General features: G+C 41.6%; 2 protein-coding genes and 1 long non-coding RNA gene across 6 annotated transcripts; 2 read left to right on the top strand and 1 right to left on the bottom strand.

Annotated features, from left to right (window-relative positions):
- Positions 1–13,445: 13,445 nt before the first annotated feature.
- On the bottom strand, positions 13,446–14,590 carry LOC147896932 (thaumatin-like protein 1). The gene is made up of 2 exons (XM_087381179.1): positions 14,487–14,590; positions 13,446–13,831 (listed from the first exon to the last, which is right to left on the bottom strand). The coding sequence occupies exons 1-2, from the start codon at positions 14,551–14,553 to the stop codon at positions 13,446–13,448; spliced, it is 453 nt and encodes a 150-aa protein (XP_087237305.1). The 5' UTR covers positions 14,554–14,590.
- An 18,306-nt stretch (positions 14,591–32,896) lies between these two features.
- Positions 32,897–48,383, top strand: LOC147896931 (PR5-like receptor kinase). 3 transcript variants are annotated; one of them, XM_087381710.1, is made up of 3 exons: positions 32,897–33,019; positions 33,874–35,600; positions 48,275–48,383. In XM_087381710.1, exons 1-3 carry the CDS (start codon positions 32,953–32,955, stop codon positions 48,293–48,295), a joined length of 1,815 nt encoding a protein of 604 aa, XP_087237836.1. In that variant the 5' UTR covers positions 32,897–32,952; the 3' UTR covers positions 48,296–48,383. The 3 variants fall into 3 exon arrangements, with proteins under 3 accessions (XP_087237836.1, XP_087237834.1, XP_087237837.1); XM_087381708.1 differs by lacking the exon at positions 48,275–48,383 and adding an exon at positions 44,148–44,307; XM_087381711.1 differs by lacking the exons at positions 32,897–33,019; positions 48,275–48,383 and adding exons at positions 33,062–33,206; positions 44,148–44,307.
- A 13,193-nt stretch (positions 48,384–61,576) lies between these two features.
- Positions 61,577–62,862, top strand: LOC147896930 (uncharacterized). 2 transcript variants are annotated; one of them, XR_015541821.1, is made up of 4 exons: positions 61,577–62,100; positions 62,200–62,279; positions 62,383–62,442; positions 62,556–62,862. It is a non-coding gene; the product is annotated as an uncharacterized LOC147896930 (long non-coding RNA). The 2 variants fall into 2 exon arrangements; XR_015541820.1 differs by having other exon boundaries at positions 61,581–62,100; positions 62,383–62,448.
- Positions 62,863–72,089: the final 9,227 nt, after the last annotated feature.

Here is a 72,089-nt window from a genome sequence, read left to right as displayed (position 1 = left end):
TCCCAGTGTTGATTGCACTTGCAGCAATTGTCGTGTTCCTAGGAGTGGTGCAAATCATGTAGGGGAATTATGATAGCTCCATCAGTGCTGCTACTCCACAGGAAAGTTTTGATGATGGCAGCATAGCTATCACGCTCAAAAGCAGGTACTTGGTATTTCATTTGTAGATTTCTAGGCCATTGCTTAGTGGGACAAAAGTTAGCGGTGCAACAAGTAACTGCAAGTGTTCAAGTATTGTCTCTGATAGCCACCCAAGCACAGCTCCAAACACAGCTCTGGATCCTGCTTGCTTTCTAGTCCGTGTGTCATTACCCTCTCCCGCATCTTCCCCATTGCCCATGACCCTCTTGATTTCAGGGGAACATAATTTTTTCTCTTCTTAAAAGCCTCTTCGATGGATACTCATAGACTGAGAGACTTGAGGGGAGAAGAGCAACCGTGTTCTTCTGGTGCCAATTGTTACACTCAACTTTCAAGGACTGAGAGTGATTGGTCATCCTTTTCACATAGCTTTGCGTTGCAGGGGAAGGACCTGATCATCGGGAATGTTGGAGTCTGGAGATTCAAGGTTCAAGGGCCATTTTGGGTATGAAAGGCGAATCAAGACTCAAGATGACTAGAAGGCTAAAGGCGACTAGCAGAGGAGGAAGACTATCGGCCCCAGGCCCGCCCTCCACTGCACACATCGCCTCTCCTTCAGCCTGGCATCCCCCCACCCCTTTTTCATTTTGCAGCTAAGAGTAGATCATACACAAATAATGTGGCAAGTTTCTCAAGGCGTGAGTGCTACTGTAAGCAAAATGCTAATTCATGAGGACGAGGAAGACACCAAAGTCATTCTACAATTGGATATGGATATTGCGGGTGAGCAAGCTCAAGTGTAGGTCATTTTTTTGCAATGAAGCATGAAATTGGTAGCATGACACTGATGACAACGATAGGTTCATTGATTCAGGTGCAACAAGCCATATGACACATCATGAGGAGCAGTTTGAGTGTAAAGATGTATAATAGAGCCTATGCAGAGTGAAGAATATGTGGCGATAGGAGATGATACTATTCACACAAAACACTCATGTTGGGAATGTGCCACATGCAACTAGAGATGGTGGACAAAACATGCTTGGTGATGTTTTGTACATGCCAACAATCACCACAAACTTAGCTTCAATTGGTCAAATGACATAGCAAGATATGCAAGTGCAATTCAACAAATATGTTTGCTTTATTAGGGAATTTTAAAGTGGAAAATGGGCAGGCTAATTGCTCGAGGACAAAAGAAAGGATGCCTGTTTGCATTGGATGCAAGAAATCCTATTGTGCAAAGAATCATGTGTGTTGAAAAAGGCAATGAGAAAAATAGGGAAGTCAAAATCTGGCATATGAGGATTGGTTATGTGAACCTACATGATTGAAGCCTATGCAAGCCATGATATCAATTTCCAAAGAGGGGGAGAGTAAGAAAATATCATTTGGAAATTTTGCACATGGATATATGGGGACCATGCCAAAACATGTCACTTGGTGCAGCTAGATTTTACATCTCTTTCATTTATGACCATACTTGCATGACCTCGGTTTATTTTCTCATTTATGACCATACTTGCATGACCTCAGTTTATTTTCTCAAGCACAAGGGTGAAGCTTTGGATAGACTCGCTGAGTTTGGCAACATTGCAGAGCAAGAATTTGGTACTTATATGAAGTTTTTGCAATCTGATAATTGTGGGGAGTACATGTCGAGAGAGCTCGATGACTATTTGGAAGAAAATGGCATACATAGACAACTTACATTATAGTAGGATCTAGATGCTGAAATGGATGCATTGAACAAAAACCAAACTTGGGACTTAGTCAAGTTACCCATTGGGAAGAGTGCTATTGGATGCAATTGGGTGTAAAAAGTAAAGTGTAATGTAGATTGTAGAGTGGAAAGATACAATGCAAGACTTATATAAAAAGAACATGCTTAGGCATACGGGTTGAATTATGAAGAAACATTTAGCCCCATGGTCAAGATGATAATTGTGAGGACCGTGATTGGATTAGTTGCAAGTAAAGGTTAGAAATTGTGATAGGTGGATATGAAAAATTCAATTTTGAATGGGATGTTAAAAGAGGAGGTCTATATGCATCAATAAGAAGGTTACATTCATCCGAAGTACCTTACATATGTACGTAGGATAAAGAAAGCAATCTATGGGCTGAAACAAGCACCAAGAGCATGGTGTGAATGGATAAGAAAGTTCTTGATAAGCATTGGACTTGTTGTAGCATATGTGGAAATATCATTGTATACAATACATATGGAGAAACGCATGGTGATAACGGTCATTTATGTGGAGGATTTAATGGTCACCGAAAGTGACAGGGAGAACATTGCATCCATCAAAGTACTGATAAGCAAGGAGTTTGACATGAAGATCTTAGAGAGTTGAGATACTTTATTGTCATTGAGGTGGTGACAACACCAAATGGAATTTGGTTGATGTGCTTAACATGTTAGAGAAGTATGGCATGATAGGGTGTAGTTGAAAGACATACTTATGGATCAGAATGGAAAGCTTGATGCTCATAGTGCATAGGATGTATTACAATATGGTAGGAAGTCTCATCTATCTTACCATGACTAGACCATATTTGAGCTATGCCATTGGAATCATAATGTTTTAGAAGCCATGTAAAAGCCACTCGGATATATTGAGACAAATTATGAGATATATGAAAGCCACATGCAGAAATGGCAAAGGCAAGCACTTGCCTAACAAGTTGTGGTTGGATGCCGTTATGTGTGTAAATCACATTTTGAACAAATGTCCCACAAAGGCATTGTATACCCCCATACCTTATGAGGCTTGGACATGTCATAAGCCCAAGATTTCTCACCTGAGGACTTTTGGATGCTTGGCATATGCCCATGTGCCTTCTTAGACACGCACCAAGTTGGATGATAAATCTGTCAAATGCATTTTTATTGGGTATAGCTTAGAGAGCAAGGGCTACAAGCTCTACTAGCCCTGCACAGGCAAGTTTTTTGTCAGTAGGGATGTTATATTTGATGAATCCTCCACTATGGCTTTGCTGGATCGTCAAAAACAGGTCGTTGTTAATGCCCCAGATCTCTTTGATAGCTTGATGCTTTTGTTTTCGTCAGATGCTCCTGATGATGTCACATCTGAGGTTGCTCCTCCTCCATCTGGTGGTCATTTGCAGCCACATGTGCAGCATGATATTCAGCCTCATTTACAGCTTGATATTCCTCAGCTTGTTCAGGACATTATGCACAGGGCTCTTGACTAGGAAAGAGTTGAAATGTAGGGGACCAGAAAGGTCCCCCGTTGTCTCCTTGACATATTAAAAGACAGCAAATAGGATACTCCTCTGTCAGCCCGCACGAGCACTACGTCCCTCTAGTGAAGCGTACCCTCTAGTCAAGCGTGTCGTGTTTGCACCATTGGTGTCATGGTGAACATGGGAGCTGTGCAGGGGTATATTGTATACACATGACCTAACTATCTCAACCAACTCCCCTCGGATTGCAAATGTCGTGGGCTGAAGCTAAGCATCATTTGTATTGAAGATCATGACCTTAGTTCTACCCAAGTTGACATGTCTTGACTCTTAAATAGGCCTACAACCCTATCAATTGCATCTGTAGTCACTCTGTTGTGTCAGATTTCATATTGACATCCTTGGCATATAGTAGTATAGATATGGTAGTCTATGCTAAAGTGAAAGTAGCCTTTGGAACTATGGCCCTTGTAGTATTAATATTTTCTATTTTGTGTCTTTCTTTTCCTTTAATAGGTTGCATCAAAGTGGCTGTGGCTCGTCCTTTCTCTTCCTCTATCTTTTGTATTTCTTTAGGCCGCAATGGTTGTGTCGCTTCTTCATTTTTCAGTTTGAACGCAGCATCTGCTTCTGCTGTCTCAAAGAGTTTGCGTGCAGACCCTTGATGTGGGTTCCTTGTCTAGGCTGCTTCTGAGCCAAACTAGGAGCTCTCTCATCCTGCTTGTCTCCTCTTTATTTCTGAACCAAACAAGCATCCATCTAATCCTACTTGTGCCCTCCCTACTCTTGACTGAATTCATGGTCTATCTTGAGTGATGATGTCTTAAAGTACTCAACCATAATCTTTTAACGCAACCTACTTGCCTCTACATTCGGAAATGTACTCCATTCATCCACGAGAGCCTGTAATGGAGTTTGTAATTCTGTAAAGTTTGATGGTGGAGGAGGTGGCATTGTGAACCTGTTTAGACCTCTTGATAAGATAAAATGATAACCCCCAATATAAGGCTGTGAACACTTCACAAAAATATTCAAGTATGGGCTCTTTGGTTCTATAGTAATTCCCATAAGCATGCTAGAAGTTATATCTTTCTTAGAGAAGCTTGCATTCCATGGCTCCTCATTTTGCTCCATATCTTTCCTCGACATCATCAGATGTAGCTCAATTTTTCTTTGAATGAGAAACCAAACTTTTCTTCCCATGTGCATGTGAGTCCACTTCCCTTCAAAGTTACCAGGGGCATACTCTTTCCCATTGAAATGTGAGGTGGTGCTAGAGACAAAAGCTCTAATCTATTGAGAATGCTCCATAATAGTTGAAAACCCTACATGAAAAATAATTCACAAGACTTTAGATACAATGCTTCAATAAAATAGCCAATAAGGCATTAAAGTACAAACTGAAAGATAATATATTTTGCCCATCATACTGTAATGTGCCCAAGCTGAAAGACGATGCATTTTGCCCATCATATTGTAATTTAAGCTGAAAGACAATGCATTTTGCCCATCATATTGTAATGTGCCCAAGCTGAAAGACAATGCATTTTGCCCATCATACTGTAATGTGCCCAAGCTGTAATGTGTCCACTGATACAATTAAGTGTGTGTCCATTTAACAAAATCTTTGAATGGATGATTAAAAATAGCCTCAAAGGCTTTACAAGGCTCAATATATATACATAAATTAAAAAATAATAGCCAATAAGGCTTTACAATGAGATGAGTAAAAATAAAACTATGATCCATCATTAACAATTACATTGTGTCCACTGAAACTTTGCCCACTAAAACTTCGACTCTGATGTGTCATTTGTCATCTGAAACTTTGCTCATAGGGTTGTGTTCTGAGTGTGAAACCACATGTGAACGTAGGACTGACGCCGATTAGGAACTACTCGGGAATTTTTTAGCATGGCTTTGATTGGTTGTTTTGGATTTCTCTCCTCTATGGATAAAGTAATCTATGCTAATCTAAGCTATACCAACCGTCGAATCGAAGAAAATGCAAGAAATAATTTCTTTTTCATATTCATTTTAATAGGTTACATGCAAGACGAGTTATAAACAAATTTTGATTCTTTTCACATATAATTAAAGTATATTTAATTTAGCAAAATATTTTAAACTAAATTAAATATACTTAAATATACATTTAATGTAAAATGAATTTAAAATTAAAGATTAAATAAAAAGTACAAACTCATGAAATAAAGAGTATGTAAACACATAAATTATAAACTAAGGTAAAATAATTAAAAAAATAATAATGAAATGATAGACATAAAAAAAATCCTTCATTTTTTTCCTCTTATACATACATACATACATACATACATACATACATACATACATACATACATATATATATATATATATATAATGTTTGATTCTTTTCACATATAATTAAATTATATTTAATTTGGCAAAACATTTTAAACTAAATTAAATATACTTTAAATATACATTTAATGTAAAATGAATTAAAAATTAAAGATTAAATAAAAATTGCAAACTCATGAAATAGAAAGTATGTAAACACATAAATTATAAACTAAGGTAAATTAATTAAAAATAATATGATAAAATGATAGACATAAAAAAAATCCTTCATTTTTTTCTCTTATATATATATATATGTATGTATATACATACATACATACATACACACACACACACACACACACAAACACACATAGCAACATTTAAATATACATCTAATGTAAAATTAATTAAAAATTAAAATTATAAACACATTATCTAAGATAAACTTAAATTCAAAAATACAAAAAAAGTATATATTAAATTCATTAATTTTGATTTAAATAAAAAATGATATACAAACTAATGAAATAAAAATTATGTAAACACATAAATTATAAACTAAGATATATAATTAAAAATAAAATGATGAAATAGTAGACCTCCCTCTCCACTTTACGCTAGATTAACTAATAACTAATTAACTAAGTAACTAATCAACTAAATAATTAGCTAATTAATTAATTAATTTACTAACCCCCTCCCCTTATTAATTAACTAATTAATTTACTAACCCCCGTCCCCTTATCCCTTATTAATTAAGTAATTAATTTACTAACCCCCTCCCCTTAACTAATTAATTTACTAACCCCCCCTTCCCTATAACCCCCTTTCCCTTATTCCCTGGCAGTCACCCGGGAATAAGGGGAAGCCGCCAGGGAATAAGGGGAAGGGACTTATAACCCCTCCCCTTAACTAACCCCCTCCCTTATAACCCCCCTTAATTTACTAACCCCCCTCCCTTATAACCCCCTAACTTACAAATTAAGAATTTCCTTTTCTACCCTTCTCTTTTCTTTTTCCTTTTCTTTCTTTTCACTGGCCTTTTTCCTTTTCCTTTCCTTTCACCCTTCTCTCTCTTTCATACTAAGCACCATTATTCTTGATTAATTATACTCAATCATTTATTTTCATAATAAACACACCTTTTTTAAAACTACTAACCTCACAAATGGTTTCTATAGGCATCCTTCTCTTGATTAATAAATATCCTACTAAGCATAAATGATTTCATAATAGTTAGACTCAATTATTTTCTTAATAAATACGAGTTTTTTTAAAACTACTAACCTCACAAATACTTTTCATGTCAATTGTTACTCAAAATTGGCTATCCATTGAATCACGCCTTTTTTAAAACTACCAACTTTACAAACTCTTAGGTATGTTATCTAAACAAGGACTTATCGGATGGGGGCTCCACTTTGCACCTAAGTCAATACCACCTAGGTTGAGGCGCATGCAAAGTATTGTGTCCATCGGATAAGCTTTGCATTGTCGATCAAGCATTAAACACAGTTTTTTCCTTAGTGTGATGCACATTTCTTAAAAAACACGCTCCTAAGTATGTTATCTGAACAAGTACTTATTGGATGGATGGGCCACATTACACGCAACTCAATACGACCTAGGTTGAGGTGTGTGCAAAATATTGTGTCCATCAGATATGCTTTGTATGGTCGATCAAGAATTAAACATTGTTTTTGCCTTAGTGTCATGCACAATCATATAAAAACATGGTCCTAGGTGTGTTATTCCAACAAGACTTATCAAATGGGCACGCCACTTTGCAAGCATGTAAATACCACCTAGGTTGAGATGCGTGCAAAGTATTGTGTCCATCGGATATGATTTGCATGGTCGATCATGCATTATACACCGTTTTTCCCTTAGTGTTATGCACCACCATAAAAAAACATAGTCCTAGGTGTGTTATTCGAACAAGAACTTATTGAATGGGTGCAAAAATTTGCACGCAAGTCCATAACATCTAGGTTGAGGTGTGTGCAAAGTATTGTGCCCATCGCATATGCTTTGAATGGTCGATCAAGAATTAAATATCGTTTTTGCCTTAGTGTCATGCACAACCATATAAAAACATGGTCCTAGGTGTGTTATTCCAACATGTACTTATCGGATGGGCACTTCACTTTGTAAGCATGATCGAATAGTATTTGCATTGTCAATCAATCATTAAACACTGTTTTTGTCTCAATGTCATGCACAACCATACAAAAACATGGTCCTAGGTGTGTTATTCCAACAAGTACTTATCGGATGGGCACACCACTTTGCAAGCATGTAAATACCACCTAGGTTGAGACACGTGCAAAGTATTGTGTCCATCAGATATGATTTGCATGGTCGATCACGCATTATACACCGTTTCCCCTTAGTGTTATGCACCACCATTAAAAAACATAGTCCTAGGTGTGTTATTCCAACAAGCACTTATCGTATGGGAGCGCAACTTTGCACACAAGTCCATGCCTTTGGAGAAACATAGAGGCAAAGAGGGCATGCTCCGACATCTTTTCACAATTTGTATACTCTTTGAAAGAAGAGCTTTGTACATGTTAAAATCCTAAAAAGGCAAAAAATGTCAAAGTGCAGTGATTGTGATGATCTAAAGCGATCACTTGAGAGTGCAACGTTTCTAAAACAAAGAGAATCATAGAAAAAAAAAGAGAATTTCATCATGGACTGGTTCGGCATTCTAGACTAAAATATGCATTTTGAAAGGAGCAAGCTATTTCTCATCCAAATGAGTATATGTGCGTTATTGTAGATAGTATGGATTAGAACACAACATTACCTTGATTCATAAATACTCCACCTAAGTTACAAGGAAAATACTTTTTGAAGACACATCTATGTGGAGTATTAGTACATGGATTTAAGTTTTTTTTAGACATATGGATTAATTCCTTGCATCTACATGATAGCAATCAAGTTGTAATGTCAGTTATGAAGATAATTCATAGTGTATATGCAAAAAAAGGTCACCTATCAGCAAATTTGAGAATACATGCAAACAATTGTGGATGAGAGAATAAGAATGTATTCTTTTTTACATTTTTCTCAATGCTAATCGCTCATCGAATCTTCAATGAGATTGAAGTTGAATTTTTGTTGGTTGGACACACACATGAGGATATCGATCAGGTTTTTAGCACAGTCTCAAGAGAGCTAAAACGCAAGGACATGGACATGATGGATGACTTGATAAGAAAATGTGGGAGGCAAGTTGGTGGCCGCAAGGAAGGTACAGTGTGCTCCATGGTTGAAAGGATGTATGATTGGAAGAGCTTTATTCTATCCTTCATACAAAAAGGTGGTAATGTCCTGATTGGTCATAGCACTCCATACTACTTTCGCTTTTTCTTAAAGAATGAAAAACCAATAATGCAATGGCAACACTATTCTCATGATACAACATGGGAACCTGAAGAACCTTACTGTCTCTTAACTTCAATACCGAGCAAAGAAATGCATCCAGTATGGGCTCCTATAAAAGAATTTAGCGAGAAATCTAAAGGTGAAATAGAAGGCTTAAAATCTTTTATTGCATACAAAGAGAAAATGCTTCGTAGACTTCTTGATTGGAAGCCCTCTTGGAAGAAATACACTGCCATTGTAATTAAGAAGACCTATCAATTGATAAAGGACCTTGAGAAAATGTGAGTAGATGATACCAAGACAAAACGACCTTTATTTTGATCAAATGTTGGTAATGACTTGCGTCCATTATTTGATGTCTTTGAAAATGAGTTTGATTCGCTACTCCCACGTCCATATTATGGTCCGAGGAAGAGAGAGTTTATGCCAAAAGTAAACATAGACATCCACTGCTGTTTTGTTGCAGCTTGACCATCAGACGATGAGCATGAGAATGTTAAGTTCTGGGTTGCAAAAGTGATGGACGTGAGCATGGATGACAAGGAACATTTATAGCACTATGGTATGAGCCAAGGGGTAGGAAGGAGAACCACGATAACAATACATTGTATATTGGCTGTTTGAAAAAGAAATGGGTTCCAAACCATGAAGCAGTTTCAGAGCTTTCCACAGAGACAGTCATAGTATCGTGAAAATCAAGGACAAAGAAAACAAGGAAGCACATGGGATATGATGTAAAAGAAAAAATAAGAATACCGCTACCCATTATTTCGCACATTACAGGGTTTTTGAAGATGCTCGCTAAGAAGGAAGTAGAAGGAGATAACACAAATGAAGAATGCCCATGATAATACCATTCAAGCATCCAAGCAATAAGTGACGATGAATCAGACATTCAAACAAACTAGTTACCTATTTATACTTAACACATTTGTAAAGGCAGAATTGAGTTATTGAAAAGGCTGCGTGTCAAAGTCCTTTGTACAAAGACTCATGAAGAACAATATTTCTTGTAAACATATGATATTGTAAAATTGCAAGCATAGCTATTACTATTTTTGGAGCACATTTAAAGAGTCTTCCATTCCTCTTGTCTATTTTAACCTTTAAATTTTTTGGGACTTCAAGAGTGTTATAGTTTTCTATATCAAATTTTAAGTGCATTCTTTTGGATTAAATTATATTAATAAGTATTTATTTTGAAAGTGATTTTTCATGGAGATTTTTTTTTAACATGAAAAGGATTGTTAAAAACAAGGAGTACAAAAGTAAGATTTAATTGAAGTTTTTGCATTAGTAGTACACCATTATAGAGACACATTGTGAAATTTATCATATGGAAATCATAGTGCCAAAAAGTGAACTTTTAATACTCAAATGATATTTTCATAATGTAAACTTTTCAATTGAAAAGGATTTTTGAGATTAGTCCAAGAGTAGACATATGAGTCCAAAATTAATGAAATAAGTGTTGATAATAGATAATGATTACGCTTCCCTCTTTTTCTTTTTCTTTTTTGAAAGCTACCGGCTTGTATTGCAAGGGGGATCAACCCTGATAAAGAAGACCCTAAAAGTACAAAATCTGGCCTTCTATTGGGCGGTGCTCACAATAGGATCTAACATCCCTAGCACTTTGGCTGTGTCAGTTACAAGCAATTTAACTGACCCCACCAAGGATCCATCCCTAAATCCTATCATCCCTTTACCCCCAAAGACAATCTGGTTGGAGAGGTTCCATACCCCCAACAAAATAGCAGCCCTGAGATAAGGCCAACATACAACAACAGTGGACGTGGCTCTGGTTGGAGAGGTTCCATAACCCCCAACAAAATAGCAGCCCTGAGATAAGGCCAACATGAAACAACAGTGGACGTGGCTCTAGATGCGTCTCCCAAAAGCCCCATTCTCCAATTTTGACCCACATGAAACCTCCCCATCAGGCCACCTTCCTCACATCGGCATCGACTCACAACCACACACAGCGGACCATAGTACATCTCCACATCAAGTGGACTAAGGATTCAATTGCCTTATTACAAAGCGGGCATATGGGTTTAACCTCATTTTTGCCAGTTTTCTGCGTACAGGCAAGCATTGATGCAAAACTTTCCATGCCATAAAGCTGAGTTTTCCAAGTCTGCATCCATTCCATATCTCTTTAAGTCTTTTTTTCCACCATCCAACTACACGACGGAGATACCATTTTCTTTTCAGTATTAAATATAGTGGATGTTGGGTAAATAGATTTATGTATATGACTCTGGTAGAAAGTTTTTAAAGCAAGTTTTACCCATATACCACTGCAAATTTCTCTGGCTTTCTGCTCTATGCAAACCGATGGCCAATTCTCTGGTACCTTCTTAAGAATCATGTGCATCAAAGCAGTCTCTTGGACTGACAGAGAAAAGGAGCAGCTGATCTCACCTAAAGGCATATAATCCCCCTTCGACGGCATCCAAATCTGTGACCAGTATCTCATCCCTTTCTTGCTTATGCTATGAGCCTTTGGAATATCTTGTTTGGCAATCAAGTGACCATCTATTTTCACAGCATTGCTCCACCAAATCGATTCACTAAGGCTGGCATTGCCCCTCACGCCGCCCAATCCCTTCCACACCAGTTTACTCACACAACCCTTCTAGGACACAACTAACCCGTGCAACATATCTAACCCAACAATTCTGAGGGGAAAGTCAGAAAACAATTTTTCATACGAAAGTAAACCTCTCCACATACCCAGCTTCACCCCCCTTCCCTGCTCTATAAACCACCGATCCGTCAGAGAATATTCATGGGAGCCATTTCCCAACCAAGGATGTGTACTTGCAAGAAATATCTGGTAGCCCAAATCCCCCCACCTGTTTTGGGTTCTTTAAGCCATCCCAGGCAATATATTGCATCCATTTGTTCCCCTCAACTTCAGCCCTTAAACTGTAGCTACATACGTGACTAGGCTTAGCCCATGCCAGTGTTTTAATTTTGTCCCCGAACCATTGAAAGTTTTGTTTCAGCGTGATGCCCATCCCAATAGGCACTTCTTGTTTTCCCAATTCTTAGTGGCTCTAATAACTGCTCTCACTGCATTGTCCCAACCAGTACATGGATCATCCATCTCCGCTTGGGCATGCTTCCAGGTCCGCCTAATCAATTTGCTGAATTTCTTAGACCATACGAGCCTCTTGTGAAATTTGAAGGGCACATCATAAGACCTTGCAATTGCAATAGCAATCCCAAATCTCCAGATAATCGGTAGGTGATCCGAGAGGCATGTTTCCACTACATACTCCCCCCCAATGGTGCCCTCATCCACCATCCATCCCCCAAGGCATACACTCTATCCAGTCTTCCCGCTCTGAAAGCATCCCCCTTCCTTTTATTGCACCACGAAAAGCCACTGATGCCTTCTGCATCTACGTCTACACAGTCCACTAGCCCGAAATTCATTCTAAGCTCATCCCACGCTTCAGCTTCCACAGTCGTAGTCCCTCCATTGGGTGTTTTATGTTCATTGGCATTCAGTTTTATGATAGTTAGCTCCTATTTTATGACAGTTAGCACACTATTTTATGATAATTAGCCTAATGTCAGTATGCTAATTAGCACCTGTTCTATCATTGTTAGCATTCACTTTTAATGATAGCTAGCACCTATTTTATGATAGTCAGCATTCAGCTTTAAAGATAGTTTGCACCTATTTTATGATTGTTATTTGTTAGCCTTTAGTTTTGTGATAGTTACAACCTGTTTTATGGTAGGTAGCATGGTAGTTAGCCTTCACTGTATTCATGATTTTTAGCACTTGTTTTATGATAGTGAACCTATTAGTTTTATGATAGTTAGCATTCAAGTAAGCACCTATTTTAGGATTGTTAGCATTCAGCTTTATGATAATTACCTAATGTCAGTATGCTAATACATGTTATATCATTGTTAGCGTTCACTTTTAATTATAGTTAGCACCTATTTTATGATAGTCAACATTTAGCTTTAAAGATAGTTTGCACCTATTTTATGATAGTAAGCCTTTAGTTTTGTGATAGTTACTACCTATTTCATGGTAGCTATCACGTATTTTATGACAGTTAGCCTTCACAGTGTTCATGATTTTTAGCACTTGTTTTATGATAGTGAACCTATCAGTTTTATGATAGTTAGCATTCAATTTTATGATAGTAAGCACCTATTTTATGATCGTTATCATTCAGTTTTATGATAGTTAGCTCCAATTTTATGATAGTTAGCACGTTGTTTTATGATAATTAGCGCCTCTTTTATAATAGTTAGCACCTATTTTATGATAGTTAGTACTCTATTTTATGATAATTAGCACCTCTTTGATATAGTTAGCACATAGTTTATGATAGCTAGCATCTATTTTATGATAATTAGCACCTGTTTTATGATAGCGAACATATCAATTTCATCAATCGTTAGCATTTAGTCTTTTCATAGTTAGCATGATAGCTAGCATGCAGTTTTATGATAATTAACACATATTTTATGATACTTAACACTTGTTTCATGATAGAGAGATCGTAGTAGGAGAGATTTTGGGCTCCTCCGAGAGTGAGTTCTGCGAGGGTGAAGGGCAAACGGGTGCCGTTGACACTATCACAATAAGTGGTGCTGTTGAAGCTGCAGCCTGTGAGTCCCGAGAAGCTCCCACTCCAATCGGAAGAAATCTGGACGGAGCTGAAGTTGTTGGGGCTGATTCCAGACAGAACTGAGGCTCCTCCCGCCGGCGCAGAACCGGAGGCTGTTTGGATGGCTGGCCAAACGACGTAGGGGCATCGATTCAGTAGAGTGATTGTCGCTCCTGCATCATCCACATATCAAACCATCAGACGTGATCAGTGCGTCCATGGAATCGTTCTCCTCGGTTATGCAACAATGTGTTCAATTCGCTCGTCACAGTTTACAGTTGGTCACTCGACCGACGTAACGAAAGTCCCTGAGTACGTTCGTCTCGTCATCCCTATCTAAGTTGTGGGCGCGTTCTCAATTCGGTCGTCACAATTAGATAGGGAACGCTCTCAATTCGCTCGTCACAGTCTACGTGAGTCAACTTGGTTATGAATTGAGAACAACTACCGAATTGAGAACAACTACCAAATTGAGAACAACAATCTGTTCAATTCGTTCATCACAGTCTACAGTACACTCGACTAACGAACGAATTGAACAGATTGTTGCATAACGAACGAATTGAACAGATTGTTGCAGGCTATATGGATCGAGTACGAATTACTAATTCCAGCGTACTACGCGCTCTCTCACGTAATTTCCCCCGGCCGGAACGTAGCTGGCCGTGAGTACATTCGTCGATCGTCGACCGTATCTAGTTGTGCGCGTCCTGTTCCATGAGTTTCCGGTGATATATATTCCGCAACGTCGCGATTTATCTGTTTGGTTCCCGTCATTTCCCAAATTGCTCCTAAACACACAAAAGATTACAGAATGTGGATGTGTACCTGATACGGCGACAGAGAAGCTAGAGAGAGAGATGAAGATGCAGGTGAGGTGTGGTAGAGATGCCATGGACGGTGCCTACAAGGAGCTCAAGATTGGCTAGACTATGGTCTCTCCTAAGACTAAAGAGTAAGTTCCTTCAATGCAATCCAAGTCTTCCTAAGACTAAACACTACCGTCCTTCAACGCAATACAAGTCTTGGCTTCATAAGATGCCCACCACATTGAAAACAACGTGAATGATTATACATCATTCATTCGAGTAAAGTGACCCGGTCTCTACCACTGGCTACAGACCCGCTTCGCTCGGTCTCAACGTCGGATCTTAAAAAGTCTTTGATTTCAAGAAACAAAATTTCAACTTTCAAGACTCCTCCACTCCAGGCATCACATCACTTGGCTTTTTATGCTCAATCTACTCAATTATTCAGCTAGATGAGCGGCCTTCTATTGTTGATCGAGGGACAAAGCATTCACACATAAAATCTCTCCCCCCCCCCACATACACACACACACATACACAAACACATCATGCACTCTCTCTCTCTCTCTCTCTCTCTAAAGCCTCCAAAAAGAAAGAAAATTAAATAAAAAATATTTAAAAAAGGAATATAAGAAAAGGGATAGATCTTTCTAAACACATGTCTTTTCAACCAATTTCAAACATTCAATCCAATGGTACTGAGGTGAAGGCAATGACCATTTTCTCTGCAATTCTCTCTCTCTCTCTCTCTCTCTCTCTCTCTCTCTCTCTCTCTCTCTCTCTTCTCTCCCTCCCTCTCTCCCTCCCGCTCTCTCTCTCTCTCTCCCCCCTGTCTCTGTGTGTGTGTCTCTCTCTCTCTCTCTCTCTCTCTCTCTCCATTTGTGTGTGTGTGTGTGAGGGGAAGGCAATGGACCTTTTTTGTAAAATTCTCTCTCTCTCTCTCTCTCTCTCTCTCTCTCTCTCTCTCTCTGGAAGGCAATGACCTTTTTCTGTAAAATTCCATCTCTCTCTCTCTCTCTCTCTCTCTCTCTCTCTCTCTCTCTTTGTATCTCTCTCTCTCTGTGTCGCTCACTCTACTTCTCACCATCTCTCTCTCTCTCTCTCTCTCTCTCTCTCTCTGAGGGGAAGGCAATGACCCTTTTTTGTAAAATTCTCTTTCCCTCCCTCTCTCTCTCTCTCTCTCTCTCTCTCTCTCTCTCTCTCTGAGGGGAAGGCAATGACCTTTTTCTATAAATCTCTCTCTCTCTCTCTTAGGGGAAGGCAATGACCCTTTTCTGTAAAATTCTCTCTCTCTCTCTCTCTCTCTCTCTCTCTGAGGGGAAGGCAATGACCCTTTTCTATAAAATTCTCTCTCTCTCTCTCTCTCTCTCTCTCTCTCTCTCTCTCTGAGGGGAAGGCAATGACCCTTTTCTGTGAAATTCTCTCTCTCTCTCTCTCTCTTTCTCTCTGTGAGGGGAAGGCAATGACCTTTTTCTGTAAATCTCTCTCTCTCTCTCTCTCTCTCTCTCTCTCTCTCTCTCCCCCTTGTGTGTGTGTGTGTGTGTGTGTCCCCCTCTGTCCCTCCCCCTCGTTCTCTCTCTCTCTCTCTACTTCTCTGCTACCTCCTCTGTCTGCGTGGGTTGTCAGATTGTTTTTGCTGCTGCTTTGTTTGACAATGCCACGTGTCATCAGTGGTGCCTATTGCTCGCCATTCGTCTAGTGCCACGTGTGTAGATCGGCCCGCACACAGTCCTGCAATATGCCATGTGTCCCCACTCACTGGTCGCCACATTTGCAGACTGTTGTTGCCAAGGTCGCAACTATGGCGAGCATTTACTTCACCGGCTCGATAATGCCGGCGTGCCATGTGACTGCGCATCAGTCTACACTTGCGCATGTGGTCCCTCTGCACTCCTGCCACACTGCCAGCCGCCATAAAACTCCCCGCGTGGACTTGCCACGCTACCAGCCACCATAAAATCCCCGCGTGGATCTGCCAGCATAAGATAATGATGGGGCCACAATGCATCCACGCCACCTCTGAACGCGCAGTGCAGAGCAGTTTAGGGGCTGTGGCTCTGCCCATTTCAGGTGTTCTGGGGCTACATGGTGGTGACACACCCACGGTCCAATCTGCGGCCCTCCTTCAGAGTCCAAGGCAGATAGCCACATGTCATCGCCTCCAAGCTCTTCCCCTTTTCTTCATCTTGATTGTGTTGATCTAACGGCGAGCAAGCGTCCTCCTCCCCTGAACCTCCCGCGAACCTCCATTCTTGCCTGTCCGAGATTAGCCACCGTAAGAAATATAAGAGAAGGCCTGCCCTAGATTCAAAATAGCAAGGAAGATGTGCAGTGCGGAAAAGAGGGCAGAGATGATGAATTGAAAGCTCATGAGAGAGAGAGAGAGAGAGAGAGAGAGAGAGAGAGAGAGAGAGGAATAGGGAGGGGGGGCCTAAAAATATGGAGGATTTTTTGAAAATTGAAAATTGCTATTTTCGCTTTGTTGTGAATCGCCTTCACTTAGTCCTTCCTTTCAGGAGGCCAAAAACCCAAATGCAATCCAAGACTTGGCAAGTGGAGTAGTAAGATGCCCACCACATTGAAAGGTGGCATGTGATTTCCAGCTTTCCTTCCATCTTTCTCTCTCTTTCTATTTCAACTCTCTCTCCCCCCCCTCTCTTCTCCTTGGTGCGAATCCAAGTCATCTCTCTCTCTTTCTTGCACGGTAGGCCACTTGAACGTCATTCACCTTGTTTTTTCTTGTGAAAAAGATGAAAGTATATTAACATGACAAAAGAAAAAGATAATTACACGGGGAAAACTCTCTGCCAACACACTAAGTCTACCAAAAGAGAAAAATGGGCATTTGTATTAATTTGTAAGGATGGAGTTGTCCAAAGGAGACGAAAAAATCTAATTGAGCACGATGCACGATTAATGTAAGGTTTTCTAAAGAATTGAGGAGGAAGGTCTCCATGCCTCTAGAATCTTAGTCACCATCCCTTAGCCTTTCCCTCTCTCCCTCTATATATGTGTCACCCCCCCTTGACGCTCAGGCTCACCCTCTCATGCAAATCTCAGGTTCACCCACTCTTAGTCCCTCTCTCTCATTCATCTTCTTCCTCTCTCACTCATCTTGTTCTGCTAGCCTTCCAACAAGACGATCCTCCTTGGCTTCCTAGAATATGTTCCCCTAATGAGCTGTTAATTAAAAAATATCATATGTATTTAAAGGTCATGATCAATCTCATTTGGAAATTCAGAAACAATGTTGTTTTTAGAGGTCTTCACAGTGGAAGGATGCCAATTGAAGAAGGGATTGAGGAGATTAGAAGAGCTATCAAAGTATTTTGGCCACAAGCATGAGGCTTTTAAAGCAATAAGCTGTGTATGGAACTAAAGTATAGTGACTTCCTTGTAAGGAAGTTGGATTTCTTTTCCTCTTGTACACATTTCTTTAATACAAATTTGAAGTTTTTACCTCAAAAAATAAAAATAAAATAATATCATATAGATTGAACTTTTAATCAAAAATCAAATGAAATCATTACAGGACACCAAATGGAAGAAATGTCCCCCTACTCAACTTTATATTGAAGGCAGTCGGATTTTCTTTTTACGTTTGTACTTTTCTTATTTTCCATTTTAATACAATTTCGAAGTCCTTTTATTGCAAAAAAAAAAACTTTACATTGAATATGTGGAAGGAATGGAAACCAAGGAAGGTGCCAACAAGGAGTTGCTAAGAGTGAAGACAAGGTCTTTAATTTATATTGTTTAATATGAATACAAAGGAAACAAGCAAGGTGTGTGCTAGCAAGGAGCTACTAAGACTAAAGACAGGCGGCTAGACTAAGGTCTTAATTTCTTCCAAGACCTATAGAACTTTTCAATTTACATGTACAAAAATCTATAACTTTTTGGCCTTAAGTCTAGAGATTTTCTTCATTGGAGAACTTTCTTGTGCAAAATTCCTTTTTATAAGAAAGAGGTCTTTTTTTAGCAAGGTTTCACCAACCCCTAATATGGGCTGGCACATTTATTTTTTGTTTTATTTTTCATTTAAAAAATCACCTATTTGGAGGTTTTCCTTGAGGACTAAAATGTAAATAAAACATTTTTTTAAAGTAAGTTTCCAATTTTGCAAAAATGAAAATCCCAAGTAAATTTGAAAATTTGATGTTGTATCATATATAGTTTGCAAGTGTTAAAAGCCTAGCACCCCCAAAAACATCAACAAGATGTGCAAAATGTAATGACCTTGACATTCAATTCAACCAAAAAGTAAATGCCAACTTGACCAAGGAGAAATGCACACCCAATGCATACGTGACATAGCAAGGTAGACAAGATGGCATAGCTACAAAAGGCCCTTCAAATGGCAATGCTAAGTATTGGGTCAAAAAGAGCACCACATACAAAAACTATGGTCATAAATTGGATTTTAATATTATAGGTGCCCAATTGTCAACGTATGGGTCCTTGTTATTGATGAAGCCCCCTCAAAAGCATTAATAAGACACACAAACTTGAGGACTCAGACATTTAGATCAACCACAGATGAAGCACTATGCTTTTGGAAGCATAGGTGATGTTGCAATGCTTATATGTCAAAAGAATCTCTTAGGATTTTCTAGACTCATGTAAGTCTCACTTGTTTTCTTGGCCACTTTGTTTTTTATATTTTTGTGGTGTTCTCTGGAGTGCCGATAGAAACTCAGTACAAAGACTTTGTATAAATGGATGCTCAAGTATGTGTGGGTGTGTGGATTTGTATGTGTGAGAGCATATTTTTATACTATGGTCTACACCTACTGTTGGGCACTGATGACGTCAGTGGGGATGTCATAGTAGCTAGTCCCTGCTATGCATGATGGAGTTTATGGTTTTCAACCTTGTGAGTGACTATCATGAGATTGAAACTGCACGATGTTGTGTTTTTAGAGGATGAGTTTAGGAATGTTCCTGGATTCATCTAGGTATATATATATATTTGCCCAAAATTTGTACTCTTTGTTAAATATTTCAAGGGTGAATGCATGATTGGGTGTAGCCATTTTTGTGAAGTTTAGGGAATATATTGCACATGGCTAACTTGCTCGATTTGTAACCTCAATGGATTTTGACAAACTTGGTGTCTAAATTACTTTACACATTGTGAACTCTCTTTTTTTTTTTTGGGTAAACATGCTGAATTTTATTAAAAAAGGGGGGGTCAGTCCCAAAGAGACCCATTACAAACTGAGGCCAAACAATAGGGCAGGGCCCTAGGCCTATGCTTGGACAACAGTATCACTTATACCAAACTTAAGACTAGTGCTCTCCCTATGTCAGTGGGGCACTGACTGATTAACAGCTCTAAAATCCTCGTTGTATCCAACAAGGCACACCTAGCCGTCTTCATAACCATAAGCTCTTTGAATCCCGGCCCCGAGTTGGCACGAAAGGCCAGTTGATTTCTGATAGACCATATGGAGTAGCAAATAGAACTTCTCACGAAGGGTCAGCATGCATGTAGAGTAGACGGAAGTTTGTAAGCATCCCCTAGTAGCACCAATTTCCAATTTGTGGCTAGTCAGAAGGTAGCCATCAAACTAGACCGCCTAATAGCAGCCTCAAATCGCAGCCAAATACACCTCGAAATAAGGAAACACCAAAATAGATGATTAATATGTTCCATTGCTCTCCCGCAGAGCACACACAATGGATTAATTTGGAACATCTTAGCCAGGTTAGCTCTTATAGGACCCACTGATTGGCAATTTTCTAGAGAATGAACTACCCACATGCCCCTTGCACTAGATTTCCTTAAATCTTCCCTGCCACCAACTTGGGGCTTGTCGAAGTCCCCACTTCTTGTTTAAGCTTTTTCCCTCGAACCTGCCTTGTATTAACATCCTATAGACTATCCTAGTAGAAATCTTCTTGAATTGGGTTTTACCCACAAACTAGTGCTGCGATCTCCTCCCGACTACCTCAATATAGTTGGTCGGCTAGTAATCACCTAATCTAATCATCAACGATCGGACAAAATAAATTTCTTGTGTACTCAAAGAAAAATTATAGCCGATATCACCCAAGGGCCACCAATTACCCCTTTTAGGATCCTAGATTTACTTCCAGTAGATCAAGCCTTTCCTGCAGATGCTCCGAGTAGCAATAATATCAAGGAAAGCTAGAGATTGACCATTAGCATGCGTGGTTTTACTCCACCAAATACACTCATTAAGACTGATATCCCCTTTAAGACTACCTATTCCTTTCCAAGAGTAGCTGCCAATGACCCTTTTCTAAGCATTCACCATACCTGAGATGAGATCTAACCCTCGAACAATTGGAGGAAAATCAAAAAATAGGAGTTCATACCACGTGAGGTTTTTCCAAGAATCGACTTTGGGGCTACGTGCCCTTTCGATAAACCAATGAGTGAGTTCTGTCCATGGGGCTAAGCCCTACAAAAGTTGAGGCAACCACTTACTAATTAAAGATATGCAATGTTAGGGACACCCAAGCCACCATTTTTCCTGGGCGTTTTCAGAGCTTCCCAAGGAATGTAATGCATACACTTCTTGCCATTCTCCTCTTCCCAGAAGAAAGCATGAAACTACTTTTTAATTTCCTGCTAGTGTGGCTAGCATCACAAATCTCCTCACAACCTGTTTCGAATCTTCCGCCGCCTTGTAAGCATTCAACAACTCTTAATCACCTCTAATCCCTCATTACCATGCACTCTAGTACTCTCCTAAGCATGCAATCTCGGTGACTAGTAATTTACTGCACTCGTAGTAATCATGCATGCAAGCCCGGTGGTGGTAACTGAAAGCTGAATAATTGCGGGCCACTGCGGTGGTTGGTAATTAACTGCCAGTCCAATGGGTCTTAGCCGCCACCACAGGCATGGCTGGGAATCTTAGATGCCACCACCTCTAATCATTCATTACCATGCAAGTCAGTATTGCCACCTTGAATTAATCAAAATTCAGGCCAACCACCGTGGTGGCTCTCACCTTGACAGTGTAGTCAGGCTACAAACCGCTATTCCATTCCCTAAACCATTTCATCTTCTATCACTCTCGACCATTTCGTTATCCCTTACAATCTCAAGCCTCCACTATTCCATTTCCTTCAGTGCTTCATCTTCTATCCCTCTCCACCATTTCTTTCTCCCTTGCAATCGGACTGCAAACTCAAGCCTCTGCTATTCCATTTCCTTCATTGTTTCATCTTCTATCCCTCTCGACCATTTCTATCTCCCTTGCACTCTTCCTGCAACTTCTATCCCCTCTCGTAATGGACCCTGCATAGTCTGGGAGCTCCTCACAAGATCTTTCCTCCCCCTCTACAGCATAGTGCGAGAGCCCCTCCTCCCCTGATCTTGAAATCATGACATATGGGATCTCTCTCGCTCTTCAAAATCCCAATTTGGATTCTCTTCAAAACTTCACCAGGTTGGTACAAGAGGTGAACATGAGGGAGGGGCAACTAGTCTGTCAAGGTCAGAAGATTACCATTGATGAAAGCATGATTGAAAATGCTTTAGGAATTTCTGGAGGCAGCTTGCAAGCACATTTTTTCGAGGAAATTGGAAGAGACAGAATATTCTATATGTATACCCCAATGCTCATATCAGTAAAGATGGTGGAGTCAAGATTTTGAGCTTGCCAATAGACCTCCAAGATATGTTGAAGAAGATCATTCACTTCTTTCTTAATACGAGAGGAACCTGTAAGTTCTGGCAGGTCAAGCACAGCAGTAGAGCAACTGAAAGGGCATGATGTATCTTACTCAAGGGCGATATCCAAGAGCATGTTAACGAACCTAAAGAATTGTGTGGATGGAAAATCCCAATTTTCATCTCAATCTGCTGGAGTTGCAATGCACCTGATGGCATCTACCCTCAAAGGGATTTTTGAGCAATACGATAAGCAGATGTCTCAAAAGGTAACTTTTCTACAAGAGAGCCACCGATGTAGCAAAGGCAACGCAACTTGAGAAGAGTCTCAGAGAAGGTGCAAAAGCCAAGGTAGAGGAGGCACAAGTGAGGGCCTTGCAAGCATAAGAGTAAGCTAATGCCGCTACAAAATTGGTCGACATGGACTCGACATGGAAAGGCATAAAAGAGAAGAAGCAGAGAAGCTCATGAAGGAGCTCCGAGATAGGCTCGAAGAAGTGAGAAATGGCAGGGACATGGCAGACAAGGAGCTAGGAAAGATGCGAAAGGATGTTGAGGATTAGAGAGCCAAAAAGGAGGGTCTTTACAAACGGCTCTGCAACATGCAGAACGCATTGATCATTAAAAAAGACCAGATGATGGAGGAGCTAAAAAGGGAGAATGCAAAAACCAGAAAGGTGATGTAGGAACTACGAGAGAGCTTCAAGGCTAGGAAGGATGGGGCAGAGAGCAGCCGGGGTAGAGAAGACAACCAGGCAGCTCCCCAGGCTAGGAAGGATTCAAAGAGCAACCACGGTGGAGCAAGTTCCAGCCACCATAGTGGAGTAAGTTCCAGCCACCACGGTGGAGCAATTTGCAGTAGCCTACAATGAGGGTTGTTTTTTCGAGACACTATTGGAAGTCTAAAGAGTAAGCTACAAGACCCTGCAAGAAGATCACAATAGATGTATGCACGAGCTTGCTGTGGCTTTTGACAATTATGAAAAGCAGTCCGTCGTCTTGAGAGATTTCCAAACTAGAGTGGAAGTCTTGGAAAGTGCCCATGAAGATGTTTTTCAACAATTTACACAGCTTCAACAGCAGATGCTGAGGGATTTAGATGAAGTTGTTGCACAAAGTGAGCAAAAAGTGGAGGGGATGAAGGAGAACATCCGCATCCTTACGATGAAGGAGGAAGGAATCAAGAAGCAACATCATCATGTACAGAGCAAGACTGTGGTATTGACATTCACAATAGTTAAATCGGATGCCTATCCTGCTATGCAGCAGGGTCCGAAATGCATGGTCTGCCATACCCCCATCATGATGACTGTTGTATCCGATGGCTTGCGTGCTACCACCTTGTGCACATTTTTTTCTTTGGAGTGTTTATGCATACAAAATCTAGCTATAGAGAATGCCATTTGCCATTGCCCAGGCCATGGACAAATCAAATGTGCCGGCCTGCTACTACAGCTATCTACTACAATGAGAAAGCAGATGCTGCAGCTCAATTTGCCATTTGGGAAAAAGATCTTAAAGACAAGGAGCTCAAATTGAAGAAGGCCAAGACGAAGCCTAACTGCGAGGAAAAGGAGCCCGAAGGGAGGAACCAACCTCCTTCAGGAAAGAAGCAAGAAGGGCTGAGCCTGCAACTAGGAAGCTCAAATCAAGGAAAGAGGAAGTGGCATGAAGGGAGGGGTTGGGCCTCTATAAGAAGGAACCAGCCCCATTCTAGAAAGGAGTTAGAAGGGCCGAGCCTGCAATCAAGGAGCTCAACAAGGAGTCCTTGAGATGTAATCAAAAGTAAAGGAGTCTTTGAGATTGTAGTCTATGAAATCTGTGTGTAATATATTGAATAGTTAATCTTCTCTAGAGTTTACTTGGGCAATGTTTTCTCAGCTATGTGACTAGACAGTGTCCTTTGATCCACGCCAGTGCGATGATAATAATGAGACAAAAGATTGCGATTTGACAAGTAATGTGAGACAAAAGATTTCGATTAGATCATTAATGTGAGACTAAAATATTTTGATTAGTGAACTAATGTGAGACGAAAGATTTTGATTAAACAACTAATGTGAGTCAAAAGATTTCGATTAGACAACTAACATGAGACTGAAGAATGAGAAGGTCGGGCTTATTGAACTCAAAGATTTCGATTACAAAACTAACATGAGCTGAAGATTGAGAAGATCGGGCTCAATGAACTCTCTCTCTATTTAAGTGCAATGCAGACACAACTAAGAGCCCATTACAAAATGCCCCAAAACTCTATACACTGATCCACCTACTACCGATCCACCTACATCGAATATATAGCATACCTAAATAACTTTGGAATGCTTTTGTTCTATCTAAAAATGATGTTGGATGGCATCCTCGCAGAAACAGACTCGGAGAAGGAGGAGGAAAATAGTTGCAATGAGGACATGCTTCGGTGGTGGGTGTATTACTTGGAGTCAGCAGAGACAGTGAATATTAATTTCCCTGGCTATTGTTTTTCTTGCTCCTTTAAAATACTTGTCAAGCTCATGATGTAGGTTTCTTTTGGCAGGACATGATAGAGGTGTGAAGATGTATAGAGTGCAAAGACCAGGATGAAGAGGACCCCCAGCAAAAGGCGGAGTTACTATGGGCATATAAGTCGGCAAAGTCAAGCAAGCAGTGTGTGATCCGAGTGTGTGAAGAGGTCTGCCATTGTGCATCTGACTAGCCTAAAGAGTTGGGAGATGCGTGCTATAGAGAGGCTAATAAGATAGTTAGGAGTCTAGAATTTCCTTGAAAAAGCAAAATGTCATGTTTTGAAACAATAAAAATCTTGCAGACATTTCTTCGACTTGTGGACTTTCTCATGGTGCTTGTAATACCTGATTTTGTATCAACCTGCTTCCATGTTAGTACTTAAATGTGTAGGATGTGTGGATTTGTTATGGAAAACCAGAGCGGTGGTTGTTGGGATATACTAAAAACAAGCATGGGATTTACCGTTTGGGATTTACAAAAACAATTTAATAAACCAGCAAGGTGGCTGTTTGGGATATACTAAAAAGAAGCAGTCTCAAATACAAATTCCATTTTGTAGGACAAGTGGACATATTGTTTCCTTGCAATGAGACTACATACATTTTCTTAGTACTATCTCAGTCATCCTCATCCACTGCTCCAAGACACCCCAAGATGTACTCATGCTTGTCAATCCAATTTGAAGGCACTCTTGCCCTTCTTTTGTTGTGGCACATGTTGCATCTGGAGCTTAATAGCTCTTACTAGATGATAGTACACACATGTTTGTGGACTCTTATGTAGTAGCTAGTAATTGTGGCCTCCCTTGGATGCTTTTTTGTACCAAAAAGCTCCGACTACTACACCCCACTTCTCATAGGTTGTTCCCCAATTATCCTTAAATGTTTCCTCAACCTTGTACTTAGGTTTTGTGCACTACAACAGAAAGTATGGGTCATCTTTCTCGTTCTCCCCAGAATTTGCGACAATTGCAAAGTTATCCCCCTCTTCCAGACAGCCAGAGGTCATCGAAACTCTCCCCAAACTGTGGCGAGTCGTTTGTCTCTCCATTGTTTATCACTCCATGTGAACATAGAGGGAAAACCTGAACTCGCTCCCATGTCTTCACAGTTGTAATGTTCTCACAATCATCATGATCCCCTATGATGCACTCATTGTAGAAACAAGAAAGTTTTCTTATTTTAATCAGTTGGTTGTTTGAAAAGCCCCATATGTTATGCAGACCATGAACTCCTTTAATTTTCTCGCAATCGTGCCGGCTTCTCCTTTGCACTTCATCCACTTTCACTTCATGGAACACTCTACGTACTACAGTATTCTTAAGGCTTTGTTTACTATATGTTGAATGCATGCCTGTGGAGAGGTTGGTTGTAAGCCATGTTACACCATCATGGGCATCATTGAGTTCTTTTTTAGGGCATGCTAATTGGTGTTGTTTAAACAGAGCTTGCTTAATAACAGCACTGCATCCATCATGTTCACCCTTGCCATGGCTAGACCCAAAGAAATTCCACATCATGTCTAGATGAAGTAGAATCCATGGGCTGATTTAAATTGAGAGGAAATACCATCTAACCACACCCAATGTTGTTTTATATTTTCTACATGGGGATTTTCCTTTTTCAGCCATTCCTAATGCAGTAGAAAAGCATGCTGCACAAATAGGGTGTCATGTTTCCTATCATCTAAAATGGTACGTGCATTGCACTGACCTGGACTCTTGTGAGTCAGCAAGCAGATTGACATTAGGCATGGAAGAATCAAGCAAATGACTATACGTGATATGCACAAGAATTGTTATCTGCTTGTTGTACCAGTGAGCACTTTGTATCTCATCTTGTTCTTGAAAAGAATAATTTTTTGCAAAATCTATGACAGATACAATAGTGTCACGGGGAAAATTGGCAAGGCACATCTTAAACTACTTATCCTGCCAGCAGCTGGCCGTGAAATTGTGAAGCACATATTTTGGGATGGATTGAACCATGTGACCTACAAGCTCCCTTGGCTGGGTGCTCTTATATGACAGTAGCCAACTCTTTTTATCGGATCCTTCAGCATTGACATTTTCAAATCTCCTCCATTTTAGAGCAACATGGTTGTCTTTCCTCATTTCATTTGGATAGACATTGAATGTCTTCTTCTTCAGCTTCAAACTGCAATGCTTGCATGTGCCGCAAATGCATTCAATCCTATGCCACTCATGGTCTCCCTTTGGACAAACCATTGGCTCCCACAAAGACCTTAGGCTACAAAACTTGCACTCTGTTGCAACACATGATGAGGATCCAGGTGGCCTATAGACTACGCATTCATTTAGGAGGCATGGGCATCGATCCCCATGGAGCAATGCTCCAACATGACCAGATCTCAAGTCATTCATAGTAGCTTGACGGGCAAGGTCAAAGTCTATGTGTGTTTTGCAACAAAAAACATTCCTATCTTTGAGTTTCCTAACGTAGCAGGGCTTACAATGCTCAAAGCTCCTCTGCCCAATTGAAATGTCCAGATTCTGATACATAAACTTGAGATACAACTTCGTCTGCTGACCCAACATGCAGGAACAACAGAACACTGTGAGCCCCCTTTTTGCTACTACTACTAAAAGAATACAAAACACAATCTAATTAAAGTATATAATGAAGCAAAACAAATTTCAACCACCGCGCTGGTTTAGGAAAGTCACAATTTCAAGCACCGGGCTGGTTTAGGACACGTTTAGGACAGTCAACCATCAGGCTGGTTCAAGACATGTTTAGGATAGTCACAATTCCAACCACCAGGATGGTGTAGGACACTGTCATAGTTTCAACCACTAAAATGATTTAGGATACTGTCACAGTTTCAACCACCGGGATGGTTTAGCTTAATGGTCTCAACTTCACATATTAGACAATAACAAGTATATTGCCTTTTATTCTGAATTTCACCATTAGAAAATAACAATATATTGCTTTTCATCTATGAATTTTACAATTTAACAGTGTATATGACCTGAATAGCAGTAAATTAACTTTAACGAATTTAAGTACTAAGAAACACAATAATTTCAACCACCAGGCTGGTCAATAAGTAATGTTTGTTCAATCACGCTGGTTCAGCACAATCACATAGCTGGTGATTGAGCTGAAGCAGCCACAATTGCATGATGTTCCAACCACCGAGCTGATTTAGTAAAATAATAATATATTGCAAACTATATTGCTGTTAATTTTTGCTCAATCATGCCACCGGGCTGGACAACAACTCATGTCTGTTCAACCATGTTGGTTCAAGACAATCACATAATTAGCGATTGAGGTGAACCAGCCTATGGTTGCATGATGTTCCAACCACCTGGCTAGTTTAGGACAATCACATTTAGTCCAAGCCTGGTTTAAGAAATGAAACAAGTAAACTATCCCAAAGCTCAATCACAAACAACCATCGGGCTGGTTTAGGCACCACTGACCTGTGTTGTATCTAGCATGTGTATGGTGTGCTCGTTCAACTGCTGGAGCCACATTGGTACTTCTGATTGACAACATCTTTAACATTGTGCACCCAAGCCATTTCTCCTCTGTTTCATGGGACACCAACATCACTAATGTCACCCTCTTTGCAGCTAGTTGATCTAAGTTGTGCACCCCTTTCACTTTCTGTAGGCCGTTTCTCAAGTTAGAGAGCATCGCCTCTTGGGCATGCATCTCTCGAGGTGTTGATAGGGTTGTTAGTCTACAAACTTTAGGGTGCAAGCTAAAGCTTGTGAAGACTCAAGACTGGTAATCACCTGAATGGCCTGATGTTGCTGCCTCGAATGCTCCCACCAATCGTGACACCACAGCTCATGTTCTTTGCTCCGATGGCAATGATCGAATGTGTGCATCTGCAACCGCTTCTTGCTACTGCTTTGCAAGGAGTCTTCTTTCTTCTCATTGTTTCTCCCTTCGCAAATGTTGCAAAAGTGTTTTTCATTGCTGATTCAATACCGTGCCAGTGCTTTCCTCGACCCACACTTTGTTCCTTATGCCTTGACCTGGCTTTTCGACTTTCCTGCCTCGCAACCTCTGTCTGCTTCTCTTGCAAGCCATGGTGAGCTGCATGTTGCCATTGATGCCATGGTCATGATCAGTCTAGAATAGACTCAGAGAAGCTAGCTAGTGAGGCAAGCAAAGAATAGAAGACAACTTACCCGAAAGAATACAATGGCAAACCAAAGTCTATGCAAGGTCACGTCAAGGTTCATGCAGGTTGCGGGACGGGGGCAGGGTACAAGTACTTAATCTTCCAAGATTTAATAGGTGGGAGGTGTGAAAATTCAAAATTCGTGGGAGTAGTGAAATTTCAGCAGTCGGTTTTTCCCCCTCTGGCAAAACACGTCAGCAGAATTGGATATCCCAAACAAGTACAATATGGCCTAAAATGCTTCAAAACACAAATAGGCCAAAGGGCACACTATCGGGCTTGATGCTGTGTATTATTAAATGCAATGACCTTTGGCATGCTTATGAGCCATATAGCAAGCAAGTGCATGGAAGGTTTTTAATTTGTGCATATTTTTCAAGTATCATTGTTCTTTACATTGACGTTTAAATTCAAAGAGGCTACTCTCCTTAAGAGAAAAAGGAGGAGAAACAAAAGAACAAAATAGAAAAAAATGATTAATGAAAGGAGGAGAGAGAAAAAAGGAAAACAATAGCGGATTATGCATGCATTTGTCCCTTGTTTGTTGTTTTTTTGTGGATTTTAATTTTTTTTAATTTTTTGATTTATTATTAAGTTAAAAAACCCATGTATGATTTATATTTCCTATTTTTTCCAATATTTGTGCTAATTATAGTGTGACTAAATAAACTTTTTATGTGGAAAGCACCATGCCACAAAGAAAACTTTTAATTTGGGAAGGATATTTTTAGAAAATAAGTTTTTCATTTAGGAAGGATATTTTCTGAAAGTATACTTTTCATTTGGGAAGGATTTTTAGCATAGTTCAAATAGGAAAATTAGTCCAAAATTAATGAAATGCATGTTAATCCCTTATCCTAGCCACATAGTGTATCTATGCACCAACAATATTATTTTCAATCAAATGGTCTATCTATGCACTAAAAAATATGTTGATTTCAACAAACTCTTTCCATGTGTTGTAATATCTTCACTATTAAACGTTGAAGAGGGAGGTAGAGATGACCCGCAGTGTTACAATTGAACTAAAGTTACGAGCTTGCTACTTAATTATTATTGATTGGAGGTCACCACTTACAACTTTGGTAAACTTTTAAGCTTTATTGGGCCATATGTGTGTGAGGGTGACCTATTTTGTCGCAAATTTACACATCATGATGTATTGAGTGGAGGTCACTGCTTACAAATTTGGGAAATTTAGGCCATATTTGTGTAGAAGTGACCCATTTAGTATTCCAAAAACCCAATTTTGGATTTTACCAAGTGGCATTGAGTCTCACATGTTTTAAAAAAAAGTCCAAACTAAGAGAGAAAGTCCAAAGATTTTGAATAGTGCACGTTGAAGGCACTAGTATGTCTAAAGAGGAGCTGAAAAGTAGATATCCTATGGAGGAAGCCTCAAAACAGAAAAGACGAAGCTAGGCTCAAAGAAACCAACTAGCTTGTTGCCCTAAAAGGCAACACTCTACTAACACTTTTTCAAACAAGCGTTCTCCCAATCAATTTTCAACACATGTCAATGTCCTCTGTAGGTGTAGGATCGACCTTCACCATCCGATTAATTAGCATTCTAGATCAAAATGTGGGTTAAAGTTTGCCGGCAAATGGTAAAAAGGTCAAAAAACTCGACAACAAAGCGCCACACTATCCACTCCAAAGGAGGAAAGCGATGGGGGACTAAATTACCCTTTGCCATGTGGCACTAACAAGCACACCATTAGAAAGTGACGCCACCCCCATGCCACATCACAGTTTGCCCACACGAAATAGACTTGCGCACTATTAGTTTGCCCTGTTGTCCATGCATGCGAATTCGTCTCTCTATCTACTGCTCTACGTCACACTGTCCGCACAATAGTGCTCTCTACCTCGCTGTCCATGCCTCGTCTCTGCATTTGCACTACCTTGTGCCACACGGTACACGCCTTGTTGTTTGCATCTCCTATTTGTCACTTGCCACATCATCGTGCCATTGCACCATGTCATCCCACACATATCTCCCTACACTGACCAATCCCACTACCTGCCTCTATGCATTAATTGCCCCACCTCCACAATAATTGCCTCATTATTGTCAATCGTGTTGCCAACTCTGTGCTTGGGTAGATTCATGAGTTTACCAATGGTAAGACCTCCTCCTATCAGACCTCGACGGTCAGGAAAGGCAATGGGTCACCCTTTTTTGATCGGTAAGCCACCAAAAAACGTGGCTTACCACCTTCTCGGGGCTTCGCTCCCAAGAAAGGGCTCCTGAGGCCCTTCCCCTCCAACCATTCCATCATTGGGATGAATTTTAGACGGAGATCCTGTCGAGTAACCCTTTGGGTGTGTTCGCTCTCTCTCTCCTCCCTGAAGGGGCCTTTCCCTCCAACCATCCCATCATTGGGATGAATTTGGGATCTTGTGGAGTAACTCTTTGGGTGCCCTCTCTCTCTCTCTCTCTCTCTCTCTCTCTCTCTCTCCTCCCTGAAGGGGTAGGGAATCGACGTTGGGAGCCGATTCCTAGGAGGAAACCGGTGCCATCCGACGACCGGCCGTAGGCCTGAAGCTGGTGGCCCGATTTTCGATCGGACATCGGCGATCGACGTCAATTTTTGGCCGTTAGCGATTGGGGGAGGGGGTGGACACATGTTCGGTTTGGATTGACTATTTGGCCTTTCGTTTGACGGGTGTCGAGTAGTGTTTGGTCCATTTGGCGATGGTTGGAGGGATTTTGCAGATGTGGATGCGGGTGGCGATGGCGACGTGTCGTGGGCGGTGGCCACGTGTAGTGTTTTGGTTGGCTGCATGTGGGAGTGGGTGGTTGGGGACGTGTCTATGTTTGTATGGCCCACGTGTTGTTTTGTTATTAGTCGGTTGTTAGGTTTTCGGATTTTTATTATGGACCGTTCAATTGTGGTCGATCGTGTGGTGGTGGTTGTTATTATTTGAACTATTTTTTGTGGTGTTTCATTTGTGTTTTTGACAGTCGGGGATGCGGGTGACGGGTTGATCCAAGGGATGGTTGGTGCTCTTCGATTCTTGTGTGGATGATCTGTGATGTTGATAGTTTGTTATGTTTCGGTGGTTTGCTTTACAAATTTGTGCTTCGCGCGGTTGTTCGTTTCGTGTTATATATGTGTTTGCTTTCGGGATGTGTGGAATGGGTGTTTTGCGAGATTTCTATTGTGATGGAGGGGGTTGATCATCCTTCTTTCTATTTGGGATTTGGGAGCGATGAGTCTGTAGTTGGTGCTGCTTCTGTTGGTGTACATGCTGCGCGGGACGGTGTTGCATCGGCTGGTGGGTTGGGTGTTGCAGATACTAAGTGTCGAGTTGTTTCTAAGGTTCCTTTTCTTGCTTTAGATGAAGAGGAGGAAAGGCTTGAGTGAGGGAGGTTCGAATCGGTCCTTAGCAAAAGATGAATGGGCGAGACGTAGGTTTGATATCTAGAGGCGTGTGAGTGGAATGGATGATGCCGTGAGGATTGAAGACTTGGATTTATGAGAGCTGAACGAGATGCTGAGGAGCTTCTTTCTGCGGGTTGTGAAGTGTGATGATAGTCTTTATCCGCTTGAATCGATTATGGGTATGTTTCGATGTTTCTGCCGTATCCTACGGAGGGCGTAGGATGTTTGTGTGGCTTCTACTAGTGTGATCGAGGTTCCATTCAATATTGTCAAAATTCCTATATTTAAGGCTTCTCAGAACCCTATGGTTGTTTCAATGAATCGGTCTGTGCAAAAGTCTGCTTCGAATGACACAGAGAAGGACCGTATTGTCGGTGTAGCCGAGGAACATAAGGTCCTGACGATATCAATTTCAGAGGAGGTTTGCCTACTATTGCTTGTCTCGATTCTGTATGTGTGGCAGGAAAGAACTTCATTCCATTCTTCGGACAGATTTTTCTCATGAGAGGGATGAACTTGGTGAATATGTGGAGTAAGTGATTTGCTTTTGTGTTTGTTGCTTTGGTTTTCTTAACAATACGTGACATAAGGCACAAAGAAAAGGTGGCTGAATAGAGCTTTGTCTTCTTGCAAAAGAAAATTAGGGCTTTATGTAGACTCGGGAGGCTCTCTAGTTTGACGAGAACTCTCTTCTTCTTATAATCCTTGGTATTGCTTTACTGTTTAACTTGCTCTCTTCTTCTTCTTCTTCTTCTTCTAATTCTTGTTATTGCTTCATGGCTTCCGTGCCACTCCTCACGTCAATCTTTATATTCCTCTGCTGCTTCTCTGTCCTCGTATCAGGTTAGCACGCACTCTACTATTCTTTTATGTGTGGGAGTGGAGATCGGAATGTGGGCGTGAATGGAATTTGGGCATCTGTGCCAGTGGAGGTCAGAATTTTGTACGTAGATTCATGTAAATAAGCGCGCAAGCTAGCTGCGACGAGCGTCGTCGACATGCCGACTCTGAGCTAACGACGATCGAAAAGGTGAGGGACGTAAAGTCTGGTGCACTAGGGAGACGCGAGAGCGGAATTTGGGAATAAATGATTGTATGTAGCCTGTGTAGATGTTGTAAGCGCACAATTAGATAGGGACAACGATCAACGAATACTATAGTACACACTGATCGAAAGGGTGAGGGACGAGAACTTTGCAATAGCGAGAGTACGTCAGATGCACACTCTTCAACTCTAGAGTTGCAGGGTGGAATTAAAAAAAAAGGTTGATAACATCGTGAGAGACCAACATACACAGCAATTACGATGACACTTTCAGCAGCACATTTGAAATAAACACTTGGGTCACTCAGTTTGCTAGAGGCTGAACGTTAGTTACGTCTATGGGTTTAACCGCGTTCCAGACAATTGATTCGTTTGGAATCGCTACGACCGAGAACGATTTAACAGGTTGTGCGTAGCCTGTCTGAAGGTCGTAATGAGACTACAGTGAGCTAACGATCGAAAAGTGAGGGACGTAAGTCTGCAAATATATGGATATGCGAGAGCAAGTTCGTTGGAGGGGTTTAAACCAAATTGATTGCAAACTTCGTTCCAATCTTTGATTCATTAGCGATCGCTACAACGATTGATCGAGAACGATTTAACAGATGTTGGGCGTAACGAATGAGTACGATTCCGGTTTCTGTGGATGCAGGAGTGGCCTTCAATCTGGTGAATCGATGCTCCTACGTCGTTTTTCCAGCCATCAATACGCTCTCCGGTTCTTTGCCGGCATTCGGAGGCGCATTTACGATGTTGGGCATCAGTCCCGGTAGCTCCAACCCCGTCCATGTCCCTTCCGATTGGAGTGGACGCTTCTGGGGACGCACTGGCTGCACCTTCAACACCACCAATTACTTCGTCTGTGACAATGGGAACTGTGACGGTAGCAGCGGTCTACAATGCCAAATCAACGGCACCTCTTTGCCCGTTACCCTCGCAGAATTCAAGCCAGGAGCATCCAACAATCTCTACTTCTATCGTATCTCTCTCGTTGGTGGCTTCAACCTGCCTCTCGCCATCTCCCCATCTCCCAAATTCGCCTCCAAGAGCTCCAGTGCTCTGACTTGCGGAAGCCCCTCTTGCATAGCCGACGTCCTTCACAATTGCCCTGCCAAGCTGCAAGTCTCCCACAATGGCAGCACCTTCGCATGCTCCAGCCCATGCAACGCTTTCCAAAACCAATACTGCTGCACCAGCGCTTGTAAGCCTAATAACTACACCCAAGTCTTCAAGAATCTCTGCCCTACCGCCTCTACGTATCCCCAGGACGATGCATCATCTGCGTTCAATTGCTCTGGTGCCGATTTCACGATCACCTTCTGCCCGGGTGATGCACAACCTGGAAACTCGATTCATCTTGTCCTTGGTGCGGTTGTGGGAGTATGCGCAGGGGTTATTGTCATTTTGGCAGCTATTTTTGCGCGTTTGAGATCGACGTGGAAAAATCCACGGAAAAACGGAGGAATAAACATTTCCGACATTGGTCATCAGAGGTTTAAGTACAAGGAGCTTTATTCTGCCACCAGGGGTTTCAACCGCTCCGAATTACTGGGACAAGGAGCCCAAGGACAGGTTTACAAGGGCATTTTGAGAAGGGGCGGGTTACAAGTAGCAATAAAAAAGGTGGCTGCAGCTGAGAAAGGGGGCAGGGGAATGCTTGACCTCGTTTCTGAATTGCGTATCATAAGTGAGCTGAGTCACCGAAATCTGGTGCGGCTTCAAGGATGGTGCAAACACAAAGGAGAGCTCCTGGTTGTGTATGACTATATGCCGAACGGAAGTCTAGATAAATGGTTATTCGCAAATACCAAATTGATCATTGATTGGCATGTTCGATATAGAATAATTTGTGGTTTAGGCAGAGCACTGTTGTATCTTCACGAGGAAGGGGGAAAACGAGTTGTGCACAGAGATGTGAAACCCAGTAATATTATGCTGGATGCCAATTTTGAGGCAAAACTTGGAGACTTTGGCCTGGCACGTGTTATTGATCCTGATGCTATTCCACGGTCCACGAATGCGGTTGGCACAATCGGTTACATTGCCCCAGAGATTGCTATGACTCGCCTTCCTACTGCAGAATCGGATGTTTTCAGCTTCGGTATTGTTGCTCTGGAGGTGGCATGTGGGCGACCTAGCTTTCAATTAGCCTTTGAATCTGGTTTCTATTTCTTATTCGAAAAGGTGAGGGACCTGAACAAACAAGGAAGACTAATGGAAGCAGCTGATCCACGCCTGGCTGGAGGCTTTAATGTTGATGAAATGGAAAGGCTACTATTTGTTGGCCTGACTGCTACAGATTCGGATCCAGATAAACGCCCAACCATGAGACAAATTCTTGCTATTCTAACAAAACAAGCCCCAGCTGCCTTAGAAGAGGTTGGTAACAGTTTTGCCATTCTCTTATGACATCTTTCAGCATCGTATTACACTGCATCTGTCATGGCGTCTACTGCACCTTTTTTTTTTGTCAACTCGATGGTCCTTGAGTACACTAATTTTCTGCCAGATTCATGCCTTACGAGAGTGTGTTTTTGTCATTAATGTTTATGCTTTTGTTATGTTGTGGGCTGTCATACCAGATTGATATAGGCTCTATATGGAGTTTAGTTCCATCATCCATCCCCCATCCCCCATCCCCAGCGAAAATAGGAATTTCTGATTAAGCTTTAGCTGAGGGCATCTGTGGACCAATCCCTTGCGGGATACTTCATAGACTTCCCTGCTCATTGCCTTTAAGAACCCAGGAGCAGCAGCAGGGAGCTAATTGCGGGCTATACAATCAACATATACCTCTCTTGTGATATGATTGACAATGCATGGAGGCCAGGTCTTGAGAAATGGTTTGTGACAATCTGATGTCTTTGCAAGAATCTCCTGGACCTTGCTTTCCCTTTAGAGCTCAAGGGGAAGATAGTATTAAGAGGCAGATGACTACCATGATGGCTGCAGGTTGAGTCTCCTGTCTAGAGATAAGAAAGAGTACTCGGATGTGCCAGGTAATAATACCAGCTATGGTCTCTGAAATGTCATCTTTAAGGGGTGAGATGCTCTCCTGTGGTGGCTGCAGGTTGAGTCTCCTATCTACTGATAAGTAGACTACTTGGATATGCCAGGTAATAATACCAGCTATGGCCTCTGACATGTCATCTTGAGGGGGCAAGAGGCTCTCTTTAGGGTGTCGGTATAGCTTGAGCCTTATCCAAGAGAGCATAATTTTATTTTGCAGGACTGTCACCATGGTCTAACCTGACCATTAAGATATCCTGAATCAGGTAAGCTGTGAATCTGCCCAGGACCTCGTGCTGAAAATCTGCTCTGACTTAAGAAAGCTAGGTGCTCGCATGACACCACCCCACTTGACTGTGGATCCTGAGGGTGCATCTCCTAATCTACTGCATGCCTGGCATGTCAGAGGCAATCCTAAATAGATGGCCTCTTGTGTGCCACTAGTGCATCAGTGGCAGGTGCCATCTCCACTTCCTGCTAGTGCATCAGTGGCAGGTGCCTCTCACCACTAGTGCATCAGTGGCGAGATGCTCTCCTGTGGTGGCTGCTGGTTGAGTCTCCTGTGGTGGCCCCTGTGGTGGCTGCTGGTTGAGTCTCCTATCTACCGATAAGTAGCCTACTCAGATATGCCAGGTAGTAAGACCAGCTATGGCCTCTGACATGTCATCTTGAGGGGCGAGAGGCTCTCTTTAGGGTGTCGGTATAGCTTGATCCTTATCCAAGAGAGAATAAAACATTATTTTGCAGTTCTGTCACCATGGTCTAACTAGGTTACACGTGTATTATGTTATGTAATATGTCTGTGTGTGTGTGTATATATATATTGATTGATTGATTGGGGGGGGATTTACAAACCAATGGCACATACTTATGTACCTTCAAACCTTTCCCGTACAGCACCAATATTAACATTCGTGCCCTAGAGAACATTCTGACCATCAAGATATTCTGAATGAGGTAGGCTGTGAATCTGCCCATGACCTCATGCTGAAAATCTGCTCCGACTTAAGAAAGCTAGGTGACTGTCTCGCACGACACCACCTCGCTTGACTGAGGATCCTGAGGGTGCATCTCCTAATCTAGTGCACACCTGGCATGTCTAGAGGCAATGCTAGATAGATGGTCTCTTGTGTATCACTAGTGCATCAGTGGCAGGTGCATCTCATCACTTCCTGGTCAAGCCAGGGTCAATAGGTAATCCTCCATGAGAGGCCAACCAGAAGTAGGGGATAGCTGATCAACATCTGGATCACAAGCAAGCTTAGAAGGTGAATGAGATTCGCAATGTTGTTGAAAATAGTGTAAGTTGTGCCATATACTAAGGGTGTTTACAGACTACCCCACCATGGACATGCCCATGGATCATGGACGTGCAAGATTTCCCACCCCCGTCCAGCCATGGCCCAGATGCATTCAATGCATCATGCATGGGCATGGATGCCTGTAGCCCTAAGGTCTCAAGAGGACCCCAAAAGGCAACACAAAAAGCCTAGCCCTTACCCTAAGGGATAAGTTATATATACACTCATTTCTCTTCGTTCTTCACTAGAGTTGTACATTATAAGTTATATATACACTCATTTCTCTTCATTCTTCACTAGAGTCGTACATTACAAGTTATATATACACTCATTTCTCTTCATTCTTCACTAGAGTTGTACATTAGAAGTTTGTATGGTGAATTCTCCCACTCATACCTCCCTCGGCCTCCTCTCTTCACATTGTATTAGAGCCTTCCAATGGGACCTATGCTTTACGTTGAGATGAGTTTGTGTTTGTGTTCATGCCTTCCAATGGGGCTTGTGTTTGCACTCTAGAAGGGAGCACCGCTAGTAACAAAATGGGCAAGGCTTCGTGTGTGAGTACCATGCTCACCAACATTTTGGATATTCCTTCAACAAGAATTAGCATTATGTCATGTAAGCCTCTTACAAAGAGCATTGCAATCAACAATCAAGAATCATGGTTAAATGGTATTTCACTTCAAAAACAACGTACATGTGAAATGCCACTACTAGCACCAACAACACCATCACAAGGTATGGAACAAGAAGAAATTCTAGATTTTTAATCAAGAATCAAAGCTTGAGAACATCAGAGAGTTTTCAGAAGAAAATTTTCGAGCACCATAGTTAAACACTTAATGCAGTGCTACTGGCATGGGCCTCCACAACCCATGGCATGCTGCCTACAGGCTGCAGCACCAGCGAATTCCATGCTAGGCAACCTCAGAAGATAATGCAGGTCAAAAAACGCAGAGTTGGCTTTCCAGTCAAAAGCCAATGCTGTTGTCTTTTTTGTCAAGTTGACTTTTGACCGACCTGCTCAGCTCTCAGCATTGACCAGATGACCAGGGTAAACAATTGGCGTTGATCATCCGACCACGGTCGACCAGTTTGCTCTAAAAGCCTATATAAGGCAGCCCCCTTGGCCATTCATTTCATTCTCTTGCAGGCTGTTCAGGAGCAGCAATTCTTAGTAAGCACCATCGGGATCAGTAGCAAATCAGACCTGGAACAGGGAGCAGTAGATCTACCCCATCCACAACACCTACAGAGTTGAAAAACTCCAAGGTAAAGTACGCTATTGAAGTGTGATTGCCATACAGTAAATTTAAAGACTAACTGCTTAAAATCCTACCGCTGGTTCAGTCCGGATCACAACAGCAACCAAGGTTTGCATCCCGCAGCTCTCTTTGGCCCCAAATGACAGGTAACCCTACAGATCTCCTGGAATGGATTCCAAGAGAGTAGGATTACTAGGTGGGACCCGGATGATAGGGTATCTTGCTAACAACCTTGAGATGAGTCAGAGCATTGTTTCAAGGGTTGACCTAATGGGCTGGAGCTCAACCGTTGAAGCAAATCCCACGACAATCATGGATTGATTCTAGGAGTCAATGAAGAACTAACACTACTATTTGTTGTGTCCATGATTGTGGATAGGAGACGTAGCTCGATTGAGAAGAGCGGTCGACTTGATAAGACTGGTGTATTGTCAGTCATACAATAGATAGAGGTGTTAGAAATGACCCAACAGAGGGTACGCACAGCAGAAGACTGATAGTAATGCCTAGGAGCTCACACAGTGTGCGTGTGCGTGTGGGGTATGGAATCACAAACTTATTAAACTTAATGTGCAAAGATGTGCAAGCCAGTAAATAGACAATGCTCAGAAACAAATATAGAAGCAACTCTTTATATTTCCGTCCGTCCACAAAGTAGGACAGGATACAATACCAAAAGGTCCTTCTACTACAAGCCTACCACTTCTAGATCTCTGAGTCCGCGTGCTCCACCTCGAGCATATGTAGACTCTCTGTCTAGATCCCTTCCACCTTGCTGGCCGGAAGCCAGCCTAGGTGGGCTGCCACTCTAGCTCAGTCTGCAGCTTCTCCTAGGTCACCTTGTCCTCCTTAATGTAGGCCTAAGGCTCCCCCTTTGCTGCTCCTGTCTGATGTCCTGAGGGCTGCTCCAAGGAATGATTATGGAGGCCCCTAGAGCCCCCTTTTATAGGGCAAAACCCTACTCAAAATAGTCGACCCAAACTGGCCGACTTCAGGGTCTGTTTGGGCCGACCCTGGTCTGTAGGAATACATGCTGTAGGCAGCCCCTTTTAGGGCCCTTGTGGACCCCGCCTAGCCACGTGGCTTTCAGCCATTGGCCCAAGCAATGCAGCCCTATATCCTTGTTGGAATGGTCACCTCCCCATCTGTAAGCCCCCATTTGAGGAGAGCATGGGGGAGGTAGACAAGGGGATATTGGGGCTGCCACATGGGCAGCACACAATTAGGGCAGAGGCTGCCACATGGGCAGCACGCAGTCTGCCATGTGGGCAGCTGTCAAAACAGGAATGCATGGGCCTGCAAAAGAGGCGCACAGGTGGCAGCATAGGCAGGCTGAAAGCGCCTGCATGGCGGGCTGTCTGGCAGAAGAGATGGCGCAGAAGGGCGGGGCAGCAGATTAGGTCGGCCACATGGAGGCCAGGTGGAGCAGCAAATGGGGCTGCCAGTGGGCAGTGGCATGCCTTATATAGGGCTGGGCCCCTGCTTTGATTGGAGGGCTGAAGGCCCTAGAAGTGTGGGCCCAAAAGGCCCCGGGTTGTGAGCCCTTATAGGGCTGGACCAGCCACAGACTGGTCGGCCAGTTTGCTGCAGGCTGGTCGGTGTTTTTGCCAGCCCCTTGGGGCCTATAAAAGCAGAGGCTCTTGGCCTCATTTATCATCACTTGCAGCAGCAGTTCAGGGAGCAGAAGGAGCAGCAGAACAGACACCTGTGGGCCTCTATCCAGGAGGATTCAAGTGGGCTGTAGAGCTGCAGACCTAGCTCAGAGTGCTGCCTACCTAGCTGGTGCAAAGACAGCAAGGTGGAAGGGATCTGGACAGATGGTCTATAGAAGCTCGAGGTGGAGCACGCGGGCTCGAGTCTAGAGATAACTGGCAGATAGGAGAAGGACCTTGTGGTGAGATCAGAGGACCACACCATTGGTGGGACTCTGGATCTATCTCTTTTGTATTGTGTCCATAGCTTTGGACGAAAATATATTATTTTGGCGGTTTCTCTATCTGGCTGGTTCATTGTCTATTGATGAGTCTGCACATCTATTTTATGCACATAAGTTAAGAAGTTTGTGATTCCAGATCCCACACCACACTGTGTGAGCTCCTAGGCATTACTATCAGTCTTCCACTGTGCGTACCCTCTGTTGGGTTATTTCTAACATGGTATCAGAGCCCAAGTAGGAGGCTCACAGGTGTGGGAGCCTGAAGGCAGGGGCCTTGCTGAAGGACGACCCTGATTCAGAAGCTCTTGGGAATCGACTTCCATGACTGGAGGATTGTGCCCTTGCGAGAAGGAGGGTGACTCAGGTTCAGTCAGGTGTGTTCAGAGTTTTGGTCTATTGAAATTGAGTTTGGTTGACTTCGCTGTGTGGTATAAACAGCAGAGATGTCGACCTCAACAGCCTCTTCAGCCCCTGCTCTCCCTTCCTCCTCCCCCAGTTTTCTCTCATTCACTATCCCTAACTTTGGAGAGTCTGGAAAACTGGACGGGACCAACTACTCGATCTGGAAAGTGAAGATCTGGAGTCATTTAGTGGCTCAAAAGTTGTGGAAGCTGACCACGAGGGTGGAGGCCGAAGCCGGAGGACATGGTGCACAGGCAAGGGGAGATAGTCATGGAAGTAGATAGAGAGGAGCTCGAAGCTTGGGAAGACAAAGATGCCCATGCCCTGGCATTAATCATAGGGACTATGGCGAACTCTGTTCGTCCACATCTCCAGATGGCCGAGACATCAAGAGAGGCGTGGGTCACTCTGAAGGATCTGTACGAGACAGATAACACCTCCCGGATTTTGCTTCTTCAGCATCAACTCTACAATCTTGATATGAAAGAAGAAGATACGGTACATAGCCACTTGACAAAGGTCAAGGTGGTGAGGGATCAGCTGGCAGCAGTTGGTCAGAAGACAGACTCATGCCATTTGGCCTTGATGGTACTGAGAAGACTACCTCGGAGTTTCAAGAGCTTTGTTACGACCGTGACAGCAGGACAGAAGACCAAACCTCTAACATTTGAGGAGTTGGATCCATTACTGCTACAGGAGGAAGCTCGAGAGAAGCTCTATAACGAGAACAAAGACGACAAGGCGATGTTGGCGAAGGATTACGCTGACAAAGGAAAGGGCAAGCCCAACGGTGGCAAGTCCAAGAAAGACAACTCTGACGACGATGAGACTTTGAAGAGGAAGCAAAAGAAGAAGTGCTTCTACTGTGATATGCAAAGGACTGTAGAAAGAAAAAGGCGGATTGGGAAAACAAAAAGGAGTCCGACTCAGAATCAGAGGGAGAGGCCAAAGCAAATGTGGTAATCCAAGAGTTGTTCTTGGTGACATCACCGAGTGTTACCGAGGTCAGATATGTTGACCAAAAAATCACAGTGAGGATGTCTGACATAGAGATGTGGGTCGACGAGGAGTCAGATGCCTTTGTGAAGGTGAAGGACAGCATGGAGCGCTTGGTACCTTCCAGGTGTGTGGCTGTCGACACTGACACGAGGGTGGATTCCATGGAGGGCCCTGGGGTCTCATGGTCAGATGGATGTTGTACTTCAGAAGGGGACAGTACAGGATTACATAGGGTCTTGGTGGGTGCCTCAATGAGGTACAGGGTTTGCTTTCAGGGCAAACACATAGGCAGTACAACAGTCTGGTATGTACTTGAGATTTTGTATTTGAGCCTTTATAGTATGTTGTGAAGAGACTCTGCTCTTCATTTGTCTCAAGTGATATGAGATTGGAAGGAATTGGCCTTCTTCGAAGGCAGAAGGGGAAGCGGGAATTTTAGCAATGGCCAACAATGACTTGCTTGGAATGATTTCTGTTGAGGACAAGCTTGAGGGTGCCAAATATCCCATGTGGTCGTAATTGGTGTGCCACTTGTTGGTACAAAGAATCTTTGGACTATTGTAAATAGATCAGAGACTAGACCTGTCTCTTTGGCACATGCACCCACACATACTACGGGTGGTGCTACCGCAGCTACTGCTGGTTCATCTACCACTGCTGCCACACTACTGTAAAGATGAACGAAGGGGACAGCATGGATGCCTATCTCACACACATCCAAGATTTTAGAGAGCAGCTCATCAATGTTGATGAGAATGTACCAGACTCACAGCTTGTGTCCCTGACAGTGAATGGACGGTTTTGCTACGATGTTGAGGTTAGTGGCCAAGTGCAACCCCAACCACCACTACTCCTTCAATCAACTTGTTTCCTTGTTCCTGCAAGAATCGTAGAGCTGCTCCTATAGGGGCTGCCTCTATCAAAGCAACCCTTTGCCACAGATCAAGGAGGAAAAGTTAAGGGGTGCAAGAATTTCAGCAAGCCCAAGCCTTATGGTTCCTCATCTTCTTCTCTCCCGAATGATCTGAAGAAGAAATCAAGGTGCTGTGATTATTGCAGGAAGCTAGGCCGTGACATCTTTGAATGTCAGAAGCACATTGCCTTGGAAAAGAAAAAACAGTAGCAAGTTTTTGCAGTTCCAAATTCTTCTACTGGCCATGAACATACTTATGAGGCTACACATGGCTCATGATGAGTGGGTATTTGTTGTGACCTGTCACTACAAACCGAGAAGCATGCTTCAGCTTTGCCTATTTCAGATTCTAAGTCAGCGAGTATTTTGACAGCGGTGCTTCTAAGCACATTACCTACTGCAAATCTCTATTTCAGTCCTTGAGTGATGCTCCACATGGGGTATTGCCACTTGTGCAAATAATGCATCTTATGCTGTGAAAGGGATTAGACAGTTTAAAGTCACTTTTGAGTCAAGGGATGCAGTGACTCTATTAGAAGTGTTATATGTTCCAGGTATAAAAAAGAACCTATCTCAGCCATCTCCACAAATGACTTTTGGGTTATCTTTTGCTATCACTGGGATCAATTTTGTTCCAGCTTCCCAAAAGCAGGTGTAGTTAAAACAAGTTCCATCAGATTTTTGGGGAATCTAGCTCTTGTTTTGAGATCAAATAGCGAGAGATTGCTCCTAGGCAAATTGTGATTGACAAGGATAGACCCTCGATCAATTGTGATTTAACTAGAGCCCTATTCTATTGCTTTAGACTAATTATGGCACCATCTAGAATCTTTATTGGACTCTTTTCTCCCTTGCTAGCGGTTTTCCATTTTTAAACATAGTTTTCTGCTCTGGGATTGACGATCTCATGCCAGTATGATTGCTGGTCACTATTGGGTTGATGATTTAGGACTTTTTGGCACCATCTGACATCTTTTTGGTTAAAGAATTCATTATTAGTCTTTAATTGAGGCTGAGATTGGGATATTGGAAGTTTTCCACTAGAATATGGCTGTGGGATTAAGTTTCTAATTCATCTAACATGAAAAGTGATTGTGACAGTGTCTTCATGGAAGGAGGATGAAGAAAGCGTGAGCACTTCACATTCAGCATATTCCATTAGCTGAGTTTTGGGCACTCATTTTATTCTCTCCTATGGTTATAAAGGAGTGGGTTTTAGTTCTTTGTTCTCCTAGGACTTCATAGGTTGCAAATTTAGTTCTGGAATACTATTCATATTGAGATTCATCATTTTTGGAATATAGAAATACGCCAAGAATTTGAGCTCAAGCAAGGGGAGGGATCACAATTCACACCCCACGTGGCCTCACTTTTTCTGTGTTCCTTTCTTTCATTTATTTTTCAGTTTTAAGACTGTGGATGAATGGCATGTTGTGCTTTAAAATTTTAGTTAATGGTTATAAATTGTTGTTTTAATTAAATAAATCCTTGGAAAAATGCTTCCACATAAGCACGGTTCTTGTTGGAATATTAGAGGTCACCTCCTCATCTGTGAGCCCCCAAATGAGGAGAGCATGGGGGGGGTGAGCCTAGGGTTTGAGAGAATGCCAGATGGGCAGCAGCGTGGCTGCCATGTGGGCAGCAATCAGACAAACACGCAAAGAGAAGAAGTACCTAGCAGAGGGAAGCCACCATGGAAGGCAGATCTGAGGCAGAAGTGTCGGAAGGCTCTCCATGCTTGGAGAAGGCCTAGCTGTGCAGGGTTTCCAGCAAGCAAGGGCTGTGTGGACAGGGCGCTGATGTCAGCAAGGATCCGGGCAGGTGCAGCAAGCCGTACGAGCTGTCTTGGAGCATCTCTGGGACCCAGAAGGGACCTAATAGGAGGCGGACTGACAGCAGAGGGCTGGTGCACTGTTTGCAGCAGGTTTGGGCAGGATTTGGGGCAGATAACAGCCCCTACTATGGGCTGGATCAGCATGGGCCACTGGCTGGTTGCCACGTGGCCAGGCGGGCCAGCAAAGGGCCTCACAAAGAGGACCCTACAGGTCAGTTAGGGCAGACCCCTAAGTCGGCCAGTAGGGGGCCACTGGGTCTCTCCATTTCACCTACAATGTCGGCTACAAGGAGGGGCTTTCAGACCTATATAAGGGGGCCCTTGGGGCCTCCATCTGGCATCACTTGGAGCAGCAACTCACAGGCAGAAAGGAGCACAGCAGGGCTTCCCTTGGGCCTACATCTGGGAGGTGAAGGAGGTGAAGGAGGCATACAGGAAGCTGCAGACTTAGCTCAAGAGAAGCTACCCACCTAGGCTGACTACCTGGGCAGTAAGGTGGAGGGATCACTAGACAAAGAATCTACATAAGCTTAGAGGAGCACACGAGCTCAGAGATCTAGGAGTGCCAAGAAGTTAGTAGGAAATCTTTGGTAACATAAGAGGACCATGGTTTGGTGGGACTCTGCATCTCTTTTGTATTGTGTCCGGTTTTGGACGGAAATAAATCATCATGGATTCTATATTTGTCTTGGATACACTGTCTATCTATTAGCTTGCACAGACATAAATGGTTGTGAAGTACACACAAGTAAAGAACTTCGATTCTGTAGTGAAACACTTCCGCGTGTAATTCCTGGGGACGCTCTATCAGTCTTCCATTGAGGGATACCCTCTGTAGGGAATTTCATTTCTAATAGTCCTGACATGGTGCTTGTCCTAACTATAGAATGCAAAAGATGGATGCTTTTGTGTGTGTGTGTGTGTGTGTGTGTGCGTGCGCGTGGTGGATTCAGGAAGGCTTGGAAATGGAAGAAAATCGCAGCATGGTTGCTCAAGCCTACGCTGATGATTCCTTTTTTACCCCAAATAATACTCATAATTATCTTTCTGCTTTGATGCAAGCTCTTTCGCTTCTTGCTTTTGGGAAATTCTTCTGGCTCTTTGGTTTTCATCTGTGCACTCAGGAGTTTAATCTTTTCTTTGTTTGGGTTGGTTATTGGACACTTTGGACTTCGTGGATAAACAGGAATTGTAAAGTCTTTGGTGATCCAACATTTTCTTTATTTGCTTTCTTCAAGCGTTCTCTGCAGCAATCTTTTTTTGACTGCTTGTAGACTCGCTACATCGATCATGATGTATATTTAGCATATACAGAGGTTTTCAGCTGATGTTATTTCTAGCTCCTCGCTTTGAGGTGGTTTTTCTTGCAATATAAACAATCATGGCTTTCACTTTTTAAAATGTGTGTGTGTGTGTGTGTGTGTGTGTGTGTGTGTGTGAGAGAGAGAGAGAGAGAGAGAGAGAGATGTATTTACTATTAACGTCTTCGGGAGGCCTCGCGGCCTATGAGATAAAATACAATCAAGGAATTTGAAGCTCCATTTGTGTGTAAAGCTGGGAATCCATGTTGTGGTGATGCAAGTGTTCAAGGTTTATTGCTCATGGATAGGCATGGGATGTAGCGACACAAGTGTTAATAGGGCTATTAAGAATGAAGCCTGTGTTCCATTTTGGACATTATAAGGCTTATAAAGATTTGTCTATCTATTAACATTGAATCCCCATGAAGGTGCATGCCTTCTTGTTCTTTGATTTGGAGCTTCTATAGCTTTGTTCCCCTTTCTTGCATTTGCATCTATATTTCAGGCTCTAGCACACCTTTTTTTTAATCTTTTTGTAATGAGCACTTGTACAGAGATATTGTCATTGTGTGGAGCCAGCTTTCCTACATTTGCTTCTATCATGGGCATGTTTTATTCACTTGAAATCGTAAAATTTGATAGAAGGAGATGAGATGTTATTGTAGGCAGATGCTAGAAACATGTGTGTTGAAATGACTATTATAAAACAAAAGGCCTTGCAGTAGCATCTATTTCATGATAGTTAGCATTCAGCTTTAATGATAGTTAGCACCTATTTTATGATAGTTAGCCTTCAGCTTTGTGATAGTTACTACTTGTTTCATGATAGCTACTACCTATTTTATTAGTTAGCCTTCAGTGTGATCATGATAGTTAGCACCTATTTTATGATAGTGAACCTTTCAATTTTATGATAGTAAGCACCTGTTTTATGTTCATTGGCATTCAGTTTTATGATAGTTAGCTCCTATTTTATGATAGTTAGCACACTATTTTATGATAATTAGCCTAATGTCAGTATGCTAATTAGCACTTGTTCTATCATTGTTAGCATTCACTTTTAATGATAGCTAGCACCTATTTTATGATCGTCAGCATTCAGCTTTAAAGATAGTTTGCACCTATTTTATGATTGTAATTTGTTAGCCTTTAGTTTTGTGATAGTTACAACCTGTTTTATGGTAGGTAGCATGGTAGTTAGCCTTCACTGTATTCATGATTTTTAGCACTTGTTTTATGATAGTGAACCTATTAGTTTTATGATAGTTAGCATTCAAGTAAGCACCTATTTTAGGATTGTTAGCATTCAGCTTTATGATAATTACCTAATGTCAGTATGCTAATACATGTTATATCATTGTTAGCGTTCACTTTTAATTATAGTTAGCACCTATTTTATGATAGTCAACATTTAGCTTTAAAGATAGTTTGCACCTATTTTATGATAGTAAGCCTTTAGTTTTGTGATAGTTACTACCTATTTCATGGTAGCTATCACGTATTTTATGACAGTTAGCCTTCACAGTGTTCATGATTTTTAGCACTTGTTTTATGATAGTGAACCTATCAGCTTTATGATAGTTAGCATTCAATTTTATGATAGTAAGCACCTATTTTATGATCGTTATCATTCAGTTTTATGATAGTTAGCTCCAATTTTATGATAGTTAGCACATTGTTTTATGATAATTAGCGCCTCTTTTATAATAGTTAGCACCTATTTTATGATAGTTAGTACTCTATTTTATGATAATTAGCACCTCTTTGATATAGTTAGCACATAGTTTATGATAGCTAGCATCTATTTTATGATAATTAGCACCTGTTTTATGATAGCGAACATATCAATTTCATCAATCGTTAGCATTTAGTCTTTTCATAGTTAGCATGATAGCTAGCATGCAGTTTTATGATAATTAACACATATTTTATGATACTTAACACTTGTTTCATGATAGTTAGCATTCAATTCTATGATAGTTATGACCTATTTTATGACAGTCAACATTTATGATAGTTAGCACTCGTTTTTATGAGAGTAAGCACTTGTTTATCATAATTACCGTCCAATTTTATGGGTTATTTTTTTGTAGGTTGAGTTGTTCCACATTTAAAGCTTGTCATCTTGAAGCCATAATTCAATTGCGTTCATTTGAGTCACTAAAGCCTTTCTTTATTCGTCGAGTGAAGGATAGATATACATGTTGTGCATATCACATTCACATATCTTTCTTGAAGGATGCACTCAACCACATTCGTTCTCAAAATTTTGGTCTCCATGGATGTGGATGCAGATGCAGAAGTTTGGTCTATGTAGGAGATGGTAAAAGCATGACATGTACATCTGTAGTTCATATGTTCAATGGTGTCACACAGTTGTGGGAGTCTATAGTCTGTTGCCCAAAGAAGGAATACAAATCCTTCCATGATAGAAAGTGCTTGATGGGAAAATACAAAAACTGTGGTGTTAAGAAATTGAAATGCTGCTCTCTGGAGACAAGAAAGACAGGGCAAAATATGACTGTGAAGCTATTTGAATATGTAGAGACTGTGGCCCAAATAGGGAAACAAAAAGAAAATGAAAGATCTCATGAATAAGGAGATGCACTATTGGGAGTTCCTTAAAATATTAAAAACAAAGCTCAACCTCTTTATTACTCACAATTTCATCACTCGGTGTGGCAAGCACAATAGTTCAAGGATTGCATTCATAATTTTCTTGATTATGTGGTTGTGTCTGTGGTAGACTTTGTTGAAAACTATGCTTTTAAAGAGCAGAATGCGATCTGGTCTATGCATTGGCATTCTACACAGGTTACCATATTTATACACATAACATACTATAGGAAGGTGAGTGAACTATGCATTTTTTCATTTCAAATGATAGAATTAATGATACATTGTTTGTGCAACATTGTTTCATGTTACACTTTCAATGGTTGAAGGAACAAGGGGTGGTAATTAAACAACATTGGGTGTGGTCAGATGGTGCTGCTTCACAGTTCAAGGCTTATAGGCCATTTTATTTTGTGGCAAGATATGTTAGTTTGATGAGGTTAGAAATGAGTCATTTTTTCTCAGTATCAGGACATGGCAAGGGAGAACATGACAGAGCAGGAGTTGTGGTGAAGAGAACATTGACACACAAAGAATTGAAGCCAAATGGATCTATCTTAAAGTGTGTTGCTGATGTAGTTACTTACTGTAGGGCCAACCTTTCAGAGAGGGATGAAGCTTGCTATCCTTTAAAACAGAGGAATTGCACCCGTGTTTTTTGGGAGGTTAAAGTAGATGTTAAAAGGGAGGGAAAATGGAATTGTGGAAGTATCCTAAAATCACGATCTGTGCATGCTATTCGTGGTCATAACCCACGGGACCCTATAGGACTTGCCACGAGACATTTGTCTTGCTCTCTCTCTCTCTCTCTCTCTCTCTCTCTCTCTCTCTCCCTCCTTCTTCTCTCCTCTCCCCTTCTGGTCTCCCCTCTCTCCCTCTCTCTCTCTCTTTCTCTCTCTCGGCAGGCCACATGAATGAAATTCATCTTGTTATTATGACTCTCATTTAATGCATCCTTACAATTTCATAGGCATGGATAGTACTAAAGAACAAATATGAAACCACAATTAGACAAGGATCCACACTCTAGAGAATTATCTTGTGTTAGAGAAACTATTTGAGTGTGAAGCAATAGATATGTTAACTACATGGGTGAAGAACTACAAGTTCAAATGTCTAGAATTGGTACTATTGTCACTATTGAAGATCTTGCATGAAGGAACACTCATATTCTTACTCCCAAGTATAATAGGTTTTATCATAGCATTGAATGCTCACCTTTGAAGAGTTTAGCACCATGCTTCTTGATGAGGAAATGCATCAAAATCTAGGCAAGGATACGATTCATCTTTCTCTATAGGCTCAAAGAAATGAAAGGGTAAAGTCTCAATAATCCCTCTTCTTCAAAGGATAAGATGAAGAGAAAGACAAAATGCTTTTACTACAATAGAAGCAGTTACATTCAAAATAAGGCTAGAAAGAAGGCTATAGATGAGAAGAGTGGTATGATAACTCCATCCAAGATGAGTTGGAGCTATTCATGGTGGCTATAGAAGAAATCAATAATAAGTCAACCTAGTTGCCTAGGATTAATAAATAATGTATCATTGACAGTGGAGCTTCTTGACACATAACTAGTTACGATTGGTACACCTCCCTATAGCCTATAGGGAGGTGTAGAAATCCTTGTATAGCATATAAGAAATGGCGTCCTAGCAATAGTTAGAAACGATGCAAAATGCCCAACCAAAGGCATAAGTACTATTTCTTTCTTGTCTAATGGAGTTATTAAGTAGTTGTCAGATGTCTTGTATGTTCTTGATATCGTAATCTCAAGGTTTTCTTTGACTAGAATGGTGCAAAGGTGTTGATGCAAATGGCACAATCATTATTGGAAGGGAGACATGGCACAACAATGTCTATGAACTTTTAGCTTAATTGGTCATGCTGGTTTGGGGCAAGTAAGCTATGGCATGAAAGGTTTGGTCATCTAAGCCTTGTTGCATTAAGAAGGATGAAAAAAACTAAGATGGCGGCAAGCCTACTAGTACTAATAGATTCTCTAGATGTCTTTGGAGATTGTATAATGGGAGAGTAGCATCGGTAGCCATTTCCATAAGAGTAGGCTCAAAGAAAGGAAAGGGTAAGTCTCAATAATCTCTCTTCTTCAAAGGATAAGATGAAGAGAAAGACAAAATTCTTCTACTACAACATAAGCAGTTACATTCAAAATGAGTGTAGAAAGAAGGCTATAGATGAGAAGAGTGGTATGATAAATCCATCCAATATGAGTTTGAGCTGTTCATGGTGGCTATAGAAGAAATCCGTCCTAAGTCAGTCTAGTTACCTAGGGTTAATAAATAATGTATCATTGACAGTGGAGCTTCTTGACACATAACTAGTTACGATTGGTACACCTCCCTATAGCCTATAGGGAGGTGTAGAAATCCTTGTATAGTAGATAAGAAATGGCGCCCTAGTAGTAGTTGGAAACTATGCAAAATTCCCAACCAAAGGCATAAGTACTATTTCTTTCTTGTCTAATGGAGTTATTAAGTAGTTGTCAGATGTCTTGTATGTTCTAAATATCAAGAGAAACTTGTTGTCCATTGTTGAGGCTATCACCGATTTGATCTCAGGGTTCTCTTTGACTAGAATGGTGCAAAGGTGTTGATGCAAATGGCACAATCATTATTGGAAGAGGAACATGGCACAACAATGTCTATGAACTTTTAGCTTAATTGGTCATGCTGGTTTGGTAAGCTATGGTATGAAAGGTTTGGCCATCTAAGCCTTGTTGCATTAAGAAGGATGCAAAAAACTAAGATGGTAGTAAGGCTACTAGTAATAATAGATTCTCTAGATGTCTTTGAAGATTGTATAATGGGAAAGTAGCATCAGTAACCATTTCCACAAGAGGCAAGTAGAGAAGAATCTCCTCTGTAGATCACCCAAATGGACCTCTATAGAGACATGAAGAAGAAATTAGGCAAGAAGCTAATTATGTTGAGATTGGATGGAGGTAGAGAACTCAGAGCTCACATATCAACCTATGGGTGCTCTCGGAGAGCTACACATTTGCACAATGGCACAATTTGATCTTGGGTGTCTTTGAAATGTATCACAAGGATTGATCTCTAGTGAGGTCTCATCCATCATGGAAAGATGCTCTCTCTTGTGTTGCTTCTGGCTACCAATGTGCAAGATTTTGCTTGTGTTCCAAAATAAGATGTCAAAGTAACGCAATGTTGGGGTTTGTGTTTGTGGGAGATATCATATGGAGATGGGTGATTAAGCGTATTGTGAATCCAAGTATGCAAGAATGGGAAAGAAAATCTAGAAAGCAAACAGTACTTGTATTAATGTAGAACTTCTCAGTTACAACAACCGTAGTAGCTACAAACTCAATGCTCAAACATTCTATTGCCTGCCTTGGTTGAGGCTCAACACTCACTAAGAGTAGCGAGACTCAACTCCTTCTAGCCTATGTAGATCCTAACAAGACAAAATTCGGGGAGCTGGACAAGCAATTGAGTGAGCCCATCATCTCTCAAACTCAAGGTCTGAGTACTTATAGACTTAAGTGGCTGAATATGGAACCTTCCTATTCTAGACCTTGGAACTCATTAGATTATTGCTACTAACTGGATTTCCTATGTTGTCCTAAGTTGGCCTTCCCTATTGCTCATAGCTGCACCCCTTCAATTTTTGGTGTTGGTGCAACTTCATTAAAATAGTCTTGATCCAAGCTAATTGCATTTAACCTGCATGCATAAATTCCATCCTCAGTAGTCAGTTGACCTAACCTACATGTATGGTCTTAATCCAAGATAGTTGAGATAACTTGAGATCAACATTTCACCTTAGCTTTACTTCTACTATGTCATTGGCAGTTGCTTGGGCTCATAGATGAGCTATTGTTCAAATGTGGGAGGTTTTCTGCAAGGTTATTGCTAACAAGGCATGGGACTAGCCTTTCTTCATTTGGGGCTAGGCTCTATTGCCATAGAGACAATGGTGGTTTCTTGTCAAGAGTTAGAATAGGGGGGAAGTGAAGGGCTTTAGAAGAGCTAATGAGCACTACTTGTCCCCCCGGCCTAGGTTCCTTGGATTGTGAACCAAGTGGCATTGGTGGCTCTAGTGGCCAAGGGTGAAACTCACTAATATTGATTGGGGTTTGCTTTGAATAGTTCCACCATACCTCAATCCATTCTCTTACTATCTGGCCCAATTCAAAACTAGATCGTATCTTCGAAATGTGGAGGGTAACAATTAATACCATAGCAGATCATGCAAAAGCTGACTAACATTAGTGCTCTATAATGGGTTTCATTCCCTTCAACATCAAACCATAACCGAGGCCTCTCTCTCCTCAAACCCTCATTATCATTCTTAGCTTCCCGATGGACTTGGTTCCTCAAATATCATACAGAGGTGATACCACACTATGGGTTTATTTGTTCATCATCCCCACGGGCTCCAAAGATATATAGTATTCATGTTTGTGTTTGTATTTGTCTTGGGTGTAGACGCAAGCTTAGTGGCTCAAGATTGTTTCACCCTTGCTTACTACAACACCCCTAATGACTCCATCTTATATCTAGTGTTGCTCTTGAGAGGTTGCACATAGATTTTTGTAAAGACATTGATGGGTAATATGATCGCATTGGAGGTTGAGAGCTTCAATACTTGTCTACACATTCTCACAGCCAATGGGGTAGAATATGCATTGGTTGTACTCATTATAGGTGGAGGGGTGACTTGAAACTTTTACAAAGGAAAGGATCTACCAAATACCTTTTGGGCCAAAGCATGTAAGACATCAATATAAATCATCAACCAAAGCTACATTAAAGTGATGAAGGGGATGACCCCTCAATAAGTCTACTCTAGTAAGAAACCTTTAGTTGCACATTTCAAAACTTTTGAAAGTGATTGTTATGTGCATGTGTCAAAAAAATCAAGAACTAAGTGGGATCCAAAGAGCCAAAATTGTATATTTCTAGGAGGTGATGGGTTACCATGTCTATGATCTTGCAAAAACAAGGTCATAGTGAGCTGACATACCATGTTTGTGAAGCAGCCTCAGATTGGAGCAGAAGGTGTTCTCTCTAGAAAACTAAAAGATCTATTCCTAGTAGAAAGCTACCAACTTAGTAGATCTATGCCTCCTAGGTGGATGGGAGGTGAAAGACAAAGACAAAGATGAAGAGCCTATAGAACCATGAAGGAAAATGCCATGAACTAAGTGGATAAGGTACCTTTTTGGATGGCAAGAACGCTCTAGTCATTGAGTATGAGCCATTTAACCACAACCTTTCAAAGAGAGTAGTGGGGCAATGAAGGGCCCAAGATCGCTTAGTCAACTACACAATTATGACTATAGTGATGGAGGTGGATGAGCCCATAAGTCATGCAAAGTGCAAGGAGACTTGAATTGGATGGAAGCTATGCAAATCAGAGTATTGTTCCATTATCATAGAACAACATATTGGACCTAGTGAATCATCCATAGAAACACACAGTAATTGGCATCAAGTGGTTGTATAAAGCCAAGGACAAATTCGATGGATCATTGGATAAGTACAAGGCCTAGGTCATGGCAAAAGGATTTCCAAGGTTGAAGGATTTAACTATTAGGAGCAAGTTATCCACAAAGCCCTGGAAGGGCCATTAGGAGGTAGGGATGCAAAAGTTGAAATACATCAAAGATACTTTAGAGTATGGCATCATTATACTAAGGGCAAGGCCTTGAATGGATTTTGTGACTAAAATTGGGCAAGAAACATGGATAGCAGGAGCAATATAATATTGTTTTTTGCTTGGATCTTGAGTTATCTCATGGTTCAATAAGAAGCAGCCTATTTTTGCTCCTTTTTCTGCTAAGGCCAAGTTCAAACTAGGTTGATTGGCTGCCTGTAAGTAACTTGGAAGGTTTAGAGAGACATGGTAGCAGTCTAAGAACAACCAACAAACTAACATTATCATACCTAGAGTTGCATGGAAATTGCAAAGAGTCTTGTGCTCCATGCTCGCACGAATTGAGATTCAATATCACTTTGTGCATGAGATCATCATGGATGGAGAGGTTGAGCTAGTCTATTGTCCAACCATATAGAGAATGGCAGATATGTCTGTGTGAAAAATTATCTTGGGAGATATTTGCTAGAGAAACATCTTTATTCACTCAACATTTGACTAAAGAGGCAGTTCACCTTTGTGGACATTGAGGGGGGGGTTTAGAAATCAATGTTCCACTCTCACCTAACAACATGGGTACCAGCTAGCTTTGCTTTGTAAGACCCTCTCTATGAGGAGACGGAACTGAGTTGCATGGATGCTTGGTAGTTCATAGTTTAGAGACTAGATGGAGGCCAAGGGCATGATGGTCAAAGGTATGAACATTAGCTAGGGTCTGATGGTATGCATTCCTTTATCGGGGTGGTGGCTTAGATGACCACTAACCTAAGGCTGGCCATTGGCTTAGTAGCAACCGATCTCCCAACAAGGTCTATATAACGATAAACCACATAGCCCATTAGAATTTGATTTCTACCTCCCTTGTAAAAAATTAAACAAACCTCCCAAGCTATTTGTAGAACCCCAATGTTTTTTGCAAACTAACCTAGTGTTGGGGGATCTAAGCACATTTTGGAGACAAATAGGAAGGAATAAGGGCCATTATGTAGATGAGGTCAAGGAATTGGGAGTAGATAAATGAGGTCAAGGAATTGGGAGTAGATAAGAATTTGGCAAAAGCTAGAAGTATAGTGGCAGGGAACAGTTCAACATTAGAAAGCTATGCATGCTTGGAAAGCACTTGGGGTGCACTCCAAAGAAAAAATTAGCATGCCAAATACAGAAATCTCAAAACCTTAACTTGCATCTAGTAGACATGAGTTGATTGGATTAGTTCATTTCATACTGTGTGGTCCAAGCTCACCATAAAATATTAAACACAATGTAGCATTGAAGTGTATAACTAGCCCTCATAGGACAAACATAAATCCTTGCTATGGATTTGCATGATTTGAGAAGGGAGGAGTTGCAATGTAGAAAAAATGTGGCCTCATGAAACTTCTCATTAAATCCTTGTCATGCCAATTAGTTGGGACTATGTGCACCATGGTCTTCCAGATGTTATAACATGAAACAAGGAATAATGCATACAAGGAACTTAGAGAAATATGGATCTAGAGATTTAAACCGAGATCTAGGCCATTCTTGGATCTTAATGATGGTTGTTGGAAGAAGAAAAACATAAACTTGATTCAAAAAAACAAAATTTGATTCAAACAATCCTTTGAGTCTAGAGCCATAAAGTAGATCCAAGCCATCCTCCAGTTTTAGAGCCAAAAACTAGCCTTATAAGAACATGAATAGTAAACTTTCAACATGAAGTCCTATGTGACTAACCAACTCCAAAAAATTAGTAGCCCACCATGCACATGAGGGCAAGGAATCAGGAGTAGATGAGAGCTAGGTAAAATCTAGAATGGTTTAGCACTTGAATGCTATGCATGATTGGAAAGCACTTGGGGTGTACTTCAAAGCCAAAATTGACGTGCAAAAGTGAAAAATGCCAGAAAGTCAACCTACACATAGAGACAACATAATAAATCACAATGGTGGGTTTACTTGGATGATCACTACATACCCACAAAAAAAAGACAAGGTCCTTTTATGCAACCAATTAGTCCAATAGTCCATGGGCATTGACTTCATGGCAGCATGTAGGGGGATCATTACACAATGTGAAGGGGACCTAATCTAAAATAGATATGGTGCATCCTCTGGATCTCATGCCATCATCGAAAGCCAAAGGCATAAACTAAAATCCATGCCATCCTCTAGATCTAGAGCCATAAGCTAGCCTTCATCCAAAAACCAAGCCACTTTCAGACCAAGATATTTTGCCTCTTTTGTCTTTGGATATTTCATCCATTCCTAGACCATCTTTCTAAGAGACATCATTTCATTTTTCGGGTCTATCTTCATGGTGGTGAAGGCTTTGGATGCCATCATCATTTCATTAAAATACTAAGAAGCCGCATGAGTCATTGCATTGCCTCTTAAGTGACATGCTTGCTTGTTTGTGATATCGTAGATGTCTTTATAAGAACACTATTTCTACGTGGGAGGAAGATTTATTATAGAAATATATTTAGCATAAAGATTTTCCTTGCTAGATATAATCATAAAAATTGGTTACAATGCACGGGTGCCAATTATCACATGGACAGACAATGTGAGGGCATAGATTGAGGTGGTGCACAAAGGAGTCACAGTATCTATATTATGCCAGGCTTGATGCTTATTGATATGAGTGATTCCCATGCTAAGTTAGTGTTATTATAATTAGACATATCATGTATTTTGATGTTTGTATAGCAAGCGTGATTGTGCTACGATTAATTGGTACGATGATTCATCAATTGATTGTTACTAACACCATTGGCAATTTGAGTATCGATGATAAGTGGACAACAAGGAATGGAGATGGTGAAGATAATTTCAATTGAACAAAATATTGAATGGAGACCATGGGTCAATATTGAAAATTGATATTTTTTTCGTCAACTATTTTTGGGTAAAATGATGTACATTAAGCTGAGGACTAATTTATTTGATTAATTTTGGATGAGGGAATTAAAGCCTTAAGATATTTTAAGCTTATAGAATTATGGTGATCAATTCTTCCAATTGTGGTCAAGGATAAGAAATTATAAATACTCTAGATGGCAGATTGGACCCAATGCTACATCCCTTTATTCTCTTCTTATCTCTTCCAAGCTGCTATTGATTCCTTTGTTCATGATTTCTATTTTCATGTTTTTGTTATTCGTAAATTGTGGGCATGGTTGATTTTTGTTTTCATGATGGTGGTATTAGGGCCTTGATATGCCCTTTCAAAAGAGACTTTAAAGGGCATTGAGGTACATGTGCATAAAAATGTGCGGGAGTAATCCACTTTAAGTTTCCTCAGGATTCAAAGTGTGTAAACCTATAATCTATGAATTCCATTTATTTGCCTCCCTCATCATGGCGGAGTTATTGAGGCTTAACTAGAATATGACTGAGATGTAAAATCCATTTGTGTGTTTTTATGTAGATAGTGCTCACCAATAGCATGCCACACTATAGATTTAGGAAGCAATAGAACCAATTTCAAATGCTAGCCCTTAGTCGAGCCATTAGGCCCACAATTCATGGATGCTACTAGCAAAACAATGTAGACTATAGTGCAGCCAAGACCTTGAGACACCACATCATCAAAATTTGCATCCACTCCGCAATAGCAAAAGCCAAGAAGCCCGCATTAAAGTCAATCATAAAGAGCACTTGTAGGATCCTAAACACAATAGTGTCATAGACTCCCTAGTCCGTTGCTAGGTTTGAGGATGTCAAAAACCATGATTGGAGAATATTGTTTCTGCAATAGCCTTCATGAGAGTAGATTGTGTCACCCCTGCCCCCTCAATACACATACACACACATAAGAATATTAATATATAGTAGAAAAGATTGCATTAGAGTCTCACAAAGAGAACCTGTAGGAGCCTGAGCATAATAGTGTCATAGATTCCCAATACACATAGTCCACTACTAGGTTTGAGCACCTCAAAAACCATGATTGGAGAATACGGATTCTTTAATAACCTTCATCCCCCCTGCCGCCCCCCCCCCCCCAACACACACAAAAGTATTCATATATATTCAAGAGAATGGTATGGTTACTTAAGTTGAATCTACTAAATTGATATGGGAAGGGAATAATTGGATTTCAATGCTTAGCATTAGGCTAACATGTATAATGAAGAGTGTGTTATGGAAAATGTATATGATGGAAAGAGTTTGGTTGTTTATAAAAGTGGAGAGGTTGTTGGCACATCCTAATGTGACTCTTACTACATGCTATGAACTATAGTTAGAAAACATAAAGGTGATTGAAGTTTTCTTAATAATAGTCTTAAAAAATGATAACATGGAGTTTGAAAAATCAAACCATGACTCATGACCATAAATTACAGCATTTCACTGACCTAATTTTGAATCAATAACCTATTATGGACATAAGCCTTTGTAGTTGAACCAAGGATATTGAAATTGTAACTTGTATGGCTCCTTCAAAGGTTGATTGATCATGAAGAATACTGCCCATAAGACTACTAACAAGGACGATAGAAGCTAAAAATATAGGGTTAACGATTTTTGAATCTTGGATAAAAACTAGGCCATCATTGAGTCAATTAGCTAGAGGTTGTAATCCATTGAAAATATTTCAATATTAAAGAAAAAAATGTGTTCACATTAAAAGATTATTAAATCTATAATTTATTGTATGGGTAATATATGTTAAGATTACTACATCTAAATTTTCTAAAAATAAGAAACAATTTTGTGTACTTGCTCATAAGGTTCATATACTCATAACATGAAATGCTTAATTATTTTAGATAATAGAGTATGTTTCATGATGCACATGGTATGTTTTGATGAATTCATTCTACTAAATTGAACTGAATGAGATTTGGAGAAAATTTAAAGAGGAGAAAAATATATGATTGATTTAGACCACACGATAACATTCTTGCTAAGCAAGAGGGGAGACATGAATGCATACATGAAGATGAAGAATATCTTAAAGGATGGCTAGGTGAGATAATGTCTTATATGCATTTTCTAGCTAGAGAAGAAAATACATATAGGATAATTACCAAATACCAAGACATTAAGTTAATGATTGATTGCAGAAATAAAAAACTTTGAAGTGTGATTGGAAAATGGTTGACATATATTTCTCTACTAGCTATAGATTAATATATGTCAATTACTACTTCTCACATTATAAGGGAAAGAGTCAAATAATTAAGCTTTGTCTTTGTTACTTTTCTCAATGTCATACTGGTATGGGATGCATAGATGTTAAGAACTTTGGCAAATACAATACTAGAATCTGTAACAGAGTAACATGATTAGTGATTTGATGAAATATAATTAAATGCTACTGGTATGCTACTTGTACAAGAAGATGATAAAAGTAGCTTTGATTCCTTTCTTCATGGTATGATGGTTTGTGTGGAAGAAATACTTTCTTTCTTATTCATAGCTTTTTCATAAGACTTGCAAGTGTGGGGGGAAGATATACATGCACCATTAATCTACAAAATTTATGCATCGTTTCTTGTTTTCAAGATAAGAGTGCACAAAATTTGTGTTTTGATTGGCATGGGTGATGAGATGATACTTGAATTGTGCTTTTCCAAAACTTGTGGATTGATTTTATATGTAAGTTATGGCCACTTATTTCATTGTCAAGTAGTCAAGTGATACTTTAATTGGCATCAAATGTAACCATCTAAACTATTCCAGTCTTCAAATTCAAAGTGATTTGTAATTTTTAGATGAAAATCGACATTCAATTGCCAACCTAACCTTAAGCAATGTGTTTACTACTACCATCCAAAAATTGGCCTTCACCGCTTGAAGCTAATTTTGATTAAGAAACTTTGCTTGAGCAATGGTCATCCTCTATTGGCATGTGCTTGGCCTTTACCCTCTCTTTTAGTATCCCTTTTTGGGTTAGTAAAATATGTAAAGGTGAGATAACCTCTATTTTTCCTTCTTATAGCACGTCTCTCGCATATGCAAGGATAACGTAAGGGTGCAATAGCCTTTCACTTCAAATATTCTTTTTATGCATGCATTTACTTTAGAAGCTTGAGAACAATTTCACAGTTTGTAATCAAGGTCTACATGTTAATGTCAATTGTGCTAAGCCTTTACCATGCTTGCGAAGGTCCATTGGATGCATCACGATGACACATTTGTCCTACAAGAGGCAATGCTATTGATTGCTCCTTTGTTGAGAGACATTTGGAATATCGATTCCTCCCTTGTTGGATATACTAACTCAAGGGTGGTGGGAAGAGGCATCAGTCTTGGTTGGAAATGGGCTAACTTGTCCTAGAATGGCTAGAGAAATGTCCACATGGTACCCATTCTCAAACTCATATTACTTCTAATTTGTGCACTTGGACCTATATTGGACCAATGTACGTACTTGTTGGAAGGAGTCAAAGGTTCCAAGTTACATTTTGATTTTGTTATGCAGGAAGTCCTTGTTGAAACAAAAAAGCCTTAATCTCCACCATTAGACATTTAATGCTTTCAACTAGGATAGTAAATTGCAAGTGGCACTACAATTTATGAGCCTTATGGGGAGTTCATGTGTGACGAGTTATTTGACTTCATCTTCCAAGGACCTTTTCCATATGAGGGAATGCTGGGTGAGTGGCCATCCAATCGAAATGTGGTGCGCATCCTTTGACCACTATGGAAAACCGGACAATCAAAATCAAGGGGGAGTATGGCCCCTATCGTGCAAAATAACACTTGCAAGTCTTGATCTTTTTGTAGCCAATTGAGCAAAATAGTCACAATTTTGGTTAGTTGACTTCAAGATTATAGTTTCCCTCATGGTTTGTATTAGAAAAAGATGAAAGAAGAGCACACGAAGCAAACTTGGATATGCAAGCCTATGTGAGGATGGTAGCCCTTGGTGTAGATCAACTGGCCAGGCTCTCGCATCCAAGAACCCACTTTGGGGATTTGGGCAACGTCCTAAGAGTAGAGCATGAACACATTAGAGACAGTAAGGGCGTTAGAATTCTTCATGTAGAATTCTAAACCCCCATACAAGTCCCCTATACAAACAAGAAACAAACCAATAAAAATCTAGAATTCAAAGTCCCCTATATACACAAGAAATAGAACGCTCATTCTGGTGGGGTGTTGAAGAACATCATTCTTTCATGTGTAAAGGTTATATGCTTATGAAGTGACAAAAACCTCCTTTTTAGAAATCTAGACTTTAAGTCCTCAAAAAGGGCTTGCACATTGCATTATACTTGGGTTTTTTGTGAAGCTTGAGGATGATCAATAATAATGTGTGCATAGAATTGAAGAGAGCACATTTTTTTGTGAACAGTGAGGATGATCAATAATGTGTGCAAGTTGAAGACAATATGAGTTTTTGCTATCAGTCTCTGGAATGTGTTTTGTACACACAGTGGAAGACAATATGAGTTTTTGCTATCAGTCTCTGGAACGTGTTCCAAATTGACTGTCTTCACCAGCAGATAGCCCTTTATGTATTTTGGACTTTAGAGCTATCCTTATGTAATCAAGCAGACCGGAAAAGCTGTACTTCATTTGAGCTTTTCAGCAGTTTCCAAGGCTTAGCTGCCACAGGCCTTATGCCCTCCCACTCCGTCGGTGTTCATGCAAAAATATGGGTGGAGAAAGGCTGTGCAAGTGCGTTTCAAGTCCGTCCTATTGGTTGGACAACAGGCTTAAAAAGGTTGGTTTACGATTTTTGTATAACTGAGCACAGCGAGCAATTTTAGCATGGCAGCTGACGCCTAGACAAATTGTATCTTGCGACACTGGCTATAAACAGGCTTCCAACTGCATTCACCACATCAAGGAGTCTTGTTCCTACATGGATTATTGGTGTTGCCAAGCAACAAAATCTTCAAGGTCAAAATCTTTGAAGTGAAATTGCTCATGTGAGACTGCGTCAAATGTCAAAACTAGTGTCGTTGCAGAATGAACTGATGAACTTTTCTTTTAATGCTTGCAGGGGCAATTGATGTCTATGACTCTCTGTTTTTTCACCTTTTGCCAGGAGTCGCAAGGACAGGTTCAGGTTTGGAAGACTTTATATTTTCTTTGGGGCATGAGATGTATACTTTTAAACATGTACTGCTTCATAGTAGTCATTAGTGTGATGCATGGTTTATGATGTCTTTGCAGGATTTTTCCAGGAAGAGATTGGCTTGCATTTGCTCCAGGCATAAAGAGAGGGTGCTAGCTTTTCCAATTATGAGTAGCAACATCGCCTAATTGTGGCCTCTGTAAGAATTACTTAAACTTATATTATGATTCTGATTTCTGTTTTAAGTATCCCGCCCGAAACATCTGCTGCTCTTTTTAAGCCTGTGGGAATATTTTACAAATGTTTGTGGGTGTATAACTACTGCTGAAACAGCATTTTGGCATGACCGTTCTCAGCTTAAACCGCTAAAACCCTGCCAGAGTTTATTATTGCTGGAATGCATTTTTTCCGACTGAAGCTTTTCTACCTTGTGATCTGGGGGTGCTTGTGCTTGGGTACGCATGAGATCATAACAATTGCTTATCAAGTAGTTTTCTTTTCTAGTTTTGTATGTGAAAATTTTCTTTTTTTGTGGAAACTCTCTCTCTCTCTCTCTCTCTCTATATATATATATATATATATATATATATATAAAACTCTCTCTCTCTCTCTCTCTATATATATATATATATATATATACATAGCTCTAGCTCTAGTTTGACTAGTGAGAGAGTGTGTCTAGGCATACTTCCAAGACCCCCTGATGATGGGATGGCTTTTTGATACACTAGTGAGTCCCGTAGCCATGTATGCAGCACCCTTCTAGGACAGTGACCTATCAACAACCGAGTGGCAGAGATTTGAGAGGCTACAAGTGACTATGGGATCAAGGATGACTTAGAGTAAGCCCTCGGTATCCCTTAGATTATACAGGCAGAGTTCGCTATGACACCACTTCAAATTGATGCCATCTTTCAGATGGTGACATATTTTGATAGGGTATGGGCTTTCCCTACTGGGAGGCTACCGAGGTTGGCATTGGAGTCATCCAGACAACTAGCTGAGAGTGGGCTTAGCACAGCTTGGTACGCATGCATATCCAAATCGTTTGATAGACATTGGATCGCCTCCCTCCCTTTCAGTACAGCTTAGATGCTCCATCCCTCCAGATCTCGAGAGATAAGATCAACTGTATCATACGGTTGGATCTACTCCAGCTCTATACATCATAGACTTGGGATGGGAACCAAGAGTTCCCCACCAAGATCTAGTTCTACCACGATCACTTTCTGAGAGTATTACACGATAGAGTGATATCAGGCCCTTGTATCTAGAGGACAAATGAGTCTAACATGCATTGAGAATTGCCATCGGACAGATGCGGGTCTCGTCCCATCAGCTGAGGATCAAGGCAAGGAGAGCAACATGCACACCTAGAGAGCATCTCTTTTGCAGGGGAGATAGAGGAGCACTTCCTATGTACTTGTCCAGCCTATTATGAGATTTGAGGATGGTACCATTGTTTCTTTTAGGAGGGACACGAGTTCGGGCCACTCTCCTAACTGATTACTTCCATGACTAGGTCTGCGTTGGGCTCTTTCTAATGGAGATGCGATGACATAGAGACACCTTAGTACACCAAATCTGACAGCAGGAGGTAACAGTGCCACATGAGATAAATTGAGCACATCGACACATCACCGACTTCTATGCCTTTGAGTCAGTCCCAGGACACATTGGAGTGGAGGGGGAGATAACTAACAATGGATGACCAGAGCACGCATGATAGAGGTACATGCCATTGTTGCTCTACTTAGAGGAGACTGCTCGAGTCGAGGTGTCACTTTTGATATGGCCCACCAGATGTAGAGGTTATGGAGACCACGCTTCCCATCGCAACGAGAGATGGCTCGAGAGACGGCTCGACAGACAAAGATATGTGATATCTTTGCATCTCATTGGAGAGCCACCATGGCCTCTAATATGTATTTGGAGCACTAGCTTTGCATGCTGAGTTTTTGAGATTTTGAGATTATTAGCTTAGCTTGCAAGGGCTTTAGCGAGCCCTTTGCTTCAACACACAATGGCTTGTATGAGTTCCTTTATTGATTGTACTTTGTCTCATAGGCCCGTGAGACCTCTTGAAGACGTTACCGACTTTCTTTCTTCTCTCTCTGTCTCTGTCTTTGTCTCTCCCTCTCTCTCTGCGCGTCTCCTGGTCCCTCTTGCTGTGTGTCTTGATTCTAAGGTCCAACATGGAAACAAGGACACCTCTAGTTCTAATAGATCCTTTGGTCTTTCATAGACGCTAATAAACTTTCCGTGGGGTGTTTTGAGCATGAAGTATTACAGTTTTTGGTCTCAAAGGCCTTTTTGATCTTTTGCAAACATTAATAAACCGTCCCATTCAAGATCCTAGTCTTTGGAAAGCCTATACGGATATGCTTTATGATGTCTCATATTAACCCATGCTCAATCTAGAGATGGGGCCGTCCCACCATTTTGACTCCCTTCATCATAACTGGCTTGAAAGGAGCCATCAAGAAACTGTAGAATGGAAAGACCAAGGATCATGAGGACCTTCAGTCAGACTCCTGACTCATCGATGGTAGTTCTTTCTATAGCGAGAGGGATTATAGATGCACTTCACAACTTTATATTTTTGTGAGAGTTGGGAGATGGTCAACCTAGGTGAAACCAAAGTACTGATCTTCAACACCAAGGAGGTTAAACTCTAGTGTGAGGCTTTCACTCAGCAAGAGATAGACTAATGTAATGTACACTTGGGATGTAGTTTCATAGGTCTCAACTTTATCATGAAACTAGCACACAGGTACCATTAACTAGAGCGGATGCATCGTTGTGGAGACTGGAGAGTTAGTGCTTCTAGCACAATATATGAAGAGGAATTCTCTAAAGAAAAGAACTTTCTATTGGTGATTGAGAAAAAACCAACCATACAAATCAGCTATGTGTGTGGTGCTGGCTATCGACCAGCCTACCTCTAGAGAACTCCGCTCACTAAACAGAAACAATGGCCAAGTACTAGTGGGGAACTATACAACCAATGTGGATGCATCACTCTGTCAATGTGTAGAAAACACTTGCAAACCAAGGCTTAACACGTCCGTCTTTCAATAATCGTCCGAGAAGCCATCGTCCCTCACTCCATATAGTGTCCAAGGTAAAGATGGTATAGTGCCAAATGGCAATGAGGGTGGCTGTTGGATTTACTTAGCCTCCCATCACCAAATTGCAAAGGGTGACCCAAGCAGCGATGATGGACACTGCCTCCTAAACATGTCCTAGATGACGGTACAGGCTATTGACGAGAAGGAGAAGTCATGTCCTGCACCTCAATGGGGAAGACCCTTTGCCTAGAAATCCTATAGGCTGGAGAAATCATCTCTATTGAAAAGGCATGACCCCCCTCTGTTAGCTTCCCCTTGCATCCTCTACGTCCTAGCCATGAACTGGAGGGCACTTTGCCAGATCCTCTATGTTGTAGGGCAGCCTCTAATCTAGGAGTCCACATCTGAGAGTGTAACCTGTGGGGACTAGCTGTGGGAAAAATAGATGAACATACAAGGAAGAACTCAAGCATGATATCTACCTAACTATAGTACACTACTTTTTAATATTGACGGCATAAATGCCCGGACTACTGTTGAATATGATTGCCAAATCGGCATACAAAACTGCAGATGGAGCTATGCTGCTGAAACAGGATACCCAACCTCACCCATATACTGGCTGAAAGCTGCTGCTGGGAGCTGAGTGCTGAAATGAGGGGCAAATCCCCCCTTATAAGGGGCTGGAAGGGCCTATTTTGGCGGACCCAATCAGCCCTAACTGGTCGACCAGCTAGTCGGCTGGTTGGCTGGGCTGGTTGGGCTGTTTGCTCAGCCCTAGGGGACGACCTGGAGGGAGTTGAGGCTGCCTATAAAACATAGTTACCAGCCGAAACGGAAACGGAAGAAACGGAGTTTCCGGGCCCCGCCGAAACGAAAACGGAAGAAACGGCAATATGATACAATTTATGTATAAAAATTTATTTTTTATACATAATATAATTATCAATAGAGTGCAAATCATACATAATACAAATTACAATTATCTATACTTGAAGCTTCAGCCTTCAAGCATCAATGCATCATTCATGCCTCTATGATTCTAAATTCTTGAATGATGCTTCAATAATCTGAAATCAACATGTATCATGAGTCATGACTAACAAGTTTGGCATTACAAGAATCTGAAATTTAGAAGTTTGAAGTACTTTAAAGTTTAAACTTAGCACACAAGTTGAAACTTGAAACTTGAAACTTGAAAGTATCCAATGTCCAGACTCCATAGATGATCATGATTCATGATCCACAAATTTCATGATCATGACTCATGACTCATGAGTCATGCAAGACTCAAAATAAAAGCACCCATGGATGATATAAAAAAAAGCAGCAGGACTACTGATCATCTGCATCATCCATGGACTCCTCGTCATCGTCATCCTCTGCGTCCTCAGATAAGCTTGAGGCATTTGTGTCACTGTCTGAAGAAGAATCATCAACATCAGGATCAGGACCATTGGGTGCAATTGAAGTACTAGCACCATCTCCAGATGGTTGAGTGTATGATCGTGTGTGGTGTGTTGGTGCTGACAGCTCCTCATACAACATGGTGTATATGTCCAGCTCCTCCCGTGGGATATCTGGTATGGCCTTCATCTTCTCCACGTCCACCTTGTCTACATTCACTTGGCGACATTCGGGGCAGCCGGCGGTGAACTCAAGGAGATAGAGGTTGACCGCTCCAATTGAGCCATGCTCAATGTGTTCCTCTTCTTTGTGTGAAAGAGGGCCCAAGTGCTCCAGTTCCTCTCAGAAGGACCGGAACTGCAGTCCTGTGAGAGAACACGTATAGCAAGGCGTTTCTGCCATAAGCCAATTAAGCCGAGATAAGTATCAGGAACTTGATAACTTTAAACATATTTGTAGTAGATAAAACTTCAAATTACTTAACGACTTAGCTCTAACTAGTGGCGTTGGAACTTGTCTCTTAGACTCTTACCAAAGTAGGAGTACAGTTGCCATATTTCTCCCACCAGGAGACAGGTTGCAACTGTGTCTCTCGGAGCCTAGCCGTAGGTCAACCAAAGGAGAGGCTGTGATTGCGGAACAATAGAAGTTCATCCTCCATTCTTCGTTGCATCTCCAAGTCACCACCCGTCCAATTTTGTAGATACTGTTGCATCCCCTCCTCCAACTCGTTATTCTCATATTGCTCTTGACTGCGCCATAGCGGATGCAATACATTTGCCACCGCATGGATTGGGCGGTGGAACCAATTCCACCGCTTATTCCATATAGCACGGATGGACTCAATCCTAAATCATGCCACAAGAAATTAGAATGCATTATGCATGCAAAATTCATAGACTATAGATAATAGTACATACATAATATATATCTGAAAATTCCAGGCTTCATGATAACAAATTGCCATTTAGTAACTACAATAATTATACATATTACAAAAGTAAAAAGTCTTACTTATCAGGCGATAGGGAAGTGTTTCTATTGAGGGCCTCTCCAATCTTGTCCATAAATTCGTACAAGAGCCCTAATGTGCTTCCCTCCATGTCCGTGATGCGAAGCACCGTGTAGATAGGATTAATCGATTTGATTAATGCCTCCGCTTGATTCCACCAAGACTCATCCATGATCATGCGAAAAAATTTGATAGACTTTGCTTGGCCTCTATCATCCCAATCTCCCCACTCCCGAGACACAACCGTGCGCAACAAGCCCTAGCGCACTCGCACAAGCCTCTCCACCACTATGAACATGTAAGCAAATCTTGTGGCTGGAGGTTTCAATAGCTCAAGGTCACTGTAAGCCCAATAGATGCTGAGGACTTTGGGTCTCTTCGTGACAAACTTCACGATACTGCGGGCTGTGGAGAAGATGCCATCAATCCAAGGTATCTTCCCTAGGTCCTCGATCAAAAGATCAAGGCAATGTGAGGCACAGGGTGTCCACACAATCTTAGGGAACTCATCTTCTAACACGTGAGGAACACAAAAATGAGGAAACATTGTGTCACGAGGGCGTGATTTCTGGCGCATACATGTTTGCCTGCATGTGGGTGGTACCGTTGTGTACGAAAGAGCAGCGTGAAGAATACGGACAAGTACGGGTGGGTTGTATGATTGTGTACGGGCACCAAATAGTTTGGTATTAGATCCGTACGGATTAATAAGGAACTACCATATGGGTGAACCTTACGGGCTGTTGATTGTATGGAAGGTCTGTACAAACTGCAAGCAAGTGTTTGCCGGGCAGAGTATCAGTTGCTGGAGTATGGGCTGTACGGATTTATATAGAGCAGGTTGTACAACTTGTATGGTACTATTGTATGGAAGCTATCCGTGGCTGGCTGTACGTGCTGACATGGTAGCTTTTGAGTGCCTTCTCCTTTGGTTGTGACCTATTCGGAGAGGCCTAGTTGGTAGGGTGGTCCACCGTGGACGCTTGCACTTCAGGTTCTTGCTTCCGAGGTGGTGGGCTGATCAGTTATGCGCTTACCCATTGCTTGGGTATTTCAGTGAGTCTGTCGACACCTGTGGCAGTGAGGGGAGTTGAGTGATCCTTCTGGGCTGCTAGTAACAACTCCAAGCCTCACGCAGGCATATGGATAGAGATGGATGCCTATGGTCATTGGGGTGTGAGAGCAGAACCCAACAGGGTTATTGCTTGGGATATTGATGCCTACTAAGAGGAGGGAGATGCATTGAATGCAAGTATGATTGAATTCATTGTGTATCATATTACAGGCTTTGGTAGGTAACATGTTCTGTATGGAAATATGTATTTGGTTTCTCTAGGAGATATGTCACATGCAGGCAGTGGTTGCTAGGCAGATGGCACATCGTTGGTACATAGGAATCCATGCGTGAGATGGAAAGTATCCTTGGAACCCAAGAGGGATGGTACAGATGTGACTGCCATAGTCTTTGCGTTGTTGTGATGCTTGTTCTCTTATGGGAAACAAGTTGATGTATTAGGATATCTGTGACCCATAGGGTGAGAGACCATTGGTCATGGTAGGCCTGGATAGTGGAGAAAGCTTATGTATGCTTTCTTTTCTTGCTTTGAGCATAAGTGAAAGCTATGGGGAACTGTGTGGCCAAGTGTGGTCACTAGTGACAGTTCCAGGCTGTGTGCAAGCTTCCTGGATTAAGGATGGAGACCTATTGCCAGGAGTGGTGAGAGCAATGAACAGTTGAGGCTATGTAGGGTATGTGGATGCCCAATGAGATGTGGAATGTCCCAGATGTAAAAAGGAATGTATCCTTTATGTAGCCTGTAATTCTGGCTCTTTCAAGTAATTAAAGAAATACCGAAAGGGGCGCCAAGGTTTGGGGGAAATTTGTGTCCTTGTCTTGGTGCAGTGGGCACTCTAGCTCCCAATCTGCTAGCGATACTTTTGCTGAATTGTTAATGTAACAATGTGGGCTAGCTACTTTTTACTTCTACTGCCCTTTGATTTTATTGAAGGCTGGTTTCATGGTTCCGTTGCCAGGACATTACCAACTTTCTCAAGGGGGTGAGTCCATGGTTGCTTTGGTGAGGAGACATCACCATCTTCTTTAAGGAGGTAAGCCTGTTGTTTTCTCTGGTGTAAGTATTGCTTGCTGTCATTGAATTGCAGCAAGGAGAATTCAGCGAGTATGTCACACAATGACGAGGATTGGGATAGGGGAGAGGAGTCCTCCCACGATGGGCAATCTTTGTTTGAGGGAGCTTTTGTTGATGATGATCAGAATGCCGATAGGCAGCCTTATGGACCTATGCCATTGAATGGACAGCCAACAGCTATGCCGAATGGACAAGGTGCTCCACTGCAACAGTTTATTCATAGTGCTAGAGTTGATTTGCATAGCCAAGGCAATGGTTTTCAGTATGCAAATCAAGGACAGCAAGGCATTCCGCACCCCACACTGCATCCGTGATATTTTGGTAGTGGTTTAGTGTTTCAAGCAGAGCATTGGCCTTCTCAATGGTCTGGATTGAACCTTCCCGACTTAGAGCATCAGCTACGGGGTTATTTTTGCCGGGAACGTACTCAATTATTCTCCCAAATTGCTGGAATATTTGGCTCCATCGTTGCTGCTGATCACTGCATTGTGAGCTAGGCATTGTCTAAAGCCACTTACGGGCTTGGTGATCTGTTTTGATAGTGAAAGTCCGTCCGTAGAGGAAAGGCTTCCAATTTTTTAATGCTTGAATGACACAAAGTAACTCTCTATCATAAATTGAATAATTCTTCTTGGCATCGTTGAGCTTTTTGCTATAGTATGCCACGGGTCTATCCTCTTGCTGTAAAATTGCCCCGATGGCTACATTGCTTGCATCCGATATTGATACCAACTAAGTCCAATTGGATATCCTTGATTGTCATAGTTCTTCGCTGCAAAATCATAGTGGGGAGGTGGGGGGTAGCAGGGCGGGGTAGGTGATGGCGGGGGACAGAAGGGCGGGGTAGGGGGGGAGGGAGGGGGTAGGCGGTGGTAGGCTAGGGGGAGAGGGGAGTGAGAGAGAAGAGAAGGGGAGAGGAGGAGAGAGAGAGAGAGGAGCCCTCGTGGCCGCAGCCCCCAAGGATGAGAGGAGAGAGAGGAGGGGAGGAGAGAGAGAGAGAGAGAGAGAGAAGAGAGAGAGAGAGGAGTCCTTGTGGCCGCGGCCCTTAGGTGAGAGAGAAGGGAAGGGAGGGGAGGAGAGAGAGAGAGAGAGGAGTGAGGGAGGGAGGGAGAGGAGTGAGAGAGAGGAGGGAAGGGAAGGGGAGGAGAGAGAGAGAGAGAGAGAGAGAGAGAGAGAGAGAGAGAGAGAGAGAGAGAGGAGGGAAGGGGAGGCGGGGAGAGAGAGAAAGAAGAGAGAGAGGAGTTCTGGCAGCCGTGGCCCCTAGGTGAGAGAGAGAAGGGACGGGGAGGGGAGGAGAGAGAAAGAAGAGAGAGAGAGAGGAGTCCTGGCGACCGCAGCCCCCAAGGGTGAGAGGAGAGAGAGGAATGAAGGGGGGGGAGAGAGAGAGAGAGAGAGAGAGAGAGAGAGAGAGAGAGAGAGAGAGGAGTCCCGGTATAACCGTGGCCCGTAGGTGAGAGAAAAGGGAGGGGAAGGGGAGGAGGGAGAGAGAGAAGAGTCTTGGCAGCCCCGCGGCCCCCAGGTGAGAGAGAGAAGGGAGGGGAAGGGGAGGGGAAGGGGAGGAGAGGAGAGAGAGAGAGGAGAGAGAGAGAGAGAGACGAGTCCTGGCGACCGCGGCCCCACAAGGATGAGGAGAGGAGTGAGAGAGTAGAAAGTATTCGATTAGAGAGAGGAGAGATAAGAAGGTATGCAACTAGAGAGAGGAGAGGAATGGATAGAGAGAGAGAGAGGAGAGGAGAGGAGAGGAGAGGAGAGGAAGGAGAGAGAGAGAGAGAGAGAGAGAGAGAGAGAGAGAGAGAGGACGAAATCTTGCCACTAAGAGTAGAAGAGGAGAGGAGAGGAGAGCGACCGAGAGAGAGAGAGAGAGAGAGAGAGAGAGAGAGAGAGAGAGAGAGGACGAAATCTTGCCACTAAGAGTAGAAGAGGAGAGGAGAGCGACCCACGAGCAAGAGCAACAAATCGTACTTCAACATGGACATGGAAAGCTAAGGGAGA

The sequence above is a fragment of the Dipteris shenzhenensis genome, chromosome 11 (genome assembly GCF_047967505.1).
Source record: "Dipteris shenzhenensis isolate YYH24624 ecotype China chromosome 11, Dip_SZ_1.0, whole genome shotgun sequence".
Taxonomy (NCBI): Eukaryota; Viridiplantae; Streptophyta; class Polypodiopsida; order Gleicheniales; family Dipteridaceae; genus Dipteris; species Dipteris shenzhenensis.
Note: the sequence above shows the minus strand (reverse complement) of the source record. Positions and strands in the feature narration are given on the sequence as shown.

Excerpts from the sequence above, each read along its gene's own strand:
- LOC147896932 (XM_087381179.1), bottom strand. The coding sequence starts at position 14,553 with ATGGCATCTCTACCACACCTCACCTGCATCTTCATCTCTCTCTCTAGC. Across the intron at positions 13,832-14,486 it reads CTTCTCTGTCGCCGTATCAG|GAGCGACAATCACTCTACTG; the intron begins GTACACATCCAC and ends TGGATGATGCAG.
- LOC147896931 (XM_087381708.1), top strand. The coding sequence starts at position 32,953 with ATGGCTTCCGTGCCACTCCTCACGTCAATCTTTATATTCCTCTGCTGC. Across the intron at positions 33,020-33,873 it reads CTTCTCTGTCCTCGTATCAG|GAGTGGCCTTCAATCTGGTG; the intron begins GTTAGCACGCAC and ends CTGTGGATGCAG. Across the intron at positions 35,601-44,147 it reads CCCCAGCTGCCTTAGAAGAG|TGTCTTCATGGAAGGAGGAT; the intron begins GTTGGTAACAGT and ends TGATTGTGACAG.